Genomic DNA, 60,948 nt, shown 5'->3' on the forward strand with positions numbered 1-60,948 from the left:
TATGTAAAATAAAAACAAAACAAATCAACAAAAGTATCATGTTTTCATATGAAATGAACATGTAAAGTAATAAAGCATATTCTTTGATTTCTTTTTACGAATGAAACAAAAAGGCATATATAAACAGTTTTGATATATACAAGAAAGCATCCATTTCTTTGAAATAAGCAGTTTATACGAAATAAAAATAATATACTGCATTTTTTATATCTCTATCCAAGCCAGATTTCATATTTAAAAAAAATCTAAGAAAATTGTATATATTTAACAAGTGTATTTCGTTTTTAGGTTATATTCAAAATATTTATATTTAAACAACCCTAATAGTGTCCAAAAATGAAATGTACACCGCATGTATACGTTTTAAGACACATATTTGTTTGATTTTGCTTTCCAAGGATTAAAAGAAAATACCATTTGGTGTGCTGCTGAACACACCAAACCAAATTCATGATGCAAATATACATTTATTTAACCGCAAAACAAATATTAATTATTGTTTATCAACGATAATAGAACAATGTGTCAAGTTTAGTTGAAATATTACTGAAAGTTCTAACAACCTTACCTACTACATGTACCTTTAATAGGTACAACAGTAAGCATGCACTTGATCACGTGACCTGATCGTGGTCTAGTTACATGTATGAATTCATTATAAATGCACATATTAAATGGTTTAAAATCATTCTTCCATTGAAGTCAAAATAAAGTTTTGAGTTAATAAACATGTGATGAAAAGTCGTTAGGGTTGCTCATAACTAAGAACCAATGTCTCTGTATTGCATAACAGATTAGCACAAGTAGCCCAAGCGTTATGTTTCCTCCAATCAGTAAGATTATCAAATTAATTTGAGTTAAAAATATCCGGTTTCCCATTTGTGTAGTTTGTTTTCCCTTTTCTGTAAATGAAATAACAATAATTTTTGATATGATTTTTACAATAAATACTTTGTATGAAAATGAATATAACATCCGATGACTTTGTTAAGACGAGTAACACATTATTTAGATTGCATTTATTAAGATCAATTGCACAAAATAAGAGTTCTGAGCGTAAGTACATATATGTCTATCGGTGTGTATTTCTTTAAGCTTGCCGCTTTTTTTTTCTTTCTTTGAATTGTAGATGTACATCGTTGTCACTAAATTTCTGTTTGCACGAGCAAACACAATCGGAACATATGGTATTTAATCAAACTTCATGTTTTTGATTTATGAAAAAATCACATTTTAGAGCCTGAAACCATCATTGGTTATGCGATATTTAATGACATACAGAACATTGGTTTTGAATTATAAAAAACCTCTTATTCTCCGCAGGAATAGTTTCGCTATTACTTTTAATTATTCGTTAAACAAGTCAAGCTTTTGTATTATTTTTGTTTTGATGTAAATTGTAAATTGATTTTCAGAGCACCCCAGCCTCATTGAACACCTGTGACTAGGAAGTCTGGAATAGTTAAAAAGATCTCTAATAATTACAAATATGTATCTAGTTTGCCTTTTTACTATGTAAAGGAGGATATCTATTAAAAACTGTTGTTTGGTTTTTAATAGAATACAGTCTTACCATCAGACATTCTCACATGCAGGCTATTAATTTCACAATTAAATGTTCCTTTCATAACATCACTGCAGTTATTCATACTGTTTGAATTTATTTTCTCAATATTATGCCTTTTAATAGAGTCTCTCTCTAGCACCAAAAACAGCTAATATTATTTTTATGATAAGGGTAGAAAGACAGATTGACTTTACATCTAAGCAATACGTCTGATGAAATTACTTTGACTACAGACAAAGGCTAATACACCCCTGACGACGGGCTGAAAGAGATTGATATCGCCCTGAGAAGTTACAGCCCTAGCTTCTGGTTGCCGTTTCACCTTGTCCAAACACCTTTACTAGGGCTGATACAGTACTAGGTACATGGTGTAGGAAAGTTACGGCTATGTTAACGTTCGATGGGGTTGAATTTTATCGTAAAACTTAGCAGCAGGATATTTAAATAAACACAACATATCAAAATGCCATATTCAAATTCACTTAATAAGTGTTTTGTATATGAAAACAGCAATTAACAAAATATTATAAGAAGCTCTGCTTACCTAAGTACTTAAACGAAAATTTACCTAAAAATGTTTGTATATTTGGTGATCTGGTTGTTTTATTTCGACTTTTTTTAGACGTATTATGCTCGACACGAATGGTACTTGCTGAGAATTTGATAAGCCTTAAAATGTTGTGAAGCTTGAAACTATAATGTAATTAAGAAATGCACGTAACAAATTTTGACTAACAATGAGCAAACAAAACGTAAAAAGTCATGAATATCTAAATCGTTCTTGATTCTAATCAATGTAAACATTTTTGAAAAGATAATGCTCACTTTTCTATTATATTTGATTATAAAGGTCTAGTCGAAAGGCATTTCTAGATTTAATTAGATATGGAATGAAAATTAAAAATCATTAAGAACGCTTATTTTTTTTTATTATTGAACATATCGTGCGTAAATGCATAATTTTATACAAGGATTCATTTTTTACGAATTATCAATTGTTTTTAAAAATTTACTGTTTTGAGAAAAACTCAATATTATGAGTATTTTGAAGAATTGATATCTTTTGAAACTAAACCTTAAATTGATTTAACGGTTAAATGAGTTTGTCGTTTATCAAGAAAAACAATTTCTATCACAAACTGCTGCAAATGAATTAAAACCAACTTTAAGATAACTTAATTATTGATTCTTAATTTTAAAGTGTAGAATTGAAAGATATCTGATTTATAGAGAGTGTAAATGAACTACATCTTAGTAAGCTGAATATCAAACAATACCTGTTGATTTTAAAGATGAAATGCACCCAACTACATGATGGCAAGATGAACAGTTACATATTTTACTACAGGCAATCCCATAATTAGGAAAATTACATTCCATAGAGCAGTTAAATCCAAAGTATCCCGCTAGGCATCCTAAAAATTAACAAGACATATTTATGTATAAAATGAACAATTAAAAGATATATTCCGAATTTCATATTGAACTAGCGGTGAGTTAAACATTATTTTATCATTTTACGTATGGAATAAGGAATCATTTTTTGAGTATTATGAGGTGATAATTTCGGTCGGTACGGGGTCAAATCCAATAAAGCTCGAAGGGTTTAGTGATAGATTTGACCACGCTCCGATCGAAATAATTACCTCATAATATTCAAAGAATGATGATTTAATACTTATATTTATATTATTTCCAATTTGTAAACTTTAAAACAACATTTTTTTTTACAAAAATACTATCTTTTCATGTAGCACATGCTATGTATTACTATGCAGCGAAGCCAATACATTTGTCGGTTATGCTATAAGACACACCCATTTCGTGTCACTAATCTTTTATGAAGTTATTGGACTATAGGGTTGAACATTTATTCGTAATGTTATCTCAGACAAAGACAGTTGAAAATGTAAATATTCTTATTAGTCCCCTACCGGTTTTCACCGGAGGGGACTATAGCTTTCCTCTGCGTCCGTCAGTCCGTCTGTCCGTCTGTCTGTCCGTCCGTCTGTCTGTCCCACTTCAATTTTCCACACTTTTTTTCGTTATGCGTTTGAAGAATAATATGAAATTTGCTGAACAGCTTCAAAATGTCAAACTACAGATCAAGTTTACACTTTTGTAGCGTCTGGCTGACATATTTTCGAGAAAATTAATTTTTCATATTCCAATTTTTTAATGTTCGGGTTCGATATTCTGCATATCAGTGCATTGTTTTCACAATTTATACAAACCGGTAGGGGACGTGTATTGCTTATGCAATACTCTCAGAATGCTTGATTAAACAGTGATTTGATATATAAGTACCTTTGCAAATATTTCCATCTTTGTATTGGTTATACAGGCAATCTATTTTTCTGTTGTAAAAAAGATAATTAGGATAAATTGTTGCACTGATTTTTTAAAACTTGGATTTCCAGTTCAAAGTAATAACATTGGTGATGGAAACAATCCGTCAGTTTGATGCGATATATGTTTATTTTTGTTGATTGTTATTATCATTTGTTTATTATCAGTTCTATTGAAACATGCTCAATTTTGCATAAGAAAAAAATGGTATTGTGTTCATTATACATTAACTTTACACATTCTTTACAGTATTGTTTGCCGTGTGTCTATGTTTCGTTTGGCTAATGATACAAAGGATAAAGACTTTAATTCTTATACGTACCGCTCAGGCCCTATTATGAAAAAAGCATGAAATTAGTTATTTCTAATGTACATAAAACATTATAAAATATTTTTTTATATCAGTACTTTATGAAATCAAACAAGATGCATAATTATCAAAACACTGTAAAGTGTGCTTATTACAAATTTACCACTAAAGACCATACCATTGCTAGAAATTGATAACTATACTATTTTAAGCTTTGAAAAAAAAACACTACACGTTTTAGATTTATACGTGTATCTTCAAATTTTTTGAACAGGTTGACTATGAGCACATTTTTCAAGTAAACCCAATGGTCTAGCAAAAACTTACCCTAATAAGTATCAAAGTAAAACTAATACTGACGTTGCCAGTATGACCAAATTTATCATAAGATAAGGGACACATTTCAATATCTTACGTCGAATCATTTTTTGTTGTTTATAGAAAGAAAACATCTGATATCCATGAAATATTTAGGTGTATACAAACCATTAACTTTAGGATTTGACATGCATCCAACCTCATAATGACAATATGAACAGTTACAATTTTCGCTACATAAAACCCCGTATGATGGTGGGGTGCATTTTTTAGAGCAGTTCACTCCTGTATATCCAGCTGGACATTCTACAAATTACCAAACCTACATTTTCTAAATTTAGAAAGGTTCACATATGGACATAAATTTAATTTTTATTAACACTTATAAACCACATAATTACTTTATTTGCTTATTTCATTCTATCAATTTTTTTGAAGTATACTTACCTTTGCAAACTTCTCCATCTTTATACTGACCGTATAAACAATGTTTGGTTACTTCTTTAATATTTTGTCTATATTGAACATGAGATTAAGGTTATAATATATAGCATCTATATTACGATATATTGATTGTACAAATATTGTTTAAAAACAACTCCTTTTTATTCAAATGTGACACTGCTATTAGAACTTACATTTTTAGGGAATTTGCATCACTAACCATCAATATATAGAAGACAAGGACGTTCCATATATCCCTAAGATCATACATGTACTTCATAGCTGGAAGTCGATTTTAAAATTTCAGTAAATTTTGAAATCATCAACCCATAAAAAATGTACGAATGGCATACTATCTACCATGATCAAGTTATTTCCTTGGTGTATTTATCGCATTTTCAAAAATTGAAACTGACATGATATGCGTATATAAACTTAAAAGTTCAAAATAGAGGACGTTGTTAACAAGTTGGTAAAACCAATGGCCATTTCCTGTGCTCAAATATTTTAAGCAACTGTATTGATTGTTATATATATATATATTATATATTTCTGAAAAGAAGTCAGGTCTTACTCAATGGACATGCATATCATAAAAGTGGCCGTAATTCACATTTAAACAATATAACGATAGGGTAAAATGATTGGTTCTGCAATTAACCGACATGGCATTTACTCATTTATTCAAGTTAACAATTACTATAATTGATACTGACTTTTGATTCTACTACTTAGTGTGTATAAAGAAGTTTCGACCAACGCAGAAAAAACATTAGAAAAGAAATACAATTTATAAAATAAAAAAGCAAAATTAACATATTTTATCGTTGAAATAATAAAACAGCCGGAAATATGTGCCTGATTGTTCAGAACATTCAAGGAGGAAATAGGTTTGTTCAAAATTAACACATAATGCTAACTTGAGTTAAACGCTAACGAGGGGGAACAAATCAACAAATGGAAGCAATTCATATATATCATTCAAACTACATATTACAGGTTAAACTGTCTGAAAAAAGCATCATATTTTTGTCGTTTTTTACATTGAATTTTTCGTGTAGGTATATTCAATCTAAGCATCGTTTAATATATCGAAAAAATATAATACCACTGGCTAAAACAGCAAAACGATGACGAATTATCTTTCTTATGGTTGAATACAAGAAGTGGATAGGAATGAAATCTCTTATAGCCGAAATAAAATAGAAGCTTCATTGTTCGTTGAGGAACAATGTTTGTTGCTTTCCTGGGTAACCCTTGCCCAAGAATTTATATTCCCACGGACCTATATACAATGTTTTGTTTAATATTCATTTAAAATGTTCCGATTACATTAAGAACAAAATTACGTCCCCATGATCCAGGAAAATTTTGGGCCCCACGAACATTGACCCTTAGGAATAAAAAGGATATCACAGTAACGTGGTTTATTAAGTGTAAAATGTACATGCATTTGAATCACGTCGAGGAAAATACCTATATTGATATTATTTAGAATTTTAAGAAAGGCTTTTTGATGTCTTCTTTAACATAGTCATAGTTTCAGAAATTGTTCATTACCTCGTAAAGAGTTTAACTCTTTAAAAATCAAGCTCATTTCTTCAATACTTCCTGTGATTCTGTGAAAATCAGCAAAAAAAACAACCCAAAAACATTTTGTTGTTACGTGAGAGAAAATCGTAAGTTTAACATGAAAACGTGTTGTTGTTGTCATGAGTTTAACGTGATACTAGATAATCTGTATATGTGTTAATTTTATTGATATTAGTCGAGGCTATTTCCTCTGTTATGGACTGCAATAGAGTCTGTCTAAGTCGCATAAAAATGCAAGATGGTGTTTGCTGTATTGCAGGTATGCTATTTGGAGCATACATACATAATTATAATTCAAACAATTTGAGCATGCATATACCTAAGGTGAAAGTCAAACAGAGTACATGTTAAACAGGCAGATGCAACTGCAGAGCTTCTTCTTATATGTTTTTTTCAGGAAACGTACTTTACTAGCAAGTCTTATTCAGTTTAATCAGGTAAACGATAAATCAATGTTTAACATACCTTTGCAAACATTTCCTTCGTTGAATGAATTGTAAAGACAAATTATTCCACCATCCTCAATTTGATGTCAATGTAAAAAAAGAAAACAAAGAATAAAAAGAAATAATAAAAAAAAACCTAAAATCAGAGAACCATATTTCAACAATTCAAAAGAAAAAAAAAATCAGATACTCACCCAATTAGAGTAAAATTGAAAATAAACAGAAGTTTATACTTGCTGTAAAAAGGTATTTATCATGCTTTATACAATGGCTATGCAAAATTGTTGACCTAGATATTTATATTGATAAAGATTACGTATTTCATTCTGATTTCCCGTTCTTTCGTAAAATCTTTGATAATATGGACCGTCATAAAACAATAAAACAAATGGTTTCATGTAAACTGGCTTCAAAGTTAAATTCTGTAATCGGATGTTTCATTGATGAATTTTTTTTTATCATTAATTCGCTCACATCAATAGCATGTCTGCATTATTTGTGCAAACACGGTTACCTGTATGCGAAAGGGTAGTTTTCGGACTTCAGAGCTATATCGAATTGAAAAAGCAATGTAATGAAACTATTTTTTTAATTTTAATAAATGTTTTTAATATATCTGACGTATTCTTATTGGATTGGAGTCAAAATGAAAATTAGAACATAGATGCCATTAATTGGTTCATTCTTTATATTCCAGAAACCATAATGCTTACGCAAATGCATTCAAAATACTAGATACAATGTAGCATGAAACAAAGTTTTCTTATACGAAGGTTGTTCTGAGACTATGTAGACATTACTTGAAACCAAAAAATTCTTTATTGCTCTTCCATGAGACAATTATATTTTACTAATGACTTTTTGTCTCAAAATACTCACAAATTTAAAATATACGTTATTGTTTACTTTAGAAAATATATACCTAGCATGCCCAATTACAAAGTATTTCTACTTTTTTTTAATACAAAAAAAAATACTTAGACAGTACAACCTCTCTGCCCATTCCAGACAATGCTTGAATTAGTTATTGTCTAACTCATTCTTTAGGAATCGTACCGTTCAGCCTTTTTTGTACATTTCTATTGCTCATGATTACAATTTTTTTACTTAATGTCATCATACTCATCTGATTATATTTTCTGTTGCATAAATACTAAATCGAAAAATGTATTTCTAAGCTCTGTTTGTTTGGTTTTTTTTTCATTTTGATAAAATTTGAAATAATATGACATATTTACACATTTTTAATTAGTTGCCTATGAGTTGCCTCAGACGTTTGCGTTGCAATAATAATACATACTCGCACTTCAATTTGTCACCCATAATTTGCTATAAAATACTTGATAAATTACTATAGCCACCAGCTTTGGTGGACAAATGGCAACTAATAGTTTCCAACTTATTAAAATTTATTACATAACATATATTTTTACGCATTAAATAACATGATCTTAATAGTTTTGTTGATTTATAACACTAATGATAATATCTAAATACCATAGCATAGAAGGAAATGATGGCACTTTATAGAACGCACAATAACAGCAAACTTTATATCGGATGTAAACAAATCAAAAAGTGGAAGGAAACTAACATAACGGGAAAACATAGTTATGTAAATAACTATAAACTTATTTAATTTTTAATTGGCATATCGATTTTAATTCATGTACAAGATAACCGCATTGTTCATAAAAATTGTCATTTAACATGTAATTAAATTGCTAACAAACAGTTAAATAATCGTCTGAGGTGTACAAAATGCATTTCATAACATCGCTATGCAAAAAAAAAAAATACAAAAACCAACAAAAAAAAAACCAACAAAAAAACCCCAGACAAACAAACTAGATGAACTTAAATAAAAAAACCCAATAAAATATGATGCTTGTAAATGTTTAAGTTTATCAATTAATGACCTACATTGTAATTCGGTTTTCTGTTGTGATTTTTTTCTGTTTCGTTTGTCTGTTCGCACAACACTTGCCCCCTGTTTAATATTTATTTTTATAAAACCCTACATGTACATTCTCTATTTCTCTGGTTTTAAAAGCTTTAGATGGGGAATAGTGGCTTGGTAATACATTATATGATGTCAGAACAATAAACGTTTTAACACAAACAAATGGTAAAACATTCATAAAATTACTATTCTGTTTTTTTTTTAATTACCTGTAATAATAAAAATGTTTTATCACATTTACTTTTTATAAGCAATATCCGCTTTCGAACATTTACTGTATTCACCAGAACGTCTTAAAATATAAGTGTTCGTTTTAATGATTATACTCTCTTATCAACTGTTGTGATAACCATATTCAAAGGGTGTGATTGGCCCAACAGAAGGGCATAATTTTTAGCTTTGTTGTTACCTACATCATAATTTTAAAGTTTTTAATATATAATGTTAATAAATACACAGTATTCGTAGAACAAAATATACAATGATCCTGGCCCGACGCTATTGATTAGAAACATAAGTCAATGAAAGAAACAAAAGGAGAATTGGATGCACTATTTGTAGATGAAAACAATATACATATAGGTAAAAAAATAAGCTAAATTTTAACTTCAAAGTTAAAATTATTAAAAATTAAACCCAATTCTTGCCCTTACTGTGGAATATATCTAAAACATGTGTAAATAAAATACACTTATAACACCATAAAATATTTAAGACGTCAAAAACGATTTTACAAATAAACACAAGTATCATGTTTGCATACAAAATGAATATGAAATTTTTTTTATTTAACAAGTCCTTGATGATATTTTTTGTACGTATAGCACAAAAAAGGGTGTGTTTTTTTATATTTCGATTTATAAAGAAATCATCAATTTTTTGAATGAGCAATCCATACGCAAAAACAATAGCGTTCATTTTATCACTAAGGAATCGAAATTCCATCTCCCCAACACGCCCCCCAAAAAACTAAATTAAAAACAAATGTATACCCATTGGTATCCAAAACTGATATATGCACCGCATACATATGGGTTTTAAGACACATACATGTATTTATTTGTTTTTGTTTTCGCAAGAATGGAAAACACCAGTTAATGTACTGTTGAACACACCAGAAAAAATACTGATGACAACATAAAACTATCAAGTAAAGAATGATGATGCAAGTTAACATTGATTTTAAAAAACAATGATGGAAACATAGAATTGTTCATTCGGACATCAAAAATTGATATACTGTTTTATCAATTATAATGGTTGTAAGGTAGGATAAGATATTACGGAAAGTCCTTATCTCTAATACACACAACAGTCAGCATGCACTTGATAACGTGACGTGCTCGTAGTTTTGCTACATGTATGCATTCAAAATAAATGAAGAAAATGGATTCGAATCATTCCACCACATTGAATTCATAATAAATATTCTCGATTCCATGAACATTTGGTGATGGATGATCGCTACGGTTGCTCTTAACTAAAGACCGAGGACTCCGTATTGTAAAAACGATCACGACAAGTAGCACGATCGTTATGGTTCCTCCAATCAGTAAAATTATCAAATTGACGTGAGTTTGAAATATTCTGTTTCCCGCAGATGATGGTTTTTTTCCTGTTTCTACTATTACATCAGATGCTATTGTAAAAATGGGTAACATATAGGTTAAATAATTACAAATGTACCATATGAGTTTAACAAAATAAGACTTCTGATAGTAAAATACATGACTATTGATGTGTCATGCAGAACATTGGTCTTTTATTAAAATAACGCATTCTCCGCAAAAATAGGTTCGCGCCTCAATCTAGTACCCCGGTCTAAAAAGTCAGGAATAGTTTATGAATATACTCTCTATAACTACAGACATCTATTTAGTTTAACTACTCACTACAGTGGTAGCAACGTTATTGTTGACAAACGACACGCAAGATTCTGATACAAGAACGATACACGAACGATCACGCACGATACATAGACGATACATAGACGATCACTAACTTTCTGAACCTTCACGATACACGAATAAAAACGATAAAACACGCAACCGAACGATTCTACACCATTAAACACGCAAAATCAAAATTAATTTTTAAGATTAGAATTAAGGAAGCGTATTACTTTAATTTGTATTGCTTTATGTTTGTGTGTTATTGAAAAGCGACATGTACTTAAGTCATGCACTGTTTTGTATTTTACGAGTTAACACTTTTACACATCCATACACAAATATAAAGGATTCACACACAAATTAATTTGTTTGTCTCCATAACGAATATTAACTTATATCATAAGTTAAAGAAAATTACGTGTAATAGAAATGAATATCATGCATAAACTACACCAAATTATATACACACGAGTTGACTGTTTATATAATTTCATTCTCTTATGTACGATTTAATTATGCGGGATACAGGTAAATTTGTTACCCTGTTCTATAGAATTTCGATTTTTCCCATCCAATATTTTCATTATTTACAGTACATAATTGATTTATTTCTATTTATTCTAAATTTTAAAGCGTCTTAATAAATTTCATTTCAAACAAATGTGTATACAATCTACTAGATAACAATGCGTCTCGTATTCTAATTTGAAAGAAAAACGTTGGGAATAATCGTTTAGTTCAAAACGGGGAATGGGTAAGCTTGGCCACTTTCATTCAACGTGTCGCTTTTGCTAATATGATTGAAATTTTTTTGTCAATACACAATTGATGCTTGATATAGGCTGATTTTAAAATTAAGCAAAACTAACTCGACCGAACAAAGGATTGAATGAGTTATGGAAATAAAAATATGTATTAAATGACGAAAGAGAGAATGAATGTTAACAACTGTCAATGTTCTTATATTTAAAAAAAAATAGATTCACATTGTTTAACAAAAACTACTTGTGTTTGTTTTAAGAATAAATCTCCGTAAAAAAAGTTACAAAACGATAAACCCGCGCAATCACGCACGAACACGCACGGTAAAAAACGCAAACCAATTTTCCTGATACACGCACAATCCTGCACGTTACACGATCGATCACCCACGTTACACGAACTATATAACACGATTGGCTTGTCAACAATAACGTTGTTACCACTGTACATGCATATTAAGGAGGAGATCTATAAGAAATATTTACATTGTTTTTAGACTTTCAAACACAATCCTCCCATCGAGTATTCTTACATTAAAGCTAAATTTTATAATTTTAAGATTAGTGCACGTGATCAGTACAGCTAGTTATATAATTGTAAAATTACATTTTTCAATATTGAATATTTCTATACTCTCTCTCTCTCTCTCTCTCTCTCTCTCTCTCTCTCTCTCTCTCTCTCTCTCTCTCTCTCTAAAACAACTACATGTAATATGTTGCAATTAAAGTATATAAGCTTTTCGAATAAAATTACTATGATTACAGACATACTTTTTTAAAAAAGTTTGTTCAAAAAAGTTATTCAGTTCTGCTCACAGTCTTAATGTATCCGATAGAATGTAAAAACTACAGACATCTATTTAGTTTAACTACTCACTACAGTGGTAGCAACGTTATTGTTGACAAACGACACGCAAGATTCTGATACAAGAACGATACACGAACGATCACGCACGATACATAGACGATACATAGACGATCACTAACTTTCTGAACCTTCACGATACACGAATAAAAACGATAAAACACGCAACCGAACGATTCTACACCATTAAACACGCAAAATCAAAATTAATTTTTAAGATTAGAATTAAGGAAACGTATTACTTTAATTTGTATTGCTTTATGTTTGTGTGTTATTGAAAAGCGACATGTACTTAAGTCATGCACTGTTTTGTATTTTACGAGTTAACACTTTTACACATCAATACACAAATATAAAGGATTCACACACAAATTAATTTGTTTGTCTCCATAACGAATATTAACTTATATCATAAGTTAAAGAAAATTACGTGTAATAGAAATAAATATCATGCATAAACTACACCAAATTATATACACACGAGTTGACTGTTTATATAATTTCATTCTCTTATGTACGATTTAATTATGCGGGATACAGGTAAATTTGTTACCCTGTTCTATAGAATTTCGATTTTTCCCATCCAATATTTTCATTATTTACAGTACATAATTGATTTATTTCTATTTATTCTAAATTTTAAAGCGTCTTAATAAATTTCATTTCAAACAAATGTGTATACAATCTACTAGATAACAATGCGTCTCGTATTCTAATTTGAAAGAAAAACGTTGGGAATAATCGTTTAGTTCAAAACGGGGAATGGGTAAGCTTGGCCACTTTCATTCAACGTGTCGCTTTTGCTAATATGATTGAAATTTTTTTGTCAATACACAATTGATGCTTGATATAGGCTGATTTTAAAATTAAGCAAAACTAACTCGACCGAACAAAGGATTGAATGAGTTATGGAAATAAAAATATGTATTAAATGACGAAAGAGAGAATGAATGTTAACAACTGTCAATGTTCTTATATTTAAAAAAAAATAGATTCACATTGTTTAACAAAAACTACTTGTGTTTGTTTTAAGAATAAATCTCCGTAAAAAAAGTTACAAAACGATAAACCCGCACAATCACGCACGAACACGCACGGTAAAAAACGCAAACCAATTTTCCTGATACATGCACGATCCTGCACGTTACACGATCGATCACCCACGTTACACGAACTATATAACACGATTGGCTTGTCAACAATAACGTTGTTACCACTGTACATGCATATTAAGGAGGAGATCTATAAGAAATATTTACATTGTTTTTAGACTTTCAAACACAATCCTCCCATCGATAATTAAAGCTAAATTTTATAATTTTAAGATTAGTGCACGTGATCAGTACAGCTAGTTATATAATTGTAAAATTACATTTTTCAATATTAAATATTTCTATACTCTCTCTCTCTCTCTCTCTCTCTCTCTCTCTCTCTCTCTCTCTCTCTCTCTCTCTCTCTCTCTAAAACAACTACATGTAATATGTTGCAATTAAAGTATATAAGCTTTTCGAATAAAATTACTATGATTACAGACATACTTTTTTAAAAAAGTTTGTTAAAAAAAGTTATTCAGTTCTGCTCACAGTCTTAATGTATCCGATCCATATTAGGACCAAATTTTTCCAACCTTGAATATCCATAATGTATTTAATACTTTGATATTTATTTTAAGGTCTATGGAGACTAGCACATTTCTTAAAGTAAAAAAGTAATTACTAGGAATATCAAAAAATGCTTTGGTGGAAAGATGTATTTTATCATTAGGAATACAAAAACTATTGAAAATAATTTTTATACAGTGTAGATATTTTTAGAATGAATTTTTATAGGATAAAAGCAAAGGGGGACAACTCTTCAAAATGAGGTCATTAATTAGGACACATTCCACTCTTACATATTGATACTCAAATAGGAAAATTATGTCCAAGTATACTGAGTATTAAGCCCATACATATCTGTTGTGCACCCAGATTCATTGAATCTGAGGCTATTATGGATCGGATACCTTAATAACGGTCTTTAACTGATTGCCTGACCAGGGACCGTAAACTAGCGATATTCATACTTTAAAGTCACTTAATAGACTCAAGTTACATGTAGTTACAAATACGCACATTAATGGTTATTGTCTTTCAACTTTGAAACCCTAATATTACTGTTATGTTCAAAACTGATTTTATTTTGAACTGAATATCAAAAGGAACATTTTAATTCTATATAATTTTAAAACATTGTTTATAAAAACTATTTTTTTTAATTTTTTTTTTAGAATGTATATGTAAGAAAGGGGTGGTAAATAAACAAAAACAAATTAATTAGTTATCAATATAGCAATAAAAAATATTGAATAATCAGCTGTATACCAAATAATACCTGTTAATTCTGAAAATGAAATACACCCCTTTATATGATGACATAATAAACAGGAAGTGTTACATCTTTCACTACAGGCAATCCCATACGAAGGAAGGACGCACGTTTGGGAGCAGTTGAGACCAAAGTATCCCGCTGGGCATTCTAAAAAAATAACACCGCTTTTCTAATCAAAAGAATGATTTAAAGATAAATTTTGAATACTAAATTAAAATAGTATCGAGTAAAACATTTCTTTATTCGTATTAAGAATTTTTTTATAATGAATATACATGTATACCTTTGCAATTATTTCCATCTTTATATTCATTGATAAGGCAATTTTTAGAAACCAGTTCTGTCGTTCTGTTGAAAATATTAAAAAAAATGAATAGTTAAGATAAAAAGCGGTCCTGATTATAATTAATTTGTTTTGTATTTACATGGGTGATAACGTTGACACAGCAATAACGTTTGTTTCAAAAATTCCATAAAATTTCTTCACTAATCAAGGTAAAGTAGGGACTGCAATTTCTAACCGATAAATAAGTTGCTAGCTCGGTACAAACTCAATCATCAATTAGTCGTATTAGATATCAAAAAGTTGTATACTTCAGTGTAACTTGATTGCAAAATAAATTCTGTATATTAAGAGAAATTGACAAAAAAAAAACCTGAATACAGTTAAGTACTGGATCCGAGGAGATTGGGAAGGGAAATTAATTAGTACTGTTAATTATGAAAAATGTTAAAATATTATGACATTGTGCTGTCTGTGAGCGTTTGTTTTTTTCAAAAAGGGTCCGATGATTGTGAACATTTTTAGACTGGATGGATCTCCCCGAGAAGAAGAGGTGTAAATAAAAGTATAGGAAACATACCTATGTTACTATCTATTTATGCATAAAAAATCAATAAATTTATTTTACGGGATTAGGGGTGTCTTGATTCTATTTGGGATCGCCCCGCTATGTAACATCAAAAGGGTCAGTATTCTATCAATGTAAATGTGTATTTACGTTTTCCAAATACGTTATTCGTTAATTGTAAAAGGAGAATTTAATTAACTTTTTTCCATTTTTTCCATTTCGTTTAAGATTGAAAGTTTGATACATGCATGCTTTTTTTCAATTTTCCTTTGTTTTTGCATAATATTACATTGGAAGTCCTATTTACAAAATTCGTTTTAAGGAATGTCGTTGCATACCCAGACGGTGCGCTAGTGCACATCAAAGCAATCGAGGCATACACAAACTTTGTTTACTGTGAAGTGACGGGGTGAAATTTTAAAACATTTTGTATGTAACGTATTTGCTTAAAGTGAAATCACATTGTGTGCTTATTGGCTTCCAACAAAATACTATGACATGGCCAATGCTCGTCAAATTAAAGTAAAATCAAACATCTTCGTCTCATTTCCCTGTATAAATAGTGGATGACTATTTTACACGAAGGTCTGGAACTTGTCATGATAAACTTTAAATGTCCTTTGCGGATCACTTTTTACTTGATAAGTTAAACTGAGAGCAAAATTGTGAGTAGATTAATTATTTCACGTCTAATTGGTCGTCGTTGATATATTTCTTCTTTATGATTATTATGATAACATAAAAATGTATAATATTATGTTTGCCATATCAAAATAATATTTTCAAGGTGCTTTCAACAACATTAAATACAGTAAATGAAAACGTTATAAATGCAGATATCCATTTTGATAGGAGTATCCTATTTACCAGTCAGAATAAAATTGGACTAACCGATTAGCAATTCTGTATTCGATTGCCATTCCTAAAAATATGGCACAATAGTGTTAAAGCATAGGGGCAATTACCTAAATAAAGTTACGAACTTAATGTATAATGTGCCCACGTATATATACGTCATATTCGGGTAAATGAAGTTCATTTTAAGGCTACCGTATTATCTTTTCAAATAGTCATGATCAAACAGTAAAAAAAAATTCTTTTACAAAATTAACATAATTATAATTAGAGACAAGCAATCAGTTTGATAGCAAAACTTGTTTTCTTTTAAGCAAACAGTATCTGTAATTGATTTGTCAACCCTGAATTAATAATCACACCCTTAACACAAATTTCCTATCTTGATAACAGTAGGACGAGTTATCCGTACAAAAGGGGTACTCTATATGCAATACTATGCAAAAATGACGATGTTCAAGAGCATCTTTTATGCATTTTTGCATACATCAAGCAAAATGAAAAAAAAAATCCAAATTAAATGCTTCATTTTGATATATGTCCAATTGATCTGCAAAACAACAACTTCCCATCTTTAAAATTGCAGGAGGAGCTATCCGAACAAAGGGGTAAGTTTACCATTTCAATTACCAGGTTGTTCCTTTGCAAATCGGTATAAAATAAATTCGTAAAAAAACTAAAGAGCCAAGAATTGACATGATTCTACTTCACTATATTTCCAATATAATTTCCCCAGTGAAAAATAATTAGACATTAAAAGATAAAATAATAGGATGGAGAAGACTAGTCTATTAGTCTCGAACACTGTATGTTTTAGACATTGTATTCAATCATATTAAAATGTGGCATTCGCATGCATGTTTTGACTATTTAACAGTGAATAATTAAGACCATTAACGATATTTTTAAGAGGTATCCATTTTCAACGTTTGAATATCATTTTGATGTGACGCATGTCAACGATGCAAAATATCTCTATGTATGTTTTAAAGTATCGAACAGTTGTATTTAAATGAGCCTATCTATGCATTACGAATCAATTGCGAATGTGACATTCATAGATCAACTCCATCCCTTATTATAAGTATTGCGGATCCCTCTTGTCATATGTTGATCAACTATGCCCTTTCTTCGAAATTCCTTCAAATAGGCTTTTAGCGATACTGGTACATGTATATGATTGTAAATGAACACATGAATATATTTAAGTTTTGTGCAAAAATCATTCACCAAGACAAAAACAGGCATAGATATTATATATTAAACTTGTTATCAATAATTGTGCTTAACAAACAAATACGGCACGTCAATATAAAAAGGATAGGTATCATTTATGTAGCAGAGTTGTTAAAATTTGTAACTTACATGTTTCGGTCAAGCCCTGTAAAAAAAACTTGCATGAAATGGTATCTTCATATCTATTTTTACTGTATGATGTACTAAGTGAGTATAAATAAGGGAATAAAGAAATCGTGTTCATATTAACCTATCTGGTTTTAAAAACAAAACACAATTTCCCCATATCATAGTCGTATTTACGAAAATTAAAAATTCTAGAATTAAACTCTTTTTAATAGTATTCAACAGACAAAGAAAAACTTAACGAGGCCGGGTCTATTTTGTTCTGCCCTAGATGTTTGAATGAAATTTTTTACATGAATTTCTACTGATATAATTATTATTTTAAGATAAAAAAATAAAACATTTACCACACCGTTTGATTAGGGGGTCATATCAAACTTTGTTAATTTTTAACATAGGACCCTATGGGATTTTGCTTGAAATGCATCAATTTTGCACATTTTTTTTAAACTTCTGCCCTAGGAATTTCTTCCTTTTTTTGTTCTACATATGAAAGTTATTGCTAAAAGGCATCAAATGGTAAAAAAAAAACACCTTTTACCTCCTGGTTTGATCCCGGGGTTTTATCAAAGTTGATTTTTGAATGCCCAATTTCCCAGATTTGTCAGATAATGGCTAATTTTATTTGACAAAGGCGGGGATGGTGATCTTAATAGTATTTTAAAAAAACATTCATACATATTTAAGTAACAAATAAATGTATAACATCAGATATTAAGGGTCATTAATTTAAAATGCATGGTTACTGTCTTAAATTACATGTATCAATCTATATTTAGGCGGGGTATGAAAACATGACAGAAGGCTAGACTTGCTGAACCCTCTTCACGTTTTCAACCCAAGCCCAAATATAGCTTATACTTCGAGACATTTATGTGTATTCCACAAAATAACATTAATTTTACGCATCAAACGAGCTATTTTCAACAAATATTGATGAATATCTGCAGTTGAAACTATCACGCCATGGCGTTAGCCAAGCAAAAAGATGACTTCACAATACAAATGAAACGCTGCGCGAAAGCGTGTGTACTCGTTCTATACTGGGCCTAATTATCTTTAATTTTAAATTTCTATGCCAATGGTTGTTCATTGAAATACAAATCCAGTCAAAGAATATATAGATGTTGATCAAATGAATCATTACTTGTGAATTCAGGAGTTAAGTTGCATCCCACTTCATGATGACAGGGTGAGCAGTTAATGCATTCTTTACTACATAGAACCCCGTATGTTGGTGGAGTGCACTTCTGAGAGCAGTTGTATCCAAAATATCCAATTGGACATTCTACAAACAACAACGCAAAGTTACATGAATATGGACTAACTTTCATTTATTTTATGAAACATTTCGAAGAAAAAAACTACCTTTACACTTATCTTCAACTTTAAAGTAATTAACCAAACAGTCTTTTGTTTCTTCTGTTGAATTCCTTCAATATAAAAGCACTTGATAAAAAACTATTGCGATTCCAAATGACAACATACGGAATAAAACATGTCTATCTCACAGATAGATTATTAAATAAAGCAATACTTACTTTGTTAGGCAATGGCTATTACATGCACCAGCTATCCATATACAAAAGACCTGGACCATCCATTTATTTACAAATTCATTCAGCATTGTTGCATTAAGTAAATATGCAAATTCAACAATCTATAAAAAAAATGTACAAATAAGTTATTTATTATAATCATACATTGATTACTACATATAGATCTTCAACCATTGGTGGCAAATTATTTTGTGATTTTTGTGTTCACTTCTATATGGATGAAATAATGGGGGTTTTGCGATTGAAAATATAAGCAAGTAAGTGCATTTCAAACAACTAAAAATATTTTCTACATAGTTTAAAACAAGTTTGATTGTATTTCATTTGGTAAAGGTTAATAGAAAAAAAAGGTATTATGATGGACGTGCCTTACCGTACACATATATATAAGGATTAGACTAATATACAGTAAAACTTGTTTAAACCGGCGGAGAGTGGTTATGAAAAATTTGGCAGGATTAGGCAACATCCGGTTTGGAGAACATTGTAGCAGATTTATGTGAGTATTTAATGCAGTAGGTCTTGATCGTCTATTCTTGCAAAATGTTTAATTCTTCTGAAATATGTAAGCCTTCTCTGATCGTGATTACGGTGCAGATTTTCAATTTATATTTGGAAAACAATAATTAAATAACGGAATTCGTACGATGAAAATACTTTTCAATCAAATCATCGTTATTGATAAATTACCCGATTAACCTGATAAGTCCGACACGAGACACATGCATGAATTCCCGGAAAGTGTTAAATTAGCACTGACCACGCGACAAGTCAACAGGTGGCCGATTACGTAATGGCGAGAACTGTTTTGATGCAAGGAGCAATGGATAGATATACGGGAATTTAAATAAAAAACGGAAATTTATTTAAGAATGAAGCATTTTGACAAAGTAAAATGTGACTCTGTAAGTGTAACCATACAACGCGCATTACAAACAATATCGGTAGTCTTACTCCCACGATATCCAGAGTCATGGCCTGAAAAAAATGAGGTGAGGTATAATACACAACCCCCACTTTAGATGCAATTATGGCATTAAAAATGCATATTTATTTATAACAAGACCTAACGTTATCAAATTTGGAGACCTTTGATAAGTGTAAATGATCATATATAAACAATAAATATTTGACATCAATTGTTGTGAAAGAAATAAAATTACTTGACTCCCTAATATTAAGACTAGCAACCAGACAAAATTACTTTACATTGTTAATTTGTTCCTATTTCATTGTTTGATACCATATGACAGGGTGTCAATTTTCATACATAAAACTATTATAATATTTGCATTGATAGGGATGGGCAAATTTAATAGGCACCCATTTTATATCAATAATAAACAATGAAAAAGACGTTTCGATGTTTTATAGCGGTTTAAGTAATACATGTAACAATTTAAAAGTAATGATCTTTTTATCAATTCAATATTCTTCTATCCTATGAAAATTAACAATATAAAAAAAGTTTTCTTACGTCTTTAATCGGCAAAAATTAGTTGGCAAAACCTTATGTTTTGCTTAAACGTAGGTAAAATTTGCTACTTTTCATTTTTAATGTTGTTTTTCATGGCAGCGGTTGCACCTGTCAACCATATATATATATATATATATATATATATATATATATATATATATATATATATATATATATATATATATATATATATATATATATAAAGCACTAAAATGGCTAACGACACGAACAATAGAAATTGTCAAATTTTCGGGACAACCAGTCCCTTCTTCAGGACCAAAAAACAAATTACATGAGTACAAAACAAAGAAAACAAAATCTAAAGCTACTACTTAACTACTTAAGAAATTATAAAAAAGAACAGCTACATTATAAACATTTGTTCACATTCTTAAATAAGGTGTTGCTACTGTCGCCGATCGCTCTAAAGTAATCAATCGACTGCCAACTTCACGTTAAGTTAATTAGCTAATTAAAATTGGCGTCCGAGTTAATTAATGAAAATTTGATCCCCCGTTGTTAACTCGTACGGCACTTATGATATAGACTCGAATTTTGATTAAAAAGAGATAAAATTAAATGAAAATAAATAAATAAAATAAAAAAAAAAAAATATATATATACATTGACCATTTTTTTCATTCAGGGACAAGGCTATTTTTTCTGATTTAATTTTGGAGAGGCAGATAAAAATTTGGTTTTTAAGTTTATATTTAAGGATTGCAAACGAAAAAAAACAGACAATTTATTTTTACAGAGCTACGCGAAGTGTTTGTTTTTTAATAAAGTTTGGATTCTCGGTGATACAAATAATAGTATTTTTAAGAATTTGACGTGCACCTCTTACTTTATATAGAAAAAAACCTTACAATGTATAAATGATAAATATCAAATAAAACAAAACAAAAAATTACTTACGACTCCGAAACCCAATCTCAATGATTGGAACATACCAATTTTAATGAAGCCGAACACTAAGTTATTTTTGCACTTTGCTATGTATTTCCTTTCAAATAGTTCACTGTGTTATAAATAATATTTGCTGTTTTAAAAGACTGTTTACAAGGAAGAAAACGGCAAATCATCAAATTATCTAATATATAAACTGCTGACCTATTTTATTCAAGAAATTTATTTTTGTATGCAACTTTTTGAAAATTGATCGATGATTTTTATCACAACAACCCTTTTGTATAAATTGTTATAGGCAAAATGTATTAACTTCCCTATGTACATTAATTGCATTTTTTCCCACGCAATTTATAAGTTGATTTGGTCGTATGCTTTCTGACAATTATGCATTTATTTTGTATACATTCCCTTTCTTGTGTTTATTTCAATTTGGGTATTAAAAAGGGAGCATTCAATGTACCACGAAGCCACATTTTTCATTCAAATGTAATATACGGAATTATCATATTTTTTCGTCATCTTTTGGAAAAAAGAAATAGTCAGACGAAATAAAAATAGTAGCGTTAACGTATAGTTAATCTAATCTCAAAACATCAAAATGTAAATATTTTTTTTAAATTTGGTATTGTATTACTTTGTATTGTTCAATAGTATGTAATGCTGGTTCAAGTGGCAGTTTGACGTATTTGTGTTGTTGCTCTGATATTTATTGTTGTAATCATTTCTAAATATTGCTAATTCGGTGTCATATGTAGTGTGTATTTGACAAAGAACTCTCATAACATTTTGTACGCAATTTCACCTATTTTTAAGCAAACAAGCACAAATACCCTAAAAAACAAATACACAGGATTAAATGACCAGCGACGAATTAAAATATTTGATATATACATGTACTATGTCTCGATGTATTGTTGTCAACAACACGAAAAATATTGGCCTTCTATAAAGGGCCCATCCCTTTTAAGGTGTATATTAAGTTTAATATTTTGGTAATATCTCTAGATTTTAGATATTGTGGTATGTAAATTGGATACACGTATTTTTTGTTCTGATGCTTTGACAAAATTTTAAATTAATCCAATTCAAATATACAAAAGAGACATATATTGTTATTTAGTAAGCTGCATGCATTTGTAGTGGGGTTAGATATTTTTTCATGACAAGAAAGAGTTACCTCTCATAGGGTCATTGGTAGTTTTAAACCTTTATTCATTTGACATTCATTAATATATTCTGTTATAATAGCTTGCAACAATAAACATTCAATTTTTGCTAGTATTTATCGGTGCATTTTGAGTATTACATGTCGTCTAATTAGATTTGTTTGGCTTGAATTTATCAATTTCTTAGAGTTCATCATTATGTTTGAATTACCTCCCTCTAATCGCTAGATCTCAATGTTCAAGTATATTACACATACTGTCAATTCGATGAAAAGTAATAAATTTTTTTTTGTTTTTTAGGAAAAGATAATAGCGTAATCTTAGAGTTCATCATTATGTTTGAATTACCTCCCTCTAATCGCTAGATCTCAATGTTCAAGTATATTACACATACGTACGCCTAACGACACGAAATTAAGTGTATTAAGTGTTGAAAATAATAAAATATCACTAATTAAAAACAAGATATCTATTGATCACATTGGTAAATCTACAACAATAACAATTATTCTGATTAAATCAAATTCAAAATATCTGGACAATTAGGTAAAGTAGATTTTGCTTTAAAAGATTTAAAAAAAATTCTTCTCGTATTCTTATTTTAAACATTGACCCTCTCTTATGTTAGTACAGTGATTGCTGTTTCACCAGTTTATAATTAATATGATGCCTTATTTATCTTAAGTGCATCTTCTATAATAAGTTGTAGCATAGTTTTTATAAAAAAAAAATTTTCTTCAAATATTTGAATGCTAATGTTTGAACATCTTCAGAGACAACAGTATTAGTTTTTTATGTCACGGTTTGAACAGTCTTTTATGTAAAAATACTTTTATTTTAAAATTTTAACCAATCTCTCCGTGACAGGCTTACTTATGATCCAGATAACGCAGTTTGAACAATAATGAGTCTATACTTAAACAGAATGTTTGAACAGTTACTTCATATTTGGTCTCTTTGATGTCAAAATTTTAAGAATTGAGGATCAACACTATTTAAGAATGCATGCATCTACGTTATACAATATGTTATGACATTGGAGTGCTTGATAAGAAGACATGTCTCTATATTTACTGTATTCCTATGCGAAAAAAAAATCCCCACAACTGTTGCCCAACCCTACCCCAGTGAATCATGATTTAATTAAAAGAAATATACACTACTTAGGATGCCTCCTCACACGTTTCAGCTTTTCTTGCCAAATAATTTTTCTCTATATATTCCTATGGACATGTAAAAATTGACACCCCAACCCATGGTTGCCCCATTCTTACTGCGGGGGACATGATTTGAAAAAAAAGCCCACTTGAATCTACCTTACCTGAGGATGCTTCCACACACAAGTTTAATATTTTTTGGATAAATGGTTTTTGTTAAGAAAATATTCAAACATTCCAATCTATCTTCACATATCTATATTGCAAATATGTTTCCTTATATGAGCCTATAAAATAGCGAAAACGTTCAAATCTGTATGAACTTTTTCACGACGTCACAATGATCTTAGCGCTCGCATATCGCTTGTCGCTTGGATTATTGTAAACATAAAATCTCGGTAGTTTTAACAGTTCTAGACGATTTGTCTTTTTCAAACGTAAATATAAGTAAACAACAGCAATGTTAAAAAGTTCACCGGGATAGAAATTGGTTGGTACGTGATCAAATCTACAAAGAAGCCGTTTGGGCTTCCCAGGATTTGATCACGTGACCAATCGACTTCATATCCCGGTGAACTTTTTAAAGTGGTGTTTCTTTCTTAATTGAAAGAAGATGTTGTCCTTCATTTTGACACAATTTATTTTTTTTTTTTATCAAAGGATGTTTTGTACCAAGTTAGACTGAAATAAGCTCACGTGTTCTGATGAATGTGTCAAAAAATGTAAATAGTTTAATAATAACGGACAGGAAGACAAACATACATACGGACAAATGAACTGATGGAGAGACAAAAAGACAGACGCGGGACAAAGCTGTATAAGAAAACCTTTCTTGAGCCTTCAGAGAGCTAAAATATAATATTATATTTTTTGGGGAAAAAAAGTTATGTTCAAAAATTTTAAATAGATTTTCCCTAGCGCATTGAAATAACCGTCTTTTAAGGTAATTGTTGGCATTCTTATAAGTAGTAGAATGAATCGTGTAATATCATTTAAGGGTATCAAAAATATTGGTCGACTCGATATTAACTTAATGTCGATAAAAATTTTGACCTGTCACGGTACAGTGACCCTGTAACGGAGGCGAAGCAGTCACAAGGAAAACACTTTGCTATATAGTTGAATGAGCGAAAAACATTTGGTCTTGTCTGATAGAGTGCAAAGTAAATCAGGTACTTGTAACATCTATAACAAGATCAGGCAATCATGTTTTAATTGTATATAAATTGCATAAACATGTAGCCTAAACTAAGGAATGAGTATCAAGCAGAAAAATAGTCTTCTTCCCTTCATGTAAGACATCAGAAATATCAGATATTATTATGTCTTAAGATTCATATCAGTATTGTACCCTTAAGCTTTCAAACCGCTAGTACACGACTGTTAGATGTAAACAGATTGCATTAGACAAAATAATATTTATCCATAATTGATTTCCGTGTGAAAGGGCTAGAGCTTATGTGGTTTACTTGACGTAAGACCATTTCCTCCATCTTTCGATGCATAGTACAATGTATATAAACAAAACAAGACATGGTTTATGTTGCTCTTTGCCACCAGCGTGACTTTTATTGTTACATAACATTGTAACACATTGCGTAAAATTATATTAAATAATATTACATAATACTTCAATAAAATTAGATTGAATTATGTCACAATTCTGCATTCGATCTTAATATGATGTAATTATAGTTTTTTTCCGAATAGTTATTAATAATCATATACAAATATGAATTTCATGAATTGGCTGTATTGAGAAACTGAAATCGAAAAATGGTTACGTAATATCGTCAAACAAATTCCTTTTTGGTACGTACATCTAAAATAAAATACATCCATGAAAAAAGAAAAGAAAAAAAACTGAAAAAACTGAAAATAATATAAAAATTTTACACCGGGAAGGTGGAGGGGAGGTAGTGGATTTTTAAAGAAATGGTCCAAAGGAACAGAATCAGTATTCAAAGGTGTTACCCGTGCGGCGTCCTGAAAGACAATGAATTAGCGCGTCTTTCTAAACACAGAGAGTCGCTAGAAATTCCGCGTTTAATTTCATTGGTCAAATGATGACACCAACATTACGTTAGCACTCCCTACTTCTTGACAGTACACATTAAAACGTGCGATAACTCGTATGGCGAACAATTGTAAAAATCAATATAGCTAGTAAACTTAAAATTCCTATAACATAACTTTTACATGTAACAAGGTATGTTTGATAAAAATAAGTTGCGCAAGACCATGCACACTCTTTTAAGACTTGTTCAATTTATTTGTACACAAAAATAATTAGTAAAAGTTTTCAATCCAAAACGTTATCAGAAGAAAAGAAAATTTCTTTGTATTAAGATGGGTTAATGAATTATTTAAACGTATTCATTGTTTTATCCTCATTACTGGCGCATATTAACAAAACTGCAGTACAATGTCTATCCTGATTAGATCCTAACTTCTATATGCATTTTTTTTTTAATTTAAAGCATACAATGAATATTACCTGTTTTTAAAATACCAATCAAGATTAAACAACACTATTCAAAAAGGACACTGCGTATTATAATACAAAAAAAAATTACTAAAAGTTGAACAAATCTAAGAAATGAAATTAGCTTTTGACAAGGCTTTTATTTCAATGTCATCAACAATTGAGACAGGGAAATGAGTTTTGCCAAACTCTAATATATTTATAAACAACTTTGGGAATCGGAAACAATCAGATAAAAGGAAACAGAATAAGGAAACAACTCCTACAAAAATAGAAAAAACAAATTGTTTCACTTCAGTTTGTTAATTGTATTATTTGAAATAGTGAATAAGAATAAACATTCATTATTTCAAATCCAGATTGAAAGTTAAAGTTGATGAATAATGTTACGTATAAGAGTTTTTGAGAACTAAATGTCTATGTAATCTCATCCCGATGCACTGGCATAATAATTTAATAGATATATCTGAAAACTGGTTTAAGTAGAAGACCAACCACATGGTAACCAAAATGTATGTCTAAAGACAAATGTGTATTGATCTTTTCTTGATTCTTCAACATTATTGATTCACACATTTTACTAACTTTTACCAACTAAATTTAAATAACTGGAAGGGTTTCTTTTTGATAATCAATAAAATATTATTAATATATTTGGTTTCGTAAATGGCACCAACCGCCACAACAAAACAAAACAGGAAGTATAAAAATTAATCAAGTTCTTAAAGCGGCAAAAAATCAATCAAAAGTATCAACATTATAGTCAATGCAAGATCGTGGTTACATAAACCCCTGCGATAGGGATTGTCACATCACTGAGACACAAAACAAAGGGCCTCAATATCCGGAAGAGTTTTATTTATTCTGATGAAATGAACACACTGAGCCCAGGGAATACGATACAATATATATATATATATATATATATATATATATATATATATATATATATATATATATATATATATATATATATATAAATATAAAGCAGTTACATATTGTGGTAAACATTTTATATACTAATACATTTATTATGCAAATTAGCAGTTGTTTTCGGAAAAAATAGCAATTCCCGCAACATACATTGATACATTGTTTTTAGAAAAAATGATTTGTAATAAATGTAAACACAGACATTATGACAAAGATAAAAAAAGATATTTTAAACAATACCTGTTATTTTCATTTCTTTTTCAATTATTCAACTATTTATTTCTAAAAGAAAATTAAAAAACTCCAAAAGTTTTAACTATACTATCGATAACATCGATATTATCAAAAGTTATTTTCATCATAAACAGAGTCAATGTCCCGGGTTTTTTTTCTACATCACAGCTGTTACGTGAACGATTTAAAAACCCCCGATTGAAATGAATAAATTACATGTATAGATCTAAGTAAGACCAGTTTAATTACTTCTCTAATTTATATAATTACAAGTTGATGGATACCTTTGTGGCAAACATCATTAATGTTCTTTGGCTAAAGTCTTTGTTCAAAGTTAATTTTTTTTTTTTATGTATTGTATTTTTTTTTTATAAATTGCATGAAGTGTTTTAGTAGTTTGAAAGTACATGTATCCTTGCCTTTCAAGACACCAAAGAATAGTTCAAACATAAAGGGACATGGACACGATTTGACTTAAAATGTTTTAATTTTATTTTTCCATTTTCAATTTCTATACTGATAAATATGGAAGTTTTAATGCCATGTCAAAATTTAAAACTAAAATATCAATTTATAAGCAAGATACAGAGTTTATAATTCTTTGTTGGTAAACAAAGCTCGAATATTGTCATTTTTTACATATTCGTTGTATTGGTGTAAATTTCAATCAAATGTAACTTTCTTTTGTTGATAATATTATTTAAGAAGACATTGAATTAGTTTAAATTGTTTTTTACATACCATTTTGTCTAAGAAATGGTAATTCTCTACATTACCTTTTTTGTAAACAACTATAAGACTCGAGCTTTGTTTACATAACAATCAATTCTTACCTCTGTATCTCGCTAACATTTAATATTTTGGTCAATCATTTAAAATGCACCAATAAACCATTTTATACATAAAAAATAGAAATAAAAGTTTTGATCTCAAATCGTGTCCAAGTCCCTTTAAGTCATTCCGAGTAAAACCCATAAAATTGGTATTAGATTATCTAATCCATAGTATCTGATAAATAATCAGTTAAAACACTCTCAATTGAATATATTTAATAAAACTAAAATAACATTATTGCAAAATACAGATATGAAATAAGTATTTTTCTGTCAACATGTGTATTCATGAAAAAATGATAATGATGAAAATGAAAAAAACATCTACAATAATAAATTAAACAAAGTTTCAGTACCTATTATTACTATTGCAGACTTGTATATGACGTTGTTAGATTTATTTTCTATTCTATTACTATTTACTCTTTGCGCGATTCACCTCTTAAGGGTGTTGTTTACTCAGGGTTTGAGTTCTCAAGTTCGGATTGTTATAAAGTTCAATGTAATGGGTGAAATTTGTTCTAAACACAAAACGTATCTGTGAAATGAATTATTATTGACATAACATTCGATATTTCTACTATATTATGGAATTATGCCAAAACAAAAATAGACTTTTAGCCAAACAGAGGAAATTCGGTCTAAATTTTGCAGATTATGTTTTCCGCTAAAATATTTTTGGAAGTACTCTAATATTAAAGGTAAAGATTTTATATTTTAGTTTATATAATTTTGCATATTTTCTGTTAGTTTTACTTCATTTATTCATTATAATAACCTTATGGCCCGAATTTAAAAAATATTGAAATATGCTTAAAAACGAGAAAAGACACCATATCTCAAAATTTTGATCATTGACCTCATCTAAATTATATGCCAACAGAATAAGAGCAATATAAGTAGTTTAATACTATAAATGTTTTTGTATTATCATCATTCAATTTTTTGTAAAAATCGATAAAAAATGGTTAGGAATTTGAAAAGTGATAGAGGAAATTCGGACTGGAATATTTATAAAATTTGTGAAGGAAAACTTAATGCTTTGTATGTATTTAATGTCATTGCCATTCATAAACTGTATTTCATTTTCAAAAGTGTTGAGCAATTTGTATTATTTTCATAATTAAGAAAATCTCAATCATAGTGTAAAATTTTAAGGAATTTTCCTTTCATATTCCAAAAATATACAATGGCCATTGACTCAAAAGTAGGTCATTGACCTACTTTTTTGAAAATGAAAATTAGCACCACAATAAAAGGTCTTTAACACACAATAGTTGGTTTTTCATTATCATCAGTGGAATTTTTTTTCGTTCTGAGTAAACGTCATCCTTAAGGAAAACATATTCAACTGTATTTTTAAAAAGATAAAATGAAAGAAAAAACATTGTTATTTTTAGTGAGAATTTAACGTATTGGAAAAAGTGGATTATCTTTGCAAATACTCAGCAATCTTTCATTTTCAAAATCCAAACTAAAGGTTCTGCATCCCATATACATTACAAAAAAAAAGTGTTTTTCAAGGTCACACTAAAGCATTTATATTGATTAGCATGACAACTTATGTAAAATGAATATCTTATTCCAATATGACAGTCCTAAGTTGAATACACAACTAAATGATTAACAAGAAAGTATTTCTAATTTAAGAATCTGAAATCTTTGCAGCAGTGAACGTTTATGGTTAGTTATTTTAAAGGAATCCGCATCAGTGTAATTATCGACAGTGCATAATATAGATAATAACGTTTTGAACCTCAAGCCGGCAACAAGTAATTCCATCTTTCTTTACATCAACATAAAATTTCTAGTTTCAGAAAAAAAAATCACCAGTTTTCCTCAGACAACGCTGATATTAAAAAATGTGTGGCCATCTACCAATTTTTGTATTCTAAAAAAAAAGAATAATGTGATTGTATTCTAAAATTAGATATGTGATTCTTCGTAATGTTTAAAAAAAATTAATTTTTAATGCATGTCTTTTTGTAAGAGAACTAACTGGACTGGGTTTTTTTTACAACGTTTGTTAAACAAGTTCTACAACCTTTATTGATGTATCTCGTTGGCGCAGGAGTATGTACGGAGGGATGATGAGGTGTCATTAATGTGAGGGGAAGACAGACTATTCGGAAAACCCACGTGTCGAAGCGAGTGATCGCCATACCCTATCACATACAACCATTGTCGATCACAGGGATCAAACAGGGGTCGCAGCGGTGAGAAGCGAGTGCATTGTCCACTACGCTACTTGAGTACCCTCAGCCACTAGGACAACCTGGAGAGGACTATAGCGCCCCGATTTAAAATTGAATGATTCATTAATAACCTACATCTGAAATGTTTGACAACAATTTATATACTAAAATGTAGATATTTAATTAATATATCACATTTGTGAACATGTTTTTAAGATTGTATCTATTTTTGCATTTTTTAACTTTATGTAAACATTGCTAGTTTAAAACGTGACTTCAAAGAATTTAAAAACATATAGATGGAATCATAATGATGTAAAATTTTCAAAGCATTATGCAATATAAACATTGGCCAAAAAATAGATTAATATTCCTGTAAAATGATACCTTTATCATGGATGCAATATGTCAAAACTTCAATATAAATTCCATATCAGTGCTGAATTTATTCTGTTTACGACCATACTTACATATAGGTAATGACATATATTAAAACATTTAATATTTTTAAGGACAATAAAAATAAAGTTTCATTTGCTGTAATATTCATGTGTGTATATTTCCATATGTACATACATTTTTCTACAATATTATGTTTAATGAATAAATACTAAAAATGTAATGCTTTTGTTGATTTAATTATTTCAGTTTGAAATCGAAGAAAACAATATATAAACAAATAAGTCAATTCTGATTGAAACGCATCATTTGATTGGCTTAACAAATTCATATATATCGTATAACAAAACTTGCCTACGTAACAATACGACGCACGTGCGAAATGTACTAATCCAATCGACGTTACGTTTCAATTTTGCACAAATTAACATATTTTAACTAGTTTATGGACCTTAATATCTGATTTAATTAGTAGAAAATTAAATAATAAGAAATAGATTTCATATCAATCTAAGTTATTCAAGTATAACATAACTTGCGGTTTATAAAGCGTAAACTGTCCTAAGTTATGTTACATTGTAAAACAAAGGTAAAAAATAAATTGATTCCTTAATTGAAAATATAAGATAAACAAGCATATCAAAGTTATTCTTCCTCTTAAGGTGGTATGGGACATATGTCGATATTAATGTGGATTAAAGTACTATATATAATTGAAAAACTTTCACCGGTTTAGAATTTTCAAATTTTACAATATTTAACCAAAACATAGCTTTTAAAAATATTTGAAAACTAAGGTAAAAATTGTAAAAACCCCAGCGGGATTCGAACTCATGACTAACAGGTTCGTAGTAAACCCTCTAACCCACTGCGCTTTGGAGTTAGATGGCCAATTTTGGAAAGAAACTACTTATGTAATTACACTTTATTTTATTGTTTATTTCGATAAACAATACGTCACAACATGGAAGTGTCCCATACCACCTTAATTGTATTTTTTCCAAATAAAAAAATAAAATACATGTTTCCTATTATAAATATTTTAGGTTTCAATTGAAAATCTTTAAGATCGTTATTCCATCATTTGATAATCAACAAAAAAGCCCAAGCTTGACTTTTTTTTCAGATTCTTCGTCTACTGATTTCAGCATAGACAGTGTCCATTTCTTGAATATTTTGAAAGTCAGGATTGTTTCCATTAACATATGCTGAGGTAAAACGTTTGCAGTAAGTGAATGAGATCAACGTTAATAATACAACCGTTAAGACTAATCCAGTTGATATTATTATCAAATCGGTCATCTTCGCTGAATTATTCATGTTTTCCGGCTGTTTTCCTTGTCGTTTTATTGTTTTGAGTTCCGTTGTTTGATCTGATAAAGATATAACTAATACTTCAGACCGCATTTAAGTGTTTATCTGTACATTCAATGAAATTCATTAATATGTCCTTCTTTGTTTTTATGACTTGCATCTGATATTTTGATACTGTTTTCTTGAATATCTAATATAAAGTGGCATGGCCAAGACATGCACATTATTACTTAAATCATTAAGACGAATAACATTTACAATAAAAATAAACACCAGCTTTTAATATAGTAATGCTTCTGACGAGTTTGAAATAATGGCCTGCTTAAACAGTCACTCTGTGCATTTATATCCAACTTGTTTTTATATATTTTAAAATTATAATCAGCATTCCACTACAAAATTAAAACCGACATGAAGTTTGTAGATGCATGGTATTTGATAAACATCCTGTAATTTGAAAATTAAAAAAGCTAATTATAATATTAATTTCATTTTTTAGTTTAAGTAGTAGTCCTATTTTCATTTCATTTCATATAATCATTTCCTTGTCTGTGGGAATGTTGACTATTTGACAACTTTAATTTGAAATATTTTCCTTTTTCAAGTTAAAGACAAATTGCAGATAAGCTTTAATGATATTTAAGGTCATCTAATGCACTCAAGTGGATACCTTTTGCAATTGGTTCCAATTGGTTTTCGTCCGTTGCCGTGTGTCGTTCGTCAACAACTAAATAAAAAAAAAACAAAAACAAATACAAAACAAAACAAACAAAAAAACATATTCAAGGCTAATTCTAATTAATTTGGTATATTACACTTTAGAGGGAACTTTGGGAATATAAGTTGTTATTTCCATGACTTATGTTAATAAACAGGGGCCCTTCAAGCAGGGCTTAAATTATTAAATTTTACCTATTTTTCCAAATCCTTATTTAATTCGGCACATCAAAAATGATTTTTTTAACTGAATTCATAATTGATAAGAACTGAAAGCCCCTTACTGTAATAATTTGTAAATTCTAAGCTAATTTTCAAAGAAATATAATTTGTTCTTCGAGGCTTCTCGTTTGTCCTTTCCAAAAGCAGGTCCGGATTTTTTTTCCGTTAGGAGGTTTAGAGGGTTGAATTTATTTCAGAGCCAATGGTATGTGCAACAAGAAACCTTAATTGGGTCAAGGGTGTTTGGTATAAAATTGGAAGCGAAACTTTCGGACCCTCCCGATTATTGGATATTTTTTTAGAAAAAAACAAATCCATTAAATAAGCTTGATATTTCATTGTAACTGTTTTTTTTTTTTTGTAAACGTTAGTAGCAGTAGAATGGCAATGTTTTGAAACTTTTTTTAATAGAAATCTCCAAAAGAAATCTAGATCGGAAGTTTGAAGATGTTGACAATAAAATGCAGAGTGCTTTTACTACTATCATTGATATCGTTTTGATACAAATAACAACAGAAGCATAGCATGCACATAATACAAAGTTCAAAAGTGTGTGACAAATTAAAGTACAAACAAACAGTTTTAAGTTCCAAAATTGACGCATTTTGAAATACACATTAAATCCTTTCCATTATTGTTTCCATTTACCGCATATAGTAAAAGACACGTGTCTCAATTTCTTAATTGTTCCTTTTTACCATTTAAATTTGCAAAAGAAGCCATAGATAATTGTAAATCTTATTATCAATAAATGACTGAATATTCACAGTAGATTAAATGGAAAAACAAAAACAAAAATATAGCAAAAGTAAGTTTTCCAAAATATAAAAAAAACATAACATAGGAAAAGTTACAATGTAATGTATGCCCACCTATTTTTAGAATTCTTAAGTTCCGCAGTGCGCGTGTCGTGACGTTTGGTTCGCTCATTGTGTTGTCTAGGTAAAAAACAATTTTAATAATTGAATTTTTAAACCCTTGTTATTCTATATATTACATTTTTTAAATACACAAATATATTACATTTCTTAAATACACACACTGAAACGTACTACTATTACACCTCAGCCCGATGCTCACTAGACGGTTCACACAAACGTTTTATGGTTTATACGAAATGTTCTTGCTCGAAACGATTTGCTCGATTTTAAACGCATTGGATACGCTTTGATTTTCATATCAATCGGGTACTCTTGGATATGTTCCTGATGATTAAGATCGTGCCGCATGAAATAATAAAAACATTAATATTTGTAGATATTTGTAAAAGGTCTGTAGATTTGTATTAGATATTTATTTTATAAAATCCGGTATACATGTACAGATAGCAATGTTGATTTAATAATTTATTTAATGAAACGTTATTTAATAAAAACAGTTTATCAAAAGAACAAGCTGTGTTTATAAACTCTAGACAGATCTCGCCCGTGTGTTCTTATCATCAATTTGGCTGGGGACAGCATCACTTATATGTATTCGTTGCTCAAAAGAAATAATTATCAAACTTATCATGTCATAGGAAAATTGAAATAATCCACAATTAAAATAATGCATAAAAATGTAATAGCTTATCTTTATCATCACAAACGCAAATCGATTTTTCGGTGTGTTTTTTTAACATCAGGTAATGTTTCGAAATTGCTGCAAATACTAAAAATTTAATATTAGATAAACATTTTTTTAACATTTATATGATCATCGACAACTAATTAGAAATTAATTATTCACAGAGTTAAAAGAAAAGTTATGCAATTAAACAATTTTCTCATATCTTTTAACGTCATAAAAATGTGTTCTGAACGTATATTATGAGAAACTACGTGATGGGAGCTTAAACATAAAGTCTGTATCTGTGTCTATATCTCTATTAAGAATTTCTTTTTTCTAAATTTATTTCCAATCATTTTATCGGAATAAACATAATAAAAGAAAAAAATCAGACTAAATGTAAGCATAATATGGGATATTCCACAACTTGAAACTTTTTTCAATTAGTAACATGCAAATTCAGACTTGAAAACTTTGAAACAGTATATTATTTTACTCCAATCTTCTTTGAATTTGGTTAATTTAATTGTTCATGTCATGTTGTTGTCTTCGTGTACCTTATTCAATTCTGACTTTGACTGCTTTAAAATCATTAATTTAATAAGCTGTTGACAAAATAAAAATTATACGTAACCATCTTATTAAAAAATAATAAAAATCGTTTGATTGACAGATTGAGCCAACTGCAGGTTTTACCCCAATGTCCGAGGTAATGTGTGCTTATTGTACACTGTTGTGAAGTTTCAGTTATTGGAGTAAATTTAAAAACAAAAAACAAAACCTACATGCTTTTTACGACATGACAATATCCTTAAGAGTTGAATATAAATAAAAACAAAACCTATAACTATACAAATACACATGTGGATTGGACGTGCATACTTATTATTAATTAAATAGTTTTGAGGCTTTTAATATGTAAATGTATAACTGTGAGGTATACTTTTTGAACCGCTTACAGACAAGTAGTTTTTACGCTGTAGGCTAAACCAAGGTTGAACACCACTGCGCGCATTAAAAAAAATAAAACTTTATTGTTGTAAAGCAAGCATCAGGTATTTAATACCCAAGCGTATTGTATGACTATATAATATTCGTATTTAACCTTAAGCGTAATTAACCACTTGAACAGTACTTGAGAGTTAAAATGAATATAAACCCGGATGTTTTTTGAATTGGTTCTTGAATTAAAGCTAAATGTATTGTGCGAGCACAATGTTTTTGATGCTTTTAATTTAATTGCAGTAATCTCTTTTTTTAAAATCAAATATGAATAGCTTAAAATTTGAATAAAAGTTGATAACTTTATTTATTAATCATTCAAATGTTAATGGCTGAAATGCTTTTCTACTGTACTTTGAAAGTTCAATCAAGATTGAAATGCCTGTTGTCATCAGAATTTTAAAATCATATTAAAGTATTTGAAGTGCAATGTTTAGCTCTAATAGTGATTATTGTATATAAATTAAACGTCATTTACTAATCAAGATACATGCATAATATTCCAAATCAATTTGGATAAATATATGAAAAGAACCATGTTTATTAATAAAGAATTGTGAGCTATATGTCCAGTGGCAATTTTTTTTTACATATAAACATCATAATTAGTAGTTATAGATTTAGCTGTTACACAGCCGTAAATATGATGACATTTTACACATTCACAACTCAAGCTACACAAGTTTCCATACAATGGTGGATTGCATGGATGAGAACAGTTGACTCCGATATATCCATTTGGGCATTCTACACAAAAATGAAAAAAGTAAATGATAAACAAGCATTTGCTTATGGAATTCGACATCATATTATAATGTTTACCTTCGTATTTACATTTCATAATATTGACATTTAGAAACTATAATTGTGTACAGATATATGTTTCTTTCAATAAGCAAACCTTTACAGAATTTTTTCTCTTTGAAAAAATTAACACAACAGGCATCTTCGCTGCTTTTTAAATGCCTGTAAAACCAACATACATGTATACATGTAAATGTGTCTTACGAAACAAGAAAACGCTTAATTTTTTATTAAAAAGAAATGAGTTGTTTTTGAAGACTTCTTTTCTCTTTGAACATGATACAATGATACTTGTTAATGGTGCTTTTAATTTTATGACAACATATTGAAGCAAACCCACATACTAATTCTTTCTCATTAGAAAGACGTATTTACTGTCTACAAAAATTAGGTTCAATTATACATTATAGGTCACCTCCGAAAAGCTCTTAAGATAATCATATTGTAAAATAAGTCTTTTTCAATGAGTGATATTCATTTTTGTCATATAATTTAAGGAAATAAAATTTTGCAAAAGAAAATTTTAAACGAAAAAAATGCAGCTCATATTGCAATATGATCTATGAATAAAAAAATTAAATAGATCTAGAATTATAGATTGTCACATTAAATTAAGCAATCATTTTTTTTTTATTACATACTTACCCGGTAGAGCAACTATTTACGACACTTGTCCGGATAGAAAGGAATGTACAATAAAGGAGGAAAGCAAGAATAAATGTCATATTGGTTTTGCAAAACGTCGAAACCAACTTAAAAAATATGCGTAAAAACTTCTTCCGAATCGTTCGGCTTTAAAACTGATGATTATGCGGATATGCAAATTATACAAGTTTAGTACGCCGCATAAAGCACGTTCTAAAATACCATTGACTTTATTTACATTATTGTTTATTATTCATATTGTTTAGCTTTACATATATCTATATATCCTAATGTAGGTAATATTACCAAAATATTAACGTGATCTGCTTTTTACATGCAGAGATAGTATGCAGATAGCAAACGATGGTGGGGGGGGGGGTCTCAAAACAGACATGTTTTATGTGTTTACATTTAGGAGCGATTACCCTTCCCCTACTTTTTTGAGAGCAGGTATAAACTTATCGAACACGCTACGTGCTTATGTAAACGGTGATAATTAATTTACATTGTTAATAGATTATATTGTACATGTTTTCTAAATAATGATGGGAAAATGTCAAGCAACCAACACTCATGTGTACTCATAATTTTTCAGTGCACGATCGTGTCCATGGGCTTTTCTTATATAACTAAGACATGCTTGTTGTTGTATAAAAGCATGGATATAATTATTTCCTTCATTTGATAATCTAAAGGTTGTGGTTCAAATTGAAATATATCTAGGGAAACGTTCATGAAGCCTTTTTAAATTAAATGCGTTAACATCATTACACAAAAGTTTTGTGATAAGATATTGGCGCTTCTAATTGATCGAAAAGTTTGTTTGATATCTCCATCAATTACAATTTTTGCCGGATCTACTTTTCTTTTTGAATTAACACAATCTATAAATGGAATCTTCAAAATAAATACTGTCAACAAAATGTAAATTTGTGTCTGTCTAATTGTCAGCAAACAAAAAAGAACTTTATAAAAAAATAAAATAAAAGTTTATTCGGAAAAAAAAATAAGCAAGGCACGTTACTAATATTCATTTACTAGATGAAAAAGTGTCTTCTCATTATAACGAACATATAAGCATGTGCACTATTCACGGTAACACTGCTGATCAAATTTGATAACGATGAGTTTTAAGGTAACACACGTACATGATCGGTAATGAGAATAAGCATCGTAAATCAAAGCTATATGTAGTGCATCAACTTCTTTGGCGAATTCCAAAAGGCAAATATATCTATTAAGTATCTCACTGGCTTTCTAGTTATCACAATATTGACAAAAGTCGCACATACATACTTTTGTTTGTCGACATATATACTTTTTTTTCTGATCGCGTCTCCTTCCTTGGTTATACCCAGTTGCAATGTCCAGCGATTTAACTCACATTAAGACAAGTTTTAACAAATCTTGCTGCACAGTGAATAACATCACAAGCCATTCCATGCATTTCCTTTTCGTTTTCAATTCAGCCAGTTCAGATTCCAACTCTCTATATCCATTTTATTCAGATCAATATCTCTGCATCCGTTGAAGGCACAACAATTTTGATTATTGTTGCTGTTGGTGTTTTGTATTCATAAGCGCCGCTTAATATACATTATTTACATTATCGATAATAACACTTCACATTTTATGATTTGAAAATTGATTTTTAATTGATAAGAAATTAATTTAATAATTTTTTTATTGATCGACGTATCAAAGGAAAATTGACCGAAAAATATTTTCATTAATGCGGTATGCATTAATGAAATTAAATCCATACAATAAGCTTTATATTTTATTGTAACTGTTATTTTGTTAACTTACATAGTTATAGAATTGCAATCATCCATCTTTGGAAATGATATATTTTATCAAACACTGCAGAAAAGAAATTAAGAACGAAAGTTTCATGATGTTCACAATAAATTGCAGCGTTTTCTACTACTTAAAACAACATAAGCAAAGCGTGAAGGTAATGCCAAGTTCACAGGAATAGAAAATATCTAAAGTGTTTGGCGAATTAAAGAACCAACATACAATTTCATTTCACAAGTTGACGTACTTTGAAATGCAGATTCTAATTTTTTCTATTAATGTTACCTTTTACCACATGGAGTAGTAGACATTTCTTAATTTTTCAATTGTCCCTTTATCCCATTGAAATTGCAATAGAAGCCATGGATATTTGTAAATCTTTTCATAAATAATTTATCAATATTTGAACGGAAATAGTAAGTTGAATCGAAGAACAAAACAAAAATATAGCAAAAGAGAGCTTTGCAAAGAATTGAAATACAAACATTTATGTATGCTTGCCTATTTTTGGATTTGTTATGTTCTGCAGTGCGTGTGTTGTGAGTTTCGGTTCGCTCCTTTTTTTGTCTAGATAAAAAAAAGGATTTCTGTAAAGAAACTGTTAACTATTGTTATTGCATAAGGAAACAACATTTTGTTAATAAGACAGATTCTGAAACTTACTACTACACCACATGCTTGTAGTACAGTATTTTTTTTCTTTCATACCGTTTCAACCTCTTAAAATATATGTTCTCTACATGACAGAGGGGAAAATAGATGATGGAAGTATATAAACAAAGTATGGATCACTATTTAGAATTTTTTTCTTTCAAAAATAATTTCAAAACATTTTGTTTGAATGAACAAAATAGAGAATTAAATTTCAGACTTAATATACGCATAACTAGGTTTATACCACAACTTAAAACTTTTTACAATAAGTACATGTACTTTGCACATTCAGACTCATAAAATATGACACAGTATATTTTTCACTGCAATCGTCTTTAATTATGTTGATTTCACTATATAACGAACTGTACAGTGTAAAAAAGTTTCAGTTATTGATGTATGATAGAAAACAACCCTCCCCAAAATACATGCTTATTACGATCTGACAGTATCACTAAGAGTTAAATTTAAAAAAAAAATAACCTTAAGTTTACATTTGCATGTATACATGAGAACTGAGCTTGCATACTAATCATTTATTTAATATAGTATCGAAGTTGTAAATGTGTACATTTATAACTCTAAAGACTATATTTTTGAGACGTTTACCAACAAAGTGGTTATTTACTCGTTTGAAAATAATTACCCTTGCTACGCGTTAAGCTTAAGACAGCATTGAACACCTTTCCGCGTATGGTATACTTATCAAAACTTTAGTCTTCTACAGCACGCATCCGCGTATTAAATACCAAATGGCAAGCGAAATGTTTGACTATAGAAAACTCGGCCTCAAAGTCAAACGTAAAAAACCACTTTGACAGTACTTGATTTAAAATAAACCTAGTGAGGTGAATCCAAATTTGCTATTGAATTAAAACTTAATTCAGTGTGTTTGTACATGTATAATACTTTCGATGATACTAAAGTTTAAATTGCAGTCATATATTTTTATTTTTTAAATCTAAGATGAATAGTTTACGCTTTGAATAAAAGTTGATAAGTTCATGTCTTCATTAACTTTAAGTTAAGGGTTGAAAGGATTTTCTTTTATACTTTGAAAGTTCAACTTAGATTTGAATATCTGTTGTCATCAGAATTTGAACTCATATTAAAGCGTTGATTTTGCCATGTTAAGCTTTAAATAGCGATTAAAAAAATGGATTTTACAAAAATAATAAATTTGAAAGAACGTATAGATAGGATCATGTTCCTTAAAAAAGAAAAGTTAGCTTTGTGTCTAGTATGAATATTCATGCAATTTGGCAGGTATTCATGCATTCTCAAACTGAAAATGGGAAGATCAATTAGTGGCAATGTTCTTTTGAATAATTTTATACCTTTTTTTTTTATATTTAAAAAAAATGATAATTAATAGTTATGTATTTACCTGTTACACAGCCGTTAATATGATGACATTTCAAACATTCACACCTAAAGCTACACAAGTTTCCAAAAAATGGTGGAGTGCATGTATCACTACAATTTACTCCGATATATCCAATTGGGCATTCTACAAATTTTTTTAAAAAGTAAAGGATAAACTAGCATTTGCTTATGGGAATCATTATTATAATGTTTACCTTCGTATTAACATTTCATAATATTGACATTTAGAAACTATATTTCTGTGCAAATACATGTAACTGTCAATAAACAAACCTTTACAGAAGTTTTTCTCTTTGAAAAAATTAACACAACAGGCATCTTCGCTGCTTTTTAAATGTCTGTAAAACCAATGCATAATGTATCTTACGAGCCAAGAAAACGCTTAAACTATTAAAGAAATAATGAGCTGATTTATGAACATGATACTAACATTGTAAATAATACTGAAAACGTTATAACAAAATAATGTTAAAAAACCAAATATTCATTTTCATTCATCAGAAAGATTCATTAACTACCTACAAAAATTAGGATCAGTTCTAACCTAGCTCTTTTGATAAACAATAGAAAAATCAGTTAATAAACGATTTTCATTCTTTTTATATAAATAGAGCTAATAAAATTTTGCAACAGAATCTGTTTGACAGGAATAATGCAACTTATATTGCAATATGATCTAGGAATCGGAAAAAAAATCAAATAGATCTAGAATTATACATTGTCATATTAGATAAAACGGATATTTTAAGTTTATTATATACTTACCCAATAGAGCAACTATTCACAACACTTGTCCAGAAAGAATGAAATGTACAAGAAAGGAGAAAAGCATTGGTAAATGTCATATTGGTTTTGCCAAACATGGAAACCAATTAAAAACTATGCATTAAAGTTTCTTCCGAATCGTTCGAATATTTAAAACTGGTATGCGGATATGCAAATTTTGCAAGTACAGTACGCAGTATAATGCACGTATTCACTCAAAATACCATTGACGTTATGTAAACAATTTGTTTTTATTCATATTGTTCAATTTTCAACATATCTATTAATCCTAATGTATGTAATATCCTCAAAGTAACATGATGTGTTTTGTAAATGCAGAGGTAACAGTGAAGTAGCAATAGAGGGGGGGGGGGGCTTTTTTCTCGTAAACGACTTGTCTCTTTCTAAAGTTTACGTATAGAAAATGGAATTTAAATGCATCCCCACACCTTTTTGGGAGCGTGTATTAACTTATGGAATCGACACAACGTGCTTGGGTAACGCATTGAAGATCCATTTAACCTGATCAAATTTATCTCTTATCTTAAATGATGCATTTAATTTAATTTTATCAATCATGTTTTACTTATAAATGCATTTACTCAACCCCTCTCAAATCCTATTTACTAACACTTTCAGGCCTTTAAACGGCTTTAATCAATCTTACATTACCAATAGAATATACGAATACATTTTCTGAAAACAATTTTGCGAAAAGGTCAACCCATCAACATCAATTCATGTCTACTAAAATGTTCAATGCACGACCATGTTCATAAGCTTTTTCTAATATATCTGATACCTGCTTGTTGTTACATAAACACTTCGATATAATAATTTCCTTCATTTGATAATATGAAGGATCGTCGCTTAAATTGAAATATATATAGGAAACGTTCATAATTCCGTTTTTAAACTTTAATGCTAAAACATAAACGTTCTGTTATCATTTAAAGATTACATGTTGCTATTTGTCAAAATCAAGGTTGACTTTGTGTTGCGAACGTGCAGATTTTGGTTACCCTGTGTACATATTATGTACATGTAGATCGTTATTTGTTTCAATAAAATAAGCTCCTACAGACCCTAGTGTTTTTGTCAATTGACCAGTTGATAACAACAAAGAGATGTTGTTTCGTCTCGGGTCGCGCTCGTTTATCCTGGTACCAGTGAACGTGATTCGGTGATGTCCACGGAGGCGTAATTATAATTTGTGCATTCGTTATATTGAAGCCTTAATCTCCAGTCAGGCAAGTGAAATTTAATGATAATAGACGCAGTGATTAGAAATTCAGTGAGAACAAATGCATTTAACTTAGTCTAGCTATATCAACAAGATAATCAATGTGTTAAAATTGTTTATGAGAATTGGATCCAGGTGCACATGACTTGCGTTTAAGCGTACTAGTAATTACTATTAAGTATTTTTTAAAACATATTTTAATTAGTTCTCTTGTTATGTCATAAATTCATTAATTTTATTATTATGTCCTGGTATCGGCATAACACTTCCTCCAGGGCTTCCCTGTCACAATGGGGCAACTATTTTGGTTTGTCGCTCTCGAAACCATGTAATTATAAATAATATATTTGTCTTATGTCAATGGATGTGTTTTTCCTTTGCCATATTACACGGTTTTATTAATTCCAGATATAACTGTATGCTTAATTGGTAATTTGTCTAAGCTCTAATGCGTTGAACGACAGGCAGGCATTTGTGACTCAATCTTCACCATATTTAGTAAGTTTAACAATTAATTAGTTTAATTACTAATTTAACAAAAATCAGTTTTTTACATGAGACAAAAGTGCAAATCCTACACATTTATCCTTAAAAAGTACTAGTAACACAACCGTATATATGATTACTTCTATAGTACACATTTATAAATACACATGACACCATAAAAAGGTGGATCGCACGGGATAGTCAACATAATCCCATATTCGGCAGATAACAATTTTATATAAGGAATGTATTGGTAATAGAACTGTGAGGGTAATAATGATGCTAAAGGTTAACTAAAACATATCTAATTAAATAATGTCACAAAAAGTATCTTTCAAAAAATACAATTTACATATTTTACCAATCCTTTACGAAATCTATTCACTTCGAAATACTTGAAGAAACATTTTTCAAAGCAAGCTGCTGTCTATATATCTGTTAAACCAATACAAATTTCACAGATAGTGGCATGTATTTGTATGAAATAATTTAAAATGAATGCAATATGAGAAAAAAGAGCCAATTAGTATCATTAGAAAAAAAAACCAACAGAAACATAAAAACAAAACAACGAAAAAAGCCTGCATTTATTGTTATCGAACTCAATTGATCAATTCTATATGTGATTTAACTGATGCAGTTAGTCAATTTTTGCGATTATACAATTATTTTTGCGCAATACAGAGAAAGAAGTGCATCAAATTTGATATATATTACATCTAGTATATGTTTATTATGAACACATTAAAAACTGTAGTTCATATTACAGACACACATCTTTCACTACTATAAGATACCATGCTTGAGCGGTAAACATTTCATATGTTATTGGTTACAATATATTAATTTTAGTAAATCTGTCAATAGTAAATATTACAATGTGGACACTTTAAGAAAATGTATATTAGCTTAACCCTGCTACGAATATAAGATAGCCAAATTAAACCTAAATGATACCCTTGGATCATTTTCTGTTACTTGCTTCAAAATGTACATGGATTGTTCAATTACAACAAACATGATAGGACTTCTTTCTGAACAGAAATCAGACCAGTTTACACTCAAATTGCTTAGTATTGATTCTCATAATAATTAAAGCGTATGACGTAAGCCATCTCACATCTTATGTTTTACATAATGCGTTCTAAAAAGCGTTTGGATATCGTTTACATAATTTAAAAAAAAATATTTTACATGTTATAAAAGTATTAAATTGTAAAATATAAACCAAACTAAACCCCGAATTTTAATAAATCGACTTGGATAACGATTTAACTTAATTATTAAAGTAAACAAATATTGTAATTATTAATATTAATATTTGGATAATTTGATTTTGATACAGTGGGTAAAAACAAATTACTAATTATTTTTTTTCTCGTATATGACATAAAAGTATGGTACTTAAAATTACATTTTATGTATGCAATTATGTGAATTAGCCATATCATCTTCCATATGTTTGGATGCAGGATGTGGATGTGAACCGCTTACAACCGTGGTAAAATCTTTAAATGATATGTGAATTTTTTAAAATTTTAAAATATGCATGCATTTGAATCACCTAACAGAAAACACTAATATTTATATTGTTAAAAAGTATATGATAACACAGAAATTTATATAATGTTATCATTAACATTGTCTTAATCTAATTTCAAAACTAGGTAATTACCCCCCCCCCCCCCCCCCAAAATAAAACTTGATTCAATGATTAAATACAATGTACAATCTCTTAAAAATATAAAATTCATTTATTTAATACATTTCTTTATTCATGGCCGTTATCAGTGACAATTGATGTGAAGCGAGATCTGGGTGTTATTCCGCAGATCAACATAAGTAGCGCCAGTGTTATCACTCCTCCAGCTGATATGATTATAATGATGACCAAGGAAGAACTCTCTTTCTGGTCGTTTTGTTCTGAATGTTGGTTGATTTTCTGATAAAGATATCAAAAGGTAAAAGTATTCCATTTTTTTTTTTTCATTTTGTAACAAGTTTCTTTGTTAAACTTAAAAGCTCTCAAATGTTATTATTTAGTTGGTATAAACAATTATACATGCATATAATCAATTATTGTTTTGCAATTAATAGCCTGAAATAGTAAATCATTGTGTATTCAGTTTGAGTATTCGTATAAGTTTATTTATTTTATAATTTTCTTTAGCTAATCCATGAATCTGAATGAGCAATTCATTAAATACATGTAATGGACCATTGGTTGTCTGTCTTACATTGACTCGTTTCTTGATGTAACACTATCTGTAGCATCAACTTTGATGACATTACAATCAATACCACCGCGATGTCACATGCGCAGCTTTATTTTGTTTTTATGATTTTACCCTTAATAGTACATGTAGGATCTGTCGTGTCGGGGAACACATGAGATGTATGTCAATTGCACAGCATATTGTAAGGTATTAGTTATGTATTATAATTTTCATGAATTGTCATTCACACTAAAGCCATAGCTTTTTTCTTTTCCACCTCCCAAGTACAATTATGTTTCGTTCAAGGTGAAGGAGGGATAGTTTGATAATGGCATCTACTATTATAACATTATATATCATAATTGTAAGCTTTCGGAATACCTATAGGCAGGATGGTATTACAAGTATCATATTCAATATTTAAACAATAAAAATAATTCATGCAGGTACATTAATGAAGATAGCGGTATTACAACAAAAAATCCGAAATGTTATTTTTCCTGCAATGATCACTACCTTCAAAGCCTTCATGATTTAAAAAAAAATATTGTTTTAATTTACATCTTTTTTTTTAAAGAATGTTGAATTAATCATGAAGAGTACGTAAAGGTGAGTAAAACATTGTAAATATACATCAGTTTGTTGTATAAAAGAAGTATCCGATTCTTATTATATGTAATATAGTGTAATATGTAAATGTAATATGCCTATTTACAATTGTTCGAACAGCTGTGAATACCTACTGTTTGAGTGATTTTGAAGATAATATGTCCACAAAAAAAAATAATCTCAACATCTATAATTATGTGTAAAAGCCATATTTCATTCAAAAGCTTTGCGAAATATTTTACAGTCCATGTATTTAAAAGAGCCAAGTATTTATAATACCGCTTGTATCATACACGTTCCTGTTCTTCCTGTAATGTGAGCAGAACTAATTTGAGAAAAGTTTTAGAAATCTCTGGAAATTATATATTGAGCATTAAGGAAAGAAAACAAATGATTGTACAATTGGTTTATTCCTAAAATTAGGTGTTTGTAGATATTTTTATGTCCATACATGTAATACACGCATGTCAATGTTATCTACACTGTGTGTTGTATGTATCTATGTTAAAGTATATAATAATGCTGAATTCAATATTTACTTTCGATAACGTTTTATTGTTTTACGTTATTGTGACCTTAACTTTGTGGTTTCGTTTTTTTTAAATACGTAAGAAAGTAATACAGTCATGAGTATCCATTTCTTTAGATTGATTAACATGGATGTTTTATAAAACAACACAACATGTTCCTTTGTCTAGACACTCATGCTCTTTGATTAAAGTCAACCTTTAAAACATGGAAAAAATAATGGTTCTTAAAATTGGTTCTTGGTACATAATGTAACTTCAGCGAAAACAATGCTTACAAAATTCATTGAACATCCTGTAGAACATTAAACAAATTTTGATATGAAACTCGGTTTCTGAATCGAGGTCGATTGTAAAAAAGAACTGCATTTAAAATAATTGAATTGCAAGAATAGAGTTGTGTACGAAACTTTAAAAAGGAAAAATGAGTTTGCTAAATAACTTTAATTGTAGCTATAAACATGTACTAGAAGTTCAAGCAAAATTTCGGTTGAGGTGTTCTAAAGATCAGTCTGGTACCTTACATAGAATTCATATATATATATATATATATATATATATATATATATATATATATATATATATATATATATATATATATATATATATATATATATATATATATACACACCGACAGTACAGACTGTTATCAAATCTAATCATGCGCGTATGGCCATTAAAACGCTAGAGACAATGGAAGACAAGTAGGTGCTAATTAGGTAGGGTTTCGGAAAAATAAACCTGGATTTAAATTTCGTCCTTGATTGTTTGTAAAGACGGTACCTGACAGTTATATATGCTTTTCACTTGTTTACTGGTTCACTTTTCTACCAAGAGATGTACAAGGAAAAATAGGAAGACAATGTGTCTGTCATATATTTTTCCTGGAAGTAAATACTTACATAATAATCCATGCACCAACACCTATTTTATTTGGATATAAAGTTTCCGTCTCAGTCCATTTGATGAAACGATATTATTGTAACCCCATTTTAAAAACATTAAAAAGCATTCTTACGCAATACACATAAATAGATGAATATTTTTGTCAAATCAGATATTACTTGTAATGTAAGGTTTAAGATGTCCGCCAACCTTTACCTGTGAAACTGGGAGTTGAAATGCATCCCATTCCATGATGACAATATGAACAGTTGCATATTCTACTACATAAAACTCCATATGTAGGCAAAACACATTTCTGGGAGCAGTTCACTCCAGTGTATCCAACTGTACATTCTACAAATTGCAATATAGTATGTTTTTGAAAACAGTCTGCATATAGACAAAAATGGGGGGAGGGTATTTAATAACGTAAACAAAACATAATTTAATATGCTTTAATTTATTTTATTAAATAGTTCGATATATTCTTACCTTTGCAATCATTTCCATCTCTGTACTGACCATATAAACAAGCTTTGGTTACTTGTTTAAGTTTTTTCCTATTAAGAACATTAAATTAAATTTAAAGCGTATTACACCTTAATTACGATGAATTTAATAAAAAAATATTCATTTCAATTTTTTTTCTCTTGAAATCAATTTGACATCGAAAAAAAAAGTTACTGTATAAGGCAATTAGTATCACTATAGCTTGCAATCCAAATTAGGAACATAAGGACTTTCAATCTATTCGTAAAACAATACATCACCCCTGCAAATCGATTTCAAAGTTCCAGTAAATGTTTTAAATCATGATATCATAGCCTTTAAAAAAAAATTCGTCAAAATTCATTTCCTTGGTTATTTATAACATAAGTTTTAAATTTAAACATACATGCTTAGAGAACCAAACAAGTTTTTTACGTTCCTTTTGCAAATAGTGGTAAATAATGTTAACGTTTTTGCTTTGTTTCAATCATTTACAAGTCACTGTATTTTAACTTCAAATCAAATTGACTAGTTTCCATTATGTAAACTTTACCTCTAAGCTACAAATTCAGACCAAATATGTATTTCATGGATAAATTTGACGGCTGTATTCGTAACTCATCTTTACCATAAAAAATGGAATGAATAATAAATTTACAAACACCTAATGATTAAAAAAAATCACAGAAAAGAGGCGACTTAATTGCAAAAAGGGTTTTTTGCGAAGAAGGACGGAAATCAGGTGATAGTTTTGCATGAGGAAGACAAATGTATATTTGTATTTAAAGATGTGCATATTTCCTTTTGCTAATATAACAACAAAAAATTACTCTAATAAAATCAACGCTTCCACCAATTGTTCTTATGTATAAATACGAGAAATATTTAAATCTATAAATACATTTTTTCGAAGGCATTTTTATCATTACATTTATATCGAAACATTTTTTTATGAACATAAAATAGTTCATACTTTTTTTCCAAGCACTTATTTTGATTTCGTTTTCGTTTTTAAGATACAAATGTTCATCATTCACACTACTAAGCATAAACTTTAAAAAACTCCTTGATTTGAAGATTGTACAGTCAGTTCGAGGCATGTTTAATGGAGCTTGTCATCCTTGAGCGTATGATTATTGTCTTGTGATCTTTAACTTGATACACATATGTATTTTTCTGTTATATGTAAACACCTCTTTAGAATGTAACAGACTAATTTCATCAAAACTGCTTTTAGTATAATGTATAATTAGCAATATGTACATGTACATACGTCCGTACTTATTTATTTCTTGCATAAATCCCAACGCTTTTTCATTTAACCGTCTGCTGCGACTTCATGTAATACGATATCGATGCTTTTTATTTATTTGAAAAAAAAATACCTTTTGAACCTGAAAAGATGGTGTTCGTTTTAGTTGGAATTTTCAATCTCGTGCCAAAATCTCGTCTAAAAGATTTGTTTATGTCATATTTCAACCCCCACGATTTGATTTACTACAAAATTGATTAAAACACCGTTTTGAAACCACTTTTGAATCTGTTTTCTTGCAAATCATTCAGAGCTTTGTCAATTTAACGGATATTGCCGAGCAATGTATATATGTTCTAACTTGCCGTCATAATGTAGACCGACCTTTAGTGTATGTAATGAATAAAGCGGGGTATCCAAACCTACAACCAATATGATGCATTTGAGCTTGAAGATATGTTTCCGCTTGTTGAAAAGGACCAAGAAGTTTCGATTGTTTTAGCAATGTTACTTTGGTTAACTTATTATCCGTTAATCAAACTTGTAATCAATTTTTTCTCTGGTACAACATTGTAATTTCTTCAACAAAATTTGCATATGAGGAATTAATGACATCACACACTAATAACGTATTCTGAATTTGAAACAAATAAAACAAACAGGAAAAAAACCACCAAAATAAAGGATATACATTTTTTGAAAAAATAACAATAAATCATTTATTTCTTTTAATAATTGCTTATCAGTTTATAATTGTCATAGAAACAGGAAACTGTAAATTCATTTTTTTTTCAGGCAAACTGTTGTTTGCATTACAATTTAATGAATTCCGATATTCTTAAGTATACATGATAAATACACACCTATGCAAAGATGAAAAAAACCCAATTATTGATTTCCAAGAAGAATTATCAAACTTTGATTAATTCATACACAAAGCATGACCATGTAATATATGAATGGACATTTATTTATCAGAACACATTACAACGTTATATTTAATAATATTTACACATATTAATATAAATAAATGTATAAAAGTTGATTGTTTAATCTATGTTTCTTCAGCTACATTGTATCTGGTTTTAGTGTCCGTTGGTTCGGCGCTTGCCAATTTGTACCTAAGGTCATTTCCGGTTAAACTTTGTAAGTTTTTCAACAAATTTTTCATAATTGCAAGAGGTGCAGCCTGTCATCTTAATTTATACAATGAAAAAAAAAAACCCCAAACAAACAAAATTAAAAAAAACAAAAAAAACCACCCACACGAATATATGTGCCTTGTCCCCACTACCCATGACTTCATGTAAAATATAAAGTGTAGTCCAACTCTACTATATGTTTATAGAGTATACTTTACTAAACTAATGGTGATATTTAGACTATCGATGCATAGAAGGAAATTATGATAACACACAATAACAACTTACTCTTGATTGGAAACAAATACAGCAATATATAGGGAAGGAAATCAAGATAACGGAACATTAAAAATATCAAAAATGATATAAATTAATTTTTTGTTTTTTAAAAGGCTCATCAATTAATGATAGCAGCAAAGCCAGAATGCTATTTTTTAAACACAATTTATTGTTTGACATCCGTAAAATTACATGTAAAATGATTGCATATTTTATACATTTACATCTGCATATATGTTTCCTTATATGAAACTTAAAGAATAGCGGACACGTTCAATTTTGAATGGACTTTTTTCTTGACGTCACAGTGATAATACATTTAGCACGCGCTTATCGCTGGTCGCTTTGATTATTGTAAGCATAAATCTCGGTCATTTTGACAATTCTGAACAATTTTCCTTTTCAAATTTAAATATAAATAAACAGCAATATGGAAAAGTTTACCGTGATATGAAATTGGTTACAACGTGATCACATCTTCTGAATATCCCTTAGGTCTTTACAGGATTTGATCACGTGTCCAACAAAGAACTTTTTAAATCGCTGTTTATTTCTTAAATGTACGAGGAATATCCTGATTTTTTTTTCAACCGAAAACACAACAAATTGTCTACTAAAATGTTCAGATTATACGTCGTTACTTAACCATTAGCATACATGTAGTGTATATATTATATTTATGTTCAATTTCCAAAACATGCCTTGGAAAATTTGTTTCTTGAATCTGAATATGAATGCACATCCACTATCAAATTCGAGGTTTTTTTTTTTAGAATATTGCATACGTTCGAATGATGACTCCAAAGATATACTGGTGCACCGCGTCTTCACCATAACCTTACACTTCAACTTGTCACTAAAAGCGCTATCCATATATTTCATTCTTTTTTTTTCTTGAACTTGATTAATGACCATCTTGATTTCTTTACGTATGATTTGGATCTAGCATGCACATACAATTGTCTCGAAGTATTACATACAATTGTGGTTTACTACCTTTTATACAATTATTACAACAAAGTAGATTCCAATCGGACTTAAATGTGATAGTGTAAATTGCTTGCTGAGGTTTGTTTAGGGTTCAATTATGTTCATATCACTGTTTGTGATTTAACACATTTTACATGTACAATGTATTTCTCCACGTGGACGCTATCGTGATCGTGTAAAAAGGTTTTTCTGTAATCATTAATCCAACAATTGTTCATAGTTTTGTAAAGTTTTGTAAGTTTAAAAAATGGAGGCAACAGTTCTATGGTTAATAGTTTAGAGAATAGTTTACATAATAATAACAAGATGAAAAAGTGATTTTAAAACAATATTAATTGTCTTTTCAAGGCTACTCTAAAAGAGCAATGACAGTTTCAATGCAATGCTATCATCATAGCCAGATTACATTCCTTGCATCTGCCCAGTAAATCGAGATGAGTCTAACTTTTCAAAAACTAACATACATGTACAAACACTTTAATAATCATTCTAATAGGGACTAAGTAAGCTAAAGAGCACTGACACACAAAACTAAACTGAAAATGTATTTTTGTTGATGTTGAAACATATAGTGAGGTTTTGCTGCCCTTTTTATGAATTTAATATCAATTTCAAACAACGTAGTTTCAAAAAATTCCTTCGTTAAATTCATAATAAACAGGTTCGATTTCATGAATAGTTCGTGTATCCACGCCATTATGGTTGGTACTGACTAAGGACTGGTGTTTCCATATTGTATAAAAAATCAACACAAGTAACACGAGAGTTATCGTTCCTCCAACAAGTAAGATGATTAAACTGAGGGATATCCCTTTCACCGCTGATACTATTATCTTTTCATTTTGAGATTCTGAGACTTCTTCGGGTGCTTCTGTAATAGACGGGTCACATATTAGTTTGTGTGAGGTATTAAACTAAAAGAAAAAAAGGGTGTAATAAAATATTTTATAATATAATTATACATATTGATATAAATTATAACATCGGCTTAGCAAAATAATATCAAGAGTTTTTTTTTAAATCTGTGTTGCTTTAATTTATTTCTCTCAATCTCGCTAATTTTGGTTGACTTTTTGGTCACGCTTCCAATGTTTTGCCGAACCAAATACTCCCTTTTTGTTCTAAGCTAGTGTTTTATAAAACCTCATATATTTAATATTTAAACACGTTTAAACTACTTAATCAAACTTTAAGTATGCAATTCTGCATGCCACACAAAACACTGCTGGCATTAATGAAAAGATAGCGAAGACAATACTAATTTTTCTTATCAACATAAATATTGTGTTACTATTGTTCGTTTTTTTAAATTTATTTTTATTTTCAGACTTCGTTTATAGTTTCCGGTGCCATACACCGTATGATCGAGATGAGTAAGCCAGGCTTAATTTTTAAGGTATCGTAAAAAAAACCTCATTCTGCTGCTCAGCAAGAAAAAACTCCGAGGAACCGAAATAAAATAAAAAACAAAGATCGTCGAAATTTTTTTTTAAATATAATAGGCTTTGCCATCAGATACCCTGATGTTAGGTTCTAGATGTCGATATCTATTACACTGTATTATGTTTATGGATCGAATTAGTTAATTTTATCTTAAATTATGGGTAAACGGACTTCTTACAGTACCGATCAGACCCAGCCTAACAGAACGTAAACTCCAACTAAACCCTGGGTTTACTTTCCGGGTTTACTCTGGGTTTACTTTGAGTTTATTAGAGCGGACCCAGAGTTAACCCAAAGTAAAACCAGAGTGGACACAGATAGTAAGCCCAGTTAGAAGTATACCCCCTTAAAACAGACGCCAACTGTGTATTCGGTATATACAAAGGGCAGAAATTACAAACAGTAAGATGGTAAGATAAAAGACGGGTCTGCTTCACACTTCAGTACGTACTGTTGACCTCAAAAGCAATATCCAAGTAAACCCAAAGTAAACCCCGTATAAACCCAAAGTAAGCCCCGAGTGGACCCAAGTTTTCAAAAAGTAAACCCAGAGTAAACCCAAATAGTAAACCCGGGGTTAAGTTGGGGTTTACTCTGGTGTTTGATTGGGTCTAATCGGTTCTGTACATGTAGTGTAGCAAGACTCAGATATCTTTTTTTTTCAAATATAAGTGAATATTTATAGGATGCATAATACAACTTTTTTTATCAATTAGTACCTGTGGTAGTCACACATCCCAGTATATGATCGCATATTACACATGGGCATGTTTGATTGCACCAAACTCCGTAAGTAGGCCAGGGGCATTTGTCAGAACAGTTATGTCCAAAATATCCAGCAGGACATTCTACAAATTGCATAAGAATATAATAATATAACATACATAAATAATGAACTAACCGGCGTTTATAATTCCAAAGCGTCATTTACATTTGCATGACTTGTATATTTCTTTTAAATTTAGACATTTTAATTCAAGAAATAATACATGCACGGTCATTCTATCCTTAAAGGGGAAGGAAACTAAAAATATGTTGTACAATAAATCAATTAATTATCATCTACTATAAATGTAAATCGTATTTATTTTCATTAAAAACTCCGGAACAATGAATAAATCAAGAAAATCGATCGCTTAATTTAAATTTCCCGCCGCCATGGGGGCTTCCATTGAACTTTAATCTATGACGTCACACCATCTATTCCGGTTTGTCTTATCAACAGTAAATCATGATATTCGCTCTAAAAGTTCTGGAAAATTTGAAACAATATTGATTTGAGACCGTTCTTTTACCTTTGCAAACTACAAACTAACGTCAAATGGAGCATGTTCGTTGAAATCTAAAAGCGGAGGTTAGTGTCGGAGAAATCTCCGCGTAAATGTGGAAATTGTCAACTTAAAAGAATGAATTTTAAACATCCCGATTACAATTATAACATTTATTCAGTTAGCGAAGAACTTGACTTGGAATGAAAAATGTAATCGAGGTCGTTTTCAACTTTGAATGATAGCAGATTAACAGCTGCCATTTACTTATAAAAATGCATATATTTATGTATACAATGATACATGTATTTATTCTTTAGATTGACGTGTGAACTCAAACAGTATTAATTTTGTTTAGTCGATTATTTGAGTAACGGATTCATTATATTCATTTGTACAGTATATGTAAACCAAACCGGAATAGATGGTGTGACGTCAAAATAATTATTTTTTTTTTTGTTTTTAATACAAAAGAGTTCTACATCATTTCAGCCTCCAGTAAATACGATTTCTCCAACTTCAAATGTTCATGAAAGCTTAATTACATATTTTTTTTTCAAAACAGCATGACCACATGTGATAATTTACACCACTTTATTAAAACAAAAAAAATATGTTTTTGACTTTCCTTCCCCTTTAAAAGAGCAGAACGGTATAATGATCAACAAACTGAGTACTGGAAGAACAATACATACAGAGACGGCAAGTGAATGCGGTATAACACATAATCGTAATTTTTTTTATATATATTATATATAAGCTTAATGATACCTTTAAATTCTGAAGATAAAATACACCCAAATACGTGATGACAAAATGAGCAGTTACAAGTATCGCTACAAGCCCTCCCAAACGATGGCAGGACACACTTCTCAGTACAACCATTTCCAAAGTACCCAGCAGGGCAGTCTAAAAATTTCAAGACATCATTATCAATACAAAAAGCCATTGAAATTAAGACTTCATTTTTTAAATGAAATTGACTTACGGAATATACAGTAGTTCAACTTTTATTTGATTTAAAGAAATCTTTCAAAGTGAAATTACCTTTGCATTCATTACCATATTTGTATTGATTGAACAGACAAGGATAAGAAATCAGTGTTGTCTCTCTAATGAAAAAAATGAAAATGAAGTTAATGTACACTAGCATTGAACTATTTTGTCTCATAGTTTTATGTTCCAAACTTTAATAAAAATTGATAATATTGGAAAGAGATAACAAAAGTTACGTGATAAAGCAGTTTAACAAAGTTTAAAAGCCAACACTCAAAACTGAATATAAAATTACTAAATCCTAGGATAATTCACGCAGAGGTAACAAACATTTATTTTATAGTAAATGTTTCCTATAATTAATGAAAATTAGAATATAAAAAGGGATACCAAATGTTTTGCGAAAAAGGCAATTTGAACGAATTCTAAAAGCTAACAATCATAACAGAATTCAAAGTTACTCAATCCCAAGGTAATTTTCACAAAGGTAAAACGCATTCTGACACCTAATGCTTATCAAAGTACTGAAGTACTGAAAGCCGGGCTCCTTTGGTGTGTCTTTATGCATATTGTGTAGTAAAGACTGAAACTCTCTCTCTCTGTCTCTGTCTCTCTCTCTCTCTCCTGCTTTTTAATGTCGGCAAAGTGTAAGAAAGCGACCAAATTTTGTAAGCGGCTATAAACATAAATATGTCTGTCTAGTAGAATAAAAATCAACATTTGCTGCCTTGAATTTTGCAACAATCGATATATATATTCAATCCCCATTTCTTCGATGCGCAGCAAAGAAGTTCATGGAAATTCATGCGCATTGTATGTGTCCAAAATACATAGTCTTGTTTTTCAAAACACGGTATTAATAAGAAAACTAAAAAATGATAAACAATTCTCTCAAAATAAAAAAATGCCAACACTTTCGACAAAACGTAGCTCTTTGTGTAACTATTCGGTATAGCGGAAGCTTTTACTTTGACGCAGTTTGGCTTTTTGTTACTTTTGAAGTTGTGCTTTTTATAGTAACATTGGCGATTTGCCTGCCTACAGCTAGGTCTCTGCCTTAGCAGAGCCTGGCTAAAAATGGATTTACATGTTAACATTTAATTTTTCAGATAAAAGAATACAAATAGGTTTAATTAAGAATGTATTTTATATTACACACAAGCTAATATCAAATTGTTCAATGTCATACGGATGAAAACACACAAAGTGTGTTGTTAAAGAGATGACCATTTTCAAATTAAATTTATTTTCAGACCAATATGATATTTGTTTATCATTATTAACTTACACTTTCAAAACTTTGTTAGAAGTTCATTAAAACGGGTCCTGTTATGCAATCTATCTTTCCTTTTAATACATTCAGATATTAAATTAAGTTTATGCAGTCTGGGTTTTTTTTTCGAATCGTTCAATAAACCCCTTTTCAATTGTAACCAGCGCTTAGTTTTTCGTACATGCAAGTGTGAACATAAATTATGGTTATTTTTATTGGAATCGTACACTCGATGATGGTTAGGAACAATGCCAAAAATATAATAACCCATTCGTTTTTAATCATCACGCATAACCCAGAGACATAAAGAACTTGTATAGAGTAATATTACCTCTGTTTGTTTACTTACTGCTCGGTGCCTTTTGGATCTTTTATATCTGTAAGAAAATCGCAAGAAAATGTATTTGTGATTAAACAATTCGTAAGTATGCTTTGAATTTTAAAAATAAAAGGAAATCATACACTATATCATTCAAAATATTGTACAGTGTAAAAATGTATTTTATTCCTAATTTACACATCATTGCTATTTAATTGATTTCTTAAAAAAAATTCTAACTACAAATGTAACATACAGTGTTATTTTTTTATTCCATTAATGTTGAACTCACAAATTTGACATTTATTTGTTTATAGAACAATTATGTTATATAATTGTTTTTAAGAAAAAGTCTAGTATCTTCAACCTATCATCTCTGTGTGCGGTGGCATCGTATTCATAGATGAATTTATCAGTAAACATTTCTAACGTTGAATCATTTTAAAGCAAACGTCTACGCAAAACATACAAATTAATGGAAATTTATTCGTCAAAGCAGACAATAATTGTAATGTAAAGCTAGATGTATGCCAACCATTGCCTGTGAACTCGGGAGTTGAAATGCATCCAACTTCATGATGACAAGATGCACAGTTACATATTCCACCACATAAAACCCCGTATGTAGGCACGGTGCATTTCTGAGAGCAGTTCACTCCAGTGTATCCAGCTGGACATTCTGCAAATTACAACGCATTATTACCTATATTTAGAACAGTCTTAATATTGAATTAATCATTATTTGTTATTTTAAAACTGCTTAGACAGCACAATTTCTGATTTGCTCAGGAAATATGATATGACATTTTGTAATGCTGCTTAATAACCCCCAAGGAAATGTCGTTTTGATATATAAAAGCGGAGTCGTTATCACGGTAAATAGAACTTTTTACTTCTATTATACTAGAAGCCTAGAATTTCTGATGATCGCTTCTTCATAGAGAGACGAGGTATAAGAAGGTGGCTGTTCGGTGCAAAGCCAAAGGATTCTGTATAATGTTTAGATATGTTTATCAGTAAGATACTATTGATTAAAATGACATGCAGACAACATATGTTTCGTTGAATGTTAACAATTCCCAGCAAATATGATAGAGATGCCCTTGAAACAGCCGCATTTAACACTTTAAAATAAACATTGAGGCGATACACGTTGTTTCCATAAAAAGAAAGACGTGGGAATCGACATGGTCTTGAAATAATCCGTTTTGAAGTTATATATATGATATACCCATAATCAAGTTACCAGTGACGTTGGAAGTAAATTTTCGAAAAAGGTACAAGTTTTCGTTAATGTTGCAGAATAACACACAAGGTCGAGGAATGTTGTCTTAACATATAAAACTCGAGGCGAAAGGGTGTTTATATAACATTTTTAGACCTAGAAGGTTACAATGTAACGTGCAACATTCAGAATTACAATAATTCTATTTATATTCTTCAAACAGCTCAGAGTGTCCACAAATAGTTTCATCTACAGTTAGAAGAACAAGATAATAAGATTGATGTTCCATGTAACCCAAACTGTTTTGTAAGTATGCGTACCATTCACAGGATAACGATCAGAACGATATGAGACCACTCGTTTTTTGGGGTGGTTGAATATCAAATACACTAAACTGATTTGTACATTTATTCCTCTGAAGGTAATTTAATATGATTAATAATACTACTCTTTGTTTATTTTACGTACGATCATGCAGTGCAAATATGATGTAAATGTCTTTGAAACAGACGCATTGAGCTTTTCGAGGAAATACAAATCGCTTGACTAGAAAAGTAACTTGAACTGACACGAAAAATTGACATAACAAGTTTAATGGTTTTCAGCTATACTTTTATGAGCAGTGCGAAACTTATATGTTTTAATGATTTGTTAGTTTACTGATAACGTCAGTGGTATATAGGGGAATTATGGCATATATTTGATTTCCTCGGCAATAATGGTAGTACAATGGAAAATAATGGCTTTTTGATCTCAGCAATAACTGTGGTAGAATTTATAATGTCATACAAGACAATATGTTTCGTACTTTTCATTGGCGGAATTAGTACATCACATTCCGTCCTCTTCCGACATCGATGCAAAGCCGTCGCAGAATGAGATGTCGCACAATTTGGCAATCTCAACTAAAATAGGTATTGACAAGACAAGATGTCGGAAGGTCTAATTAAATACAGGATATAAAAAATACTATTGTGCAAGATATTTTTTATTCATATTCCATAAATCTATAATATCTATTTTTTGTTTGTTTAAAAACTGCTATTGATACCCTACTATATGTTATTTTAGTGCGTCCTTAAATAGCAGGTGACGTCATAGTACGCTGTGGAGCGAAATTGGCCTCTCGCTTTGTGTAGGGTTTATGAAACTGTTCATTGTGTTGTAAATCATGCCATAAGCTTATATTCGCTAATCAATGGATACATTGATATTTTAAAGATTTGCAGATTATTCTGACGTCAAAATGTACCATTCCTTTTCAGTCTAAACGACTTTATTGAAAACAAAAACTGAGCTGTGAGAAGTTACATAACTATTATTGTCTTCATTATACGGTATATGTTTGGTTACATATATGTATATGGATTTATGTCATGTGATATCGACCTCAGACACAAAAAGTGATACTGACCTCGCAAGTTCGGTTGATATCACTTTCTGTGTATTTGGTCAATGCATGTATCACTTGACATGTCCATAGAACCACTTATGGACCTTCAATAGAGTCAATAGATGTATCTGACTTTATTAAATATTTAGATATACAGTGTAATCTTACCTCTGCAAGCATTTCCATCCTTAAAGTAACCGTATATACATTCTTCTCTTAATTCTTTGATATTACTGCTACAGAGGACATTAAATTAAAAACGTAATTCTTCTAAATTACACAGTATCAAATAAAGATGTTTAAAACAAATTGTATATTAATCTAATATGACATCTTAAGCAGCACTTACTTTTTCGTATAATTAGCATCACTAACAATCCAGATATAGAAGAAAAGGACCTTCTGTCTACGCATACATTTTAAACCATACATTACTGCTGCAAATTAATTTTAAAGTGTCAGTAACTTGAAAAATCATAAGCTTATAGTATAGGTATGTTTGGCATACCATTTGCTATGATCGATTTATTTCCTTGGTTATTTAAAGCATTGTTTTAGATTTAACAACATGGAATTCGGTAGATAACCACAAAAGCTTAAAATATTACAAACATTTTGAATATGGAAGTAAACTAAAAAATATCATTAACATTGTTATAATTAAAGCAACTAGATTGATTTTCATCTGAAGGCAAATCTATTCATTTTTACAAGAGTTTTTTTTTTTTTTTATAAAATAACATTTAGGCGATAATTAATG

General features: G+C 29.7%; 4 protein-coding genes and 1 pseudogene across 4 annotated transcripts; all 5 read right to left on the reverse strand.

The window, feature by feature from the left end:
* Positions 1 to 720: 720 nt before the first annotated feature.
* LOC128161724 (multiple epidermal growth factor-like domains protein 10) lies at positions 721 to 5,352 on the reverse strand. Its single transcript, XM_052825093.1, has 7 exons — positions 5,183 to 5,352; positions 4,992 to 5,059; positions 4,713 to 4,850; positions 4,239 to 4,248; positions 3,875 to 3,924; positions 2,845 to 2,982; positions 721 to 902 (listed from the first exon to the last, which is right to left on the reverse strand). The coding sequence occupies exons 1-7, from the start codon at positions 5,266 to 5,268 to the stop codon at positions 721 to 723; spliced, it is 672 nt and encodes a 223-aa protein (XP_052681053.1). The 5' UTR covers positions 5,269 to 5,352.
* Positions 5,353 to 10,196: 4,844 nt separating this feature from the next.
* On the reverse strand, positions 10,197 to 19,573 carry LOC128160247 (multiple epidermal growth factor-like domains protein 10). Its single transcript, XM_052823545.1, has 7 exons — positions 19,488 to 19,573; positions 19,315 to 19,379; positions 19,094 to 19,234; positions 17,950 to 17,965; positions 15,162 to 15,226; positions 14,882 to 15,025; positions 10,197 to 10,629 (listed from the first exon to the last, which is right to left on the reverse strand). Exons 1-7 carry the CDS (start codon positions 19,571 to 19,573, stop codon positions 10,388 to 10,390), a joined length of 759 nt encoding a protein of 252 aa, XP_052679505.1. The 3' UTR covers positions 10,197 to 10,387.
* A 12,743-nt stretch (positions 19,574 to 32,316) lies between these two features.
* LOC128160248 (uncharacterized) lies at positions 32,317 to 42,274 on the reverse strand. Its single transcript, XM_052823546.1, has 6 exons — positions 42,154 to 42,274; positions 41,662 to 41,726; positions 41,390 to 41,512; positions 39,850 to 39,915; positions 34,422 to 34,487; positions 32,317 to 32,669 (listed from the first exon to the last, which is right to left on the reverse strand). Exons 1-6 carry the CDS (start codon positions 42,249 to 42,251, stop codon positions 32,419 to 32,421), a joined length of 669 nt encoding a protein of 222 aa, XP_052679506.1. The 5' UTR covers positions 42,252 to 42,274; the 3' UTR covers positions 32,317 to 32,418.
* Positions 42,275 to 45,667: 3,393 nt separating this feature from the next.
* On the reverse strand, positions 45,668 to 48,904 carry LOC128160249 (multiple epidermal growth factor-like domains protein 10). The gene is made up of 4 exons (XM_052823547.1): positions 48,804 to 48,904; positions 48,612 to 48,679; positions 48,336 to 48,473; positions 45,668 to 45,824 (listed from the first exon to the last, which is right to left on the reverse strand). Exons 1-4 carry the CDS (start codon positions 48,884 to 48,886, stop codon positions 45,670 to 45,672), a joined length of 444 nt encoding a protein of 147 aa, XP_052679507.1. The 5' UTR covers positions 48,887 to 48,904; the 3' UTR covers positions 45,668 to 45,669.
* Positions 48,905 to 52,216: 3,312 nt separating this feature from the next.
* On the reverse strand, positions 52,217 to 60,620 carry LOC128160246 (multiple epidermal growth factor-like domains protein 10; annotated as a pseudogene).
* Positions 60,621 to 60,948: the final 328 nt, after the last annotated feature.

The sequence above is a fragment of the Crassostrea angulata genome, chromosome 8 (assembly GCF_025612915.1).
Source record: "Crassostrea angulata isolate pt1a10 chromosome 8, ASM2561291v2, whole genome shotgun sequence".
NCBI classification, from domain to species: Eukaryota; Metazoa; Mollusca; class Bivalvia; order Ostreida; family Ostreidae; genus Magallana; species Magallana angulata.

Bases quoted from the DNA above. Each gene is read 5' to 3' on its own strand.
- LOC128160247 (XM_052823545.1), bottom strand. From the start codon at position 19,573: ATGCTGAATGAATTTGTAAATAAATGGATGGTCCAGGTCTTTTGTATA. The intron at 19,380-19,487 runs GTAAGTATTGCT...TTTATATTGAAG, and splicing joins AATAGCCATTGCCTAACAAA to GAATTCAACAGAAGAAACAA. The intron at 15,026-15,161 runs GTATACATGTAT...TTATTTTTTTAG, and splicing joins AGATGGAAATAATTGCAAAG to AATGCCCAGCGGGATACTTT.
- LOC128160248 (XM_052823546.1), bottom strand. From the start codon at position 42,251: ATGTTTGGCAAAACCAATATGACATTTACCAATGCTTTTCTCCTTTCT. The intron at 41,727-42,153 runs GTAAGTATATAA...TTGGTTTTACAG, and splicing joins GTGAATAGTTGCTCTATTGG to ACATTTAAAAAGCAGCGAAG. The intron at 32,670-34,421 runs GTGGGCATACAT...TATCTTTATCAG, and splicing joins CTTAAGAATTCTAAAAATAG to ATCAAACAACGGAACTCAAA.
- LOC128160249 (XM_052823547.1), bottom strand. From the start codon at position 48,886: ATGTATTGTTTTACGAATAGATTGAAAGTCCTTATGTTCCTAATTTGG. The intron at 48,680-48,803 runs GTAACTTTTTTT...TGTTCTTAATAG, and splicing joins GATACTAATTGCCTTATACA to GAAAAAACTTAAACAAGTAA. The intron at 45,825-48,335 runs GTAAAGGTTGGC...TATCTTTATCAG, and splicing joins TTCAACTCCCAGTTTCACAG to AAAATCAACCAACATTCAGA.
- LOC128161724 (XM_052825093.1), bottom strand. From the start codon at position 5,268: ATGAAGTACATGTATGATCTTAGGGATATATGGAACGTCCTTGTCTTC. The intron at 4,851-4,991 runs GTAAGTATACTT...GGTAATTTGTAG, and splicing joins AGATGGAGAAGTTTGCAAAG to AATGTCCAGCTGGATATACA. The intron at 903-2,844 runs GTATTGTTTGAT...TTTCATTTACAG, and splicing joins TTCATCTTTAAAATCAACAG to AAAAGGGAAAACAAACTACA.